At 43.4% G+C, this 72,089-nt stretch overlaps 2 protein-coding genes across 2 annotated transcripts; one reads left to right on the forward strand and one right to left on the reverse strand.

Moving 5' to 3' along the window:
* Positions 1-3,881: 3,881 nt before the first annotated feature.
* LOC129813917 (neurabin-1-like) lies at positions 3,882-19,721 on the forward strand. Its single transcript, XM_055866538.1, has 19 exons — positions 3,882-4,313; positions 9,205-11,454; positions 12,243-12,375; positions 12,527-12,647; positions 12,738-12,842; positions 12,944-13,040; positions 13,965-14,084; positions 14,231-14,284; positions 14,693-14,793; positions 16,518-16,646; positions 16,750-16,846; positions 16,929-17,001; positions 17,075-17,211; positions 17,290-17,537; positions 17,643-17,717; positions 17,846-18,032; positions 18,355-18,462; positions 18,743-18,931; positions 19,200-19,721. The coding sequence occupies exons 2-19, from the start codon at positions 9,211-9,213 to the stop codon at positions 19,386-19,388; spliced, it is 4,407 nt and encodes a 1,468-aa protein (XP_055722513.1). The 5' UTR covers positions 3,882-4,313; positions 9,205-9,210; the 3' UTR covers positions 19,389-19,721.
* Positions 19,722-22,431: 2,710 nt separating this feature from the next.
* Positions 22,432-50,251, reverse strand: LOC129813918 (integrin alpha-6-like). Its single transcript, XM_055866540.1, has 24 exons — positions 49,961-50,251; positions 40,755-40,876; positions 40,552-40,631; positions 40,205-40,466; positions 39,120-39,251; positions 38,032-38,245; positions 34,379-34,572; positions 31,377-31,599; positions 31,147-31,236; positions 30,991-31,052; positions 30,629-30,798; positions 29,754-29,891; positions 27,846-27,958; positions 27,602-27,761; positions 27,177-27,260; positions 27,012-27,091; positions 26,845-26,922; positions 26,620-26,722; positions 26,307-26,483; positions 26,010-26,108; positions 25,811-25,921; positions 25,557-25,655; positions 25,343-25,468; positions 22,432-23,347 (listed from the first exon to the last, which is right to left on the reverse strand). Exons 1-24 carry the CDS (start codon positions 50,140-50,142, stop codon positions 23,273-23,275), a joined length of 3,174 nt encoding a protein of 1,057 aa, XP_055722515.1. The 5' UTR covers positions 50,143-50,251; the 3' UTR covers positions 22,432-23,272.
* Positions 50,252-72,089: the final 21,838 nt, after the last annotated feature.

Here is a 72,089-nt window from a genome sequence, read left to right on the forward strand (position 1 = left end):
TCCCTCACTAGCTTTAAGCACCAGCTGTCAGAGCAGCTCATAGATTACTGCACCTGTACATAGCCCATCTATAATTTATCCCAAACAACTACCTCTTTACCTATTGTATTTATTTATTTATTTATTTTGCTCCTTTGCACCCCATTATTTCTATCTCTACTTTTTCTATCTCTACTATCTCTACTTTTTATTTTATTTATTTGTTTACTTGCTATATTGTATTTACTTCGCCACCATGGCCTTTTTATATTTTTATTTATTTATATATATATTTTGTTTGCCTTCACCTCCCTTATCTCACCTCACTTGCTCATATTGTATATAGACTTATTTTTCACTGTATTATTGACTGTATGTTTGTTTTACTCCATGTGTAACTATGTGTTGTTGTATGTGTCGAACTGCTTTGCTTTATCTTGGCCAGGTCGCAATTGTAAATGAGAACGTGTTCTCAATTTGCCTACCTGGTTAAATAAAGGTGAAATAAAATAAAATGTAAATAAATAAAAATTAACAGCTCACTACACAACATACACAACATACTTTCTTAGCTACAGAATACATATCTTCCTGGCATATTACATAATTTATGCAGCAGCATACAATGCATTTTTGGACTCACCTTGTTGTACTGTGCTCACTTGAGCAGGAAGGTGGTGTGGCGGTCCTTTGTGGGCAAATTTCGTCATCAAACTTTGTCATCAAATTCTGGCGTTATATGGATTTTTGGTGCTTTCAAGACAACTGGGAACTCTGGAAAAAAACAAGTTCGAATCATGACGTTAGTGATTTTCAGGTCGGAGCTATAGAAAGAAGCCCAAGTTCCTGACTTCTGAGTTGGATGACCATTTAGAATGTATTTTCCCAGTCGGAGCTCGTTTTCTTCTGAGTTCCCAGTTGTCTTGAACTCACTAAAGTCTGAGATTTCCCAGTTCCTAGTTTCCATTTGTTTTGAATGCGGCAGAAGTCATGCTGGAATGCTCCAATGTTGAAGCTTGGAAAAGAGACCCTTAAACCCAGACTTGGAACACACATACACTCCACTGAATAGCAGGCTAGTGATTGCTTTGCAATGCTTGCAGTTAGCCACTGATTCCTTCCAAACCACTCATTGTTGAATTTACAATATCCAACAATGTTTATGTCCAATGGCCAAAAAGCACTGATACCTTTTATCTATAATTTCTTCTGTTCATATGACAAGTTTTGAAAAGGATTTTCCAGTAGATTGTCGACGTGATTCATGATGATGACTGCTAGCTAAGATTTTGAAAGTATGATGTTGACATGATCGGTCCAATCAAAGCTACAGTTGATATAACGTGATTTGACGTCATTTTATCTGTGGCCAATGACCTTGAGCCTTCTTGGACGGGCACATCTAATGTAACTCTATGACAGCACCCAAGGGGCTTGAATTTTCAAGCTCTGTCTGTAGATCTTGCGGTGACATAGTGTCCCAATGAGTGACAGAAAACTGAGCCAATCATGGCGCAGCTAGAGAACTTAACCAAACCCTATGCTCTGTATTTCCACTGGCTGCTCCACCACCACAGAAAGCACTGAGCTAGGCTGAAACACCTGCATTTTGGAGCTGCCTTATTCAAGAAAGCAAAAAGAGACCTTGTTTGCATGCAGCTTCATTAACTCCAATTTTAGTTTTTTTGTTGATTGTTTGCAAACTGATATGTGACACATATTGATCAAATCAAATCAAATGTATTTATATAGCCCTTCTTACATCAGCTGATATCTCAAAGTGCTGTCCAGAAACCCAGCCTTAAACCCCAAACCAGCAAGCAATGCAGGTGTAGAAGCACGGCTAAAATATCATGCAAAACAGGCATTAAAAATAACATTCCCCAACTGCCCTGAATGACGGGTTGCCACTGGTCCTCTATCCTCCAGAGACCCAGCCATTCATTTTTGTCCTCTCTAATGGACATTCGTTTTTGGTCTGTATCTCTATTTGGAAAGTGTTCAGACCCCTTGGCTTTTTCTACATTTTGTTACGTTATAGCCTTATTCCCCCCAAAATTATTAACCTCATCAATCTACACACAAAACGGCATAATGACAAAGCGAAAAACAGGATTTTATAATTTTTTGTTAATGTCTAAAAAAATATATAAAAAAATACAATTTTTACATAAGTATTCAGACCCTTTTCTATGAGACTCGAAATTAAGCTCAGGTGCATTCTGTTTCCATTGATCAGCCTTGAGATATTTCTACAACTTGATTGGAGTCCACCTGTGGTAAATTATATTGATTGGACATGATTTGGAAAGGCACACACCTGTCTATAAAAGGTCCCACAGTTGACAGTGCATGTCAGAGCAACAACCAAGCCATGAGGTTGAAAGAATTGGCTGTAGAGCTCCGAGACCGGATTGTGTCGAGGCACAGATCTGGGGATGGGTGCCAAACCATTACTGCAGCATTGAAGGTCACCAAGTACACAGTGGCTTCTGTCGTTCTTAAATTGAAAAGTTTGGAACCACCAAGACTCTTCCTAGATCTGGCTGCCCAGCCAAACAGCAATATGAGGAGAAGTGCGATGGGTCACTCTGACATAGCTCCAGAGTTCCTCTGTCGAGATGGAAGAACCTTCCAGAAGGACAACGATCTCTGCAGCACTCCACTAATCAGGCCTTTATGGTAGAGTGGCCAGATGAAAGCCACTCCTCTGTAAATTGGCACGACAGCCCACTTGGAGTTTGCCAAAAGGCACCTAAAGGACTCTTAGACCGTGAGGAACAAGATTCTCTGGTCTGATGAAACCAAGATTGAACTCTTTGGCCTGAATACCAAGCCTGGAGAAAATCTGACCCCACCCCTACGGTGAAGCATGGTGGTGGCAGCATGATGCAGTGGGGATGTTTTTCAGCGGCAGGGACTGGGAGACTAGTCAGCATCGACGTAAAGATGAACGTTGACCTTCAAACATAAGCATAGAGACAAGTAGCATAATAAAATATGGAAAAAGTTAAGATGTCTGAATACTTTCCAAATGCACTTTATGCCACTGTGTTAGTCCTGTTGTACCTATTTTCAATTGTTGTACCGATTTTCAATGATTACACCTTGATAGTTTTCTTTCTGGTTCTTCAAAATGGCTACAATCACAATTAGCTAATGTTAATGTAAGTGTGTGTAATTGTGTAATTATAATTTTTGTGAGTTTGATATTGAAAGTTGTTTCTAAAAAAGTAAATATCTCAGGAACAGTTTCAGTTTTCAGAGCAGTGTAATCTTCTTATTTTTTTACATGAAATAAAAGCGAAATAAGAGCTTGTTGATATGATTTTTACCTATAGACCTCCATCTGGGTCACGATTGGCTGCCGAACTCTGCCCCACAGCTGACACACACACACACACACACGCGCACGCACGCACGCACGCACGCACGCACGCACACACACACACACACACACACACACACACACACACACACACACACACACACACACACATAGTTGAGAGCACACAAATAACTGCTGCTGTTATTGTTGTTGGCTTTCTCTCGTGATTTGTCTGAGATCAAAGTTGGTCTGGAAACAATTAGGGCAGAAAGAAACAAACCAAGGGCAGAAGGTCTAATGGTAATGAACCAACATCCTATATCTCTTAGCAGATATAAGATGGAGGACAATGCTCCCCTACCCATCACTTTTAGTCTTTCTCTCTCTTTTCTTTCTCCTCCCTCCTACTCTCTCTCCCCCCACCTCCCTCCCTCTCTCTCACTCCTCTCCCCCACATTCCTCTATCCTTCTCCACCTCTCTCTCCCTCCCTTCTGTACAGTGGGTGGTATTTATATAATCTAGGTCCCAGTGCCTCCTGGGAGAATGGTTCCATATCCAGGTCAGAACTCACCATAGCCCCAATACTCTCTACAGCCTACTCTACTCTGTTCCACTCTGCTCTGTTCCACTCTACTCTGTTCCACTCTACTCTGTTCTACTCTACTCTGTTCCACTCTACTCTGTTCTACTCTGCTCTATTCCACTCTGTTCTGTTTGGTTCCACTCTGCTCTGTTCTGTTCCACTTTGTTCTGTTCCACTCTGCTCTGTTCCACTCTGCTCTGTTCTGTTCCACTCTGTTCTGTTCCACTCTGCTCTGTTCAGTTCCACTCTGTTCTGTTCCACTCTGTTCTGTTCCACTCTGCTCTGGTCTGTTCCACTCTGTTCTGTTTCACTCTGTTCTGTTCTGCTCTGTTCCACTCTGCTCTGTTCCACTCTACTCTGTTCCACTCTGCTCTGTTCCACTCTAATCTGCCTGCCAGGAGGAGAGGCAGAGCTGGCTGCAGGTAAGCTGCTCCACTTTAGTTCCTTTTGTGAATGGTGAATATGTACTGTACAGTACATTTCAACGTGGAAATTAATTTTACTTAGGAAACTGTTAAGTAGGCTGAAAGTAATTTATTGATTGATTGATTTTCTAATAGTTTGATTGATTGACTAGCAGCTAAGCAGTCGGACAGGGTGTGTCTCCTTTTCCAACCACAGGTCCAGAACAGTGTACATTAGCGTAGTACACTTCTTGTCTTCTTCAGTCACCTCTGGCTTTGTAGCAATATGGCTAAGAGTCTGGACAGCAGGTTTCTCTGTGTGAGCATCAATAGCCAAACAGGACAGACCTCAAACGGACTGATTGGCACCCCGGCCACCTTGGCACCAGTCTTCAGAATGGCTCTTCGGGGTATTAATGGTTCATTATTAGCACAATATGATAATCATTATTATTATTATTCCCAATGGATTCCCTCACTTGTCACTGTAGTGTGTGTTAAATGGAGAGGGTTACATTTATTATCACGTTCGTCTCTGTGATAGGCTACTCCCCCTCTCCCTGGCTGTGATGTAAGTGTTAACACCAAGGTAGTTTACACAGGATTACAGTGAGATAATCCAATTTCAGTATTTAGTGACATGAGCCGCCATCTGTCCTCTGTAAGCATGCTGAGAACACAGGCTTATGCCAGCCAAAGTCCTTCTCAAAGACATTTCTATAGGATGGAGAATATACCTGAATATGATATGAAAGCGTTTCGTGCATGCGCACTTTCACTGTAATCGGGTCTCTGGTGGCGCGCCAGGTGCTGATTGAAGGGAGCGCGCGCTGTTGGCGCAAGGTGGGGCGAGTGGACAAATTTGTCATTTCTGCAATGAACCGAGGACAATTCAATCAGTGTTTCTAAAGCCGCGGACGAAGGGACAATACTGGTGATTATAAATACTGTTAAACTTGAATAGCGACATGAATCAACTTGACCTGATTTTGAATGCGCTGTGGTTGTCTTTCAGCGTTGCGAACAGTTGTGATTGTCTCACGAACTTCAGCTTTTCAAGACCCAATAGGCCTATAACATTTTATGGTCGGATATAATACTGAATTTAACAGTAGCCTACTGTACGCTAAGTAGGCCTAAATGTCGTTATATTGTTGTTTTATGTTATAATTAGGTCATTCCATTTGATTTTAGCTACTTTTTCACCGCACCCCTTTTGATTTGAACAAAACTTAACACATTTGCCCATTGTAGAAGTAAGTGGTCAGAAAGTGATTTTTCTTTTGGACCTGAATGCCAAAACATTTAGGAGATGGAGGTGCTCAAAGTTGACCCCTTTTGCATACCCCACCATACCATGAGACATCCATGTCTTCATCACTGGAGAAGATGAATGGTTGAGTTTGATATGAATTTTAAAAGCATGGTTATCAAACAATTGAATCATTCCTTGAAAATGGTTTTTTTAATAAATAATTGCAATTTTTTTAACCTTTTAATGTGAATTCTCAAAAAATGCATGAACTCAGATTTTGTATTTTCAAATGTTGTAATGTAAATTAGGGTGTAAATTATCTGAGGTAGCCAGAATATATTGGGAGCCTACACTTGCTTACAGCTGTTTAGATTAAGAGCCCACATAGCCAGTCTGAGATATGGCTTGGCGAATGTACCTCATTCCAGGGATGAGCAATGAATTGTACTGATAATGGTCCCATTATCCCAACTGTTAAATGAGAAGATTGAACAACTGCCTAGAACGAGCAGTCGTTCAAAATTCTCAGTGTGAATTGGGTTCATGGGACAATTCGGAGTATAAAGCATTTCTCGTCCCTAGATTGAGGTACATTTTGCCAGTCAATTCCAAGTATCTTAATCTAAACATGAAGTCTGTCTGACCTCAATGCAGCTGTAAGAAAGCGCAGGTTCAGAATCTGTTCTGACTACCTCCTGCGGTGTATGTGTTGTTTGCCCATCATCATTTGAGAGACAGCATACTCTTGAATACTGGGTGGTTGTCATGTCAATCATAGAAATATAATTCATAGAAGGAACCTGTCCCTTCAGACCACTGCAATTTAGCTGGTACACCATTGAAATTTAAATTAAATACAGATTTTTACTTCCAATAACTACCACAAAGATGGCTGCCGGTCCACCCACCGTCGAATGTCAGCTTAAAGGCCCCCCACCAGAGGGCAACTTTAAATGAATATAACTAGGCAATTCAGTTACGAACAAATTCTTATTTTACAACAATGGCCTACCCCGGCCAAAAGCTCCCCTAACCTAGACGACACTAGGCCAATTATTCGCCGCCCTATGAGACTCCTAATCACTGACGGTTGTGATACAGCCCGGGATTGAACCAGGGTCTGTAGTGACACCTCTAGCACTGAAATGCAGTGCTTTAGACTGCTGCGTCATAGATAAACAACTTTGTGGAATTTTCTTTCGCGGGCGACTTTTCATTCTACATAGGATAGACACTTGTGGTTTCTACAGTAGCTGCACCAATACAAGCAGTGGATTGTGGTCAAAATCATTCATCTTGGGGCGAGCGGGGTTCCAAAATCAGATCACACTCAATTTGACCACTTCTAAAAATATGCTTGCACCCCCTATTTTAATTTGCCCCATGGCTCAGGCGGCCGGTTGTAGGCTACGGCGAAAAGCTGTTTGGCTCAGCTCTGTCGCGACTCGCAAGAGGAAGAAGACTGAAAAGTATTAGTGTTAAACGCTCGTGGTTGTTTAATGGGAATGTCTATTCTATGTATATTTCTATGATTTTAATAGGTTTCCTATTGACATTTTAATTGACGGTGTAATTTAAAACTGATATTCAATTCAACATTATCTGATGTGTGGACCTCCAACCATCTTTGTGGTACCATTTGAAAGTTAAAATGTCAATTTTATTTCCATTTCAGTACATTTATCAGCCATAACATGACACCCACCCTGTATTCAAGAGCATGTCTCAACCTGGCTGGCACGACACAAACACCTCCGATGTAAAATAGGGTCTAAGCTACAACCGATGCGAAAAATAGTAATTCATTTACGTTAAAGGCAACAAATGTTTTTCTATTTTTTTTATGAAGAATTTAACAATTTGCCAACCTTTTTTGTAAGCTTTTAAATGATATCAAACTCAACCGTTTATATTTTCCACTGATGAAGAAATGGATGTCTCGTGGTATGGTGGGGTATGCATAACGGGTCAACTTTGGGCACCTCTATCTCCTGAATGTTTTGGCATTCAGATCCAAAAAGTCACTTTCTGACCACTTCTACCATGGACGAATACACTATATATACACAAAAGTATGTGGACACCCCTTCAAATTAGTGGATTATGGCTATTTCAGCCACACCTGTTGCTGACAGGTGTAAAACCAAGCACACCGCCATGCAATCTCCATAGACAAACATTGGCAGTAGAAAGGTCTTACATGAAGAGCTCAGTGACTTTCAATGTGGCACCGTCATAGGATGCCACCTTTCCAACAAGTTCGTCAAATTTCTGCCCTGTAAGTGCTGTTATTGTGAAGCGGAAACGTCTAGGAGCAACACTGGCTCGGCCGCGAAGTGGTAGGCCACACAAGCTCACAGAACGGGACCACCGGGTGCTGAAGTGCGTAAAAATCGTCTGTCCTGTTGCAATACTCACTACCAAGTTCCAAACTACCTCTGGAAGCAACGTCAGTACAATAACTGTTAGTCGGGAGCTTCATTAAATGGGTTTCCATGGCCGTGCAGCCACACACAAGCCTAAGATCACAATGCACAATGCCAGTTGTCGGTTGGAGTGGTGTAAAGTTCGACACCATTGGACTCTGGCGCAGTGGAAACGTGTTCTCTGGAGTGATGGATCACACTTCACCATCTGGCAGGTCCCATGGACGAATCTGGGTTTGGTGGATGCCAGGAGAACGCTACCTGCCCCAATGCATAGTGGAGGAGGAATAGTGGTCAGGGGCTGTTTTTCATGATTCGGTCTAGGCCGTTTATGATTCGGTCTAGGCCGTTTCCCCCATTGAAGGGAAATCTTAACACTACAACATACAATGGCATACTAGACAATACTGTGCTTCCAACTTTTTGTGTCAACAGTTTGGGGAAGGTCCTTTCCTGTTTCAGCATGACAATGCCCCCATGCGCAAAGCGAGGTCCAGTGTGGAAGAACTAGACTGGCCTGCACAGAGCCCTGACCTCAACCCCATCGAACACCTTTGGAATGAATTGGAAATGCGAGCCAGGCCTAATCGCCCAACATCCGTGCCCTGACCTCACTAATGCTCTTGTGGCTGAATGGAGTCCCCACAGCAATGTTCCAACATCTAGTGTAAAGCCTTCCCAGAAGAGTGGATGCTTTTATAGCAGCAAAGGGAGGACCAATTCCATATTAATGCACCTGATTTTGTAATGAAATGTTAGACGAGCAGGCGTCCACATCCTTTTGCTAATGTAGTGTATGTATGGAAATTTGAGTTAAAATCAAAAGGGGTGCGTGCGGTCAAAAAAGGGATTATAATCAAATGGAAGGACCCAATTGTTTGTAGGTAGGGAACCTCATTGCCAGGCTAATTGCGCATGGCCGGAAGTGTCTGGTGAACAAGGTTATTAGGTAGTTGGAAGTAGGTTACGTAAAACAACCATTAAATTACAATTTGATATGAAATAAAGATTTTGCTTCTGCAACCATGTCAAAAGCACCAGTGCCATTCCATGACTGTACTTTTCTCTGTTAACTGATTCTGGCCTAGTGTGTTTCTCTGTAGACAGTGGAGTCCTAAAAAGCCTAACTGGATTGGAAATAGAGGTACCCTCTAAACCTGTCTAATCAGGGATACATGCTAACTTGACTCTCCTTCATTGAGCTCCGTACCTCTCCACCTGTCTCCAGCCCCAGATGATGCGGACGGACAATAAAGGCCGGAGCGCCTCCCCCCACAGGAACGCCTACAAGTCTGACTTCCACACCATCAAATGCTCCTTGGATGCCGCGACCATGCCTAGACCTTCTTCCCTGGGCGCCTCAATCCCTTCACCTGGATCCATGGCAGTCCCTCACACCAGGACTAGCAGTGGGAGTGACCCTGGTGAAGGTACCAGGGGTGGGTCCCTCAGCCCTAGAGGAACTAAGATCAAAGACAACATCTTCCTCCAGATGGACAGCCAACAGCACCACCTCCACCTCTTATCTCAGGCCCTGCCCAAACACCCTCTCAGCTCCAGCTCTGTCCGGAGCAGTGTGGCCAGCATGTCCAGCGTAGAATTGTCTATGCTAGATAAACCGTTTAAGGCAGAGGAGATAGCAGAGATAGACAGAGCTGCTCTAGCCCAGAAGTTCTCGGTGACCCGGAAGCTCTTTGAGAAGGTCAGTGGGGGTCAACGTTTAAAGGTCAGCCCTGGCAGAGATAGCAGGAGGTTGGTGGAGGAGAGTGGGGAGGAAAGGGGGAGTGCAAGGAGCAGGTTAGATAGGGAGCAGCTGACATCCATGTCAGAAAGTGAAGGAGAGGGGGAGAGAAGGAAAGAACTCATGAACATACACATTTCACTACCCAACATAAAACTCCATACAGCCACTTCCTCACTGGACACCAGTTTGCCTACACCCCTTCACCCTGTTAATGGTCACTACAGTGAGACATTTTCCCCTGACAGTAGAAGTCCTACAACTGACCCATCAGACCGCAGGAGTGTGTACGGTCGACGTGTGTTAGATGGGAGTGTGTGTGAGGGCTTTGTGTTCTCCCATGTATCCAACCTTTCTTGCCCAGCACCCAGCTCCCCCCACTCTCAGCCTCCATCCCCTTCTTCCAACTCCCCCAGTCCTCTCACCCCAGTCTCCCCTTGTTCTGACCAGACTGACCTCTATAGCCCTAGTAGTCCTAATGCTGACCCCCTGTACAACAGGAGTTTGTCTGAGGGGAACCACCCTAATGACCTTGACATGACCCCTGATGTCCCTTTGACCCCCAAAGAGGGGTCAGGGGCTGGGACTGTAAGGGCTGAGCTAGTGGAGGTGAAGAATGAGTCATCTGAGAGCGACGGTAATGAAGGAGAGGAGGAAGGCAAGAGGGAGGAGGGCAATGAGAATAACCTGGTGGATGATGTGTTTGAAGAATCCAAAGTGGAACCTAGAATGGTGGAACCTACATCGGCACAAAGAACAGTAGAACCTAGAATGGTGGAATCTACATCGGCACAAAGAACAGTAGAACCTAGAATGGTGGAACCTACATCGGCACAAAGAACAGTAGAACCTAGAATGGTGGAATCTACATCGGCACAAAGAACAGTAGAACCTAGAATGGTGGAATCTACATCGGCACAAAGAACAGTAGAACCTAGAATGGTGGAACCTACATCGGCACAAAGAACAGTAGAACCTAGAATGGTGGAATCTACATCGGCACAAAGAACAGTAGAACCTAGAATGGTGGAAAAGAGAACGGTTGAACATCCAGTAGAACCCAGAATGGTAGAGTGTGTGGAGGGATTCCCTGACAGTCTTGAAGTGACTGAACAGGAAAGTGAATCAGAAAGAGACATGAATCAGCAGGAGACAGAACAGAGGGAAGAGCGAATGGACGGAGAAAACAGACCGATCAGACAAGCAATAGAGCAGCACAGAGAAGAGGGGACAACCGGAGACGGTGAGAAAGTGGAGGTAGAGGTGAAAAGAGATGAGGCAGGAGAGCAGGAGGAAAAGAAACTTGAGAGAGAAACCATGTGCAGTGACTACAAAGAAAAGATGAGGGAGGAGGTGAGAGAGGGAGAGGAGGAAGCGAAAGAGAAGGCCGGATTGGAAGATGGAGGGATTGACTTCAGGGAAAAAGAAGAAGAGGAAAGAAAGTCTAGAGGGAGAGTGGAAGTGAAGGAAGAGCAGGAGAGGGAAGAGGGGGAGTGCACTGAGAGAGGAGATGAGAAGAATGGATCTGCTGCCGTCATTGGAATTGAGAATGAGGCCTTTGTGGAGGACGGGGAACTGAACTCGTCGGAGTGTCATGACGATTTGGAATGGCCCAGAAAGGACTGGGAGCAGCTCTTTATGGAATATGAGGAGATTCCCAGTCTTCCCCATGAGGATGATGATGATGTGGATTCTGCTAAGAGGAGAAAGATTAAGTTCTCTACAGCACCAATCAAGGTACCCCCCCCGTCACATTGACACTTCCTTCCTCACTCACACTCACCCCATTTAGGTTTGATAAAGTGATACCAGATTTTTATTTGAGAGGAAGTCTTGCCCTCATAGTTGAAATAAGATGAAAACCATGGCTAGAACAGATGAATAGATGGACAATATGAACATACAGCCAGTCTATTCTATTCCTTTAGGTTGAGAGGAGACAGACAGGATCTCACATGCTCTGTCAGGTATTCAGCTCAGAATAAGTGTGATATATCAACAGCTTTCCTCCCCCAGGATGAGTGTTAGCTCCCATGCCTTACCAAACTGCAAGTCAGTTTATTTTAGGGCCTCATAATGCATGTTTTTGTCCAGTAAGGATTTTAAATCTCCCAGACATCTCTGGCCTTGTGTGGCCACCAAGTATACTGAGAGCCATAATGGGTTCGACACAGTTGGCACACATTTCACTGTGTGTGTGTGTTTAGGATTCAATTACTGTTCAAGGACCATTTTGTCTAAGATGTTCTCTGCCTCTGAGATTTAACTGCAGTAGAGCACATGGATTTGCAAAGCTTTATGTGTTAAAACTATGCATCTGCAACAGCTTGTTTCCAATCCCATCTCCCACCCCAGTCCTACTGGAGGATCTACTAGCAGAAACAGGATGGTCACGGTGTGCTAGCAGTAACTCCAGATAGCAGTGATTTGTCAGGATCCAGTCAAAGACAGTCAAAGACAGGCATGCATACACACACACACAACTTGACTATGAAAGATCTAATGGTGTTTGTGTGTACACTTAGGTGTTCCTGACCTACTCAAATGCAGACTATGACCGGCGTAATGATGATGTTGACCCTGTGTCTGCCTCTGCTGAGTATGAACTGGAGAAGAGAGTGGACAAGATGGATGTCTTCCCTGTCCAGATAAAGAAAGGTTGCGCTCACTCCCTCTGTGCTGTACTGCTTCCTTTATATTACTCTCTCCTTTTCTCTCTACTGTTCTCTCATTCCCTTTACCATCTCTCTCTCTCTTTAATTCTCTGTTTTAACACCTCTTTGTGTAACTCCCCCATCTGTCTGTCTAGGAGAGGAGGGCCTGGGTATCAGTATAATAGGGATGGGGGTAGGGGCTGACCAGGGGCTGGAGAAGTTGGGGATCTTCGTTAAGACCATCACAGAGAACGGAGCTACACAACAGGACGGACGGTGAGAATCTAAGGTCAATGATGCCTTTCTAATGGTTAGGATGTGAGTGCGGTGCTGTAAGCTGATCTTAGATCTGTGTGTGTGTGTTAGTATCCAGGTGAATGACCAGATAGTGGAGGTGGATGGGGTCAGTCTGGTCGGAGTCACACAGCTGTTTGCTGCCACCGTGCTAAAGAACACCATTGGCTCTGTCAGGTATGCAAGCACAGACAGGCTCATGCTCTCACACACTTTCTCTCAGCAGATTGGTTGTCACTTAACACAGGGTCCTGATTTGTCATTGTCCCTCACTGCAGGTTTTTTATTGGACGGGAGAAGCAGGGAGAGGAGAGTGAGGTGGCCCGTCTAATCAATGAGAGTCTGGAGCAGGACAAGACACCGTCTACAGTAGAGGTAGGCATGGTTGTGACTGGCCCTACGGCAGAGGGGCAGGCAGGGGCGTGACTGGCCCTACGGCAGAGGGGCAGGCAGGGGCGTGACTGGCCCTACGGCAGAGGGGAAGGCAGGGGCGTGACTGGCCCTACGGCAGAGGGGCAGGCAGGGGCGTGACTGGCCCTACGGCAGAGGGGCAGGCAGGGGCGTGACTGGCCCTACGGCAGAGGGGCAGGCAGGGGCGTGACTGGCCCTACGGCAGAGGGGCAGGCAGGGGCGTGACTGGCCCTACGGCAGAGGGGCAGGCAGGGGCGTGACTGGCCCTACGGCAGAGGGGCAGGCAGGGGCGTGACTGGCCCTACGGCAGAGGGGCAGGCAGGGGCGTGACTGGCCCTACGGCAGAGGGGCAGGCAGGGGCGTGACTGGCCCTACGGCAGAGGGGCAGGCAGGGGCGTGACTGGCCCTACGGCAGAGGGGCAGGCAGGGGCGTGACTGGCCCTACGGCAGAGGGGCAGGCAGGGGCGTGACTGGCCCTACGGCAGAGGGGCAGGCAGGGGCGTGACTGGCCCTACGGCAGAGGGGCAGGCAGGGGCGTGACTGGCCCTACGGCAGAGGGGCAGGCAGGGGCGTGACTGGCCCTACGGCAGAGGGGCAGGCAGGGGCGTGACTGGCCCTACGGCAGAGGGGCAGGCAGGGGCGTGACTGGCCTTACGGCAGAGGGGCAGGCAGGGGCTTGACTGGTCGTACGGCAGAGGGGGCTTGACTGGTCGTACGGCAGAGGGGGCTTGACTGGTCGTACGGCAGAGGGGGCTTGACTGGTCCTACGGTAGAGGGGGCGTGACTGTGTACATGGAGCTGGATTGAGTGCCAGGAAAAGAGGCAGTGCATATATGCAACCTTGCATCTTTTATTGGTTGTACCTGTGTGGGTGTTTGTGTATCTCAGGTTTTAAATGATGGTGTTGTGGGACTCAGCTCAGTGGATGAGACGGTAGAAGTCCTCCGTACAGATGATGAAGAGGATGACGAAGAGAAAGAAATCACCAGCTGCCTCAGATGCCAACAGGTGTTGACGTCCATTATAGTCTGAGATGAAAGGCCTTGGGGGGGATACTCTCTGTTATCCCTCAGTAGCCGTTATGCTCCTCTAACAGCTTTTAGTGTCTGTAGATGTTGTGTGAAGTGTTCATGTGTGTACTGGTCTCTCCTCAGCTCCAGTTAAAAGTCCGGACCAAATCAGACCAACTCTGCCTAGTGCAGGAGAAGGTAGGTCACTCTGACGAGACTGCCAAAACACAGGCTCACTCATTGCTTCCCTCAGAGCAGTCTGACCCATTTAGCTCTGTGTGAGACTTGCCTCTCTAACAGTCTAGAGTCTGAGTTATTAGCACATCGGCCATGCTCCAATCACCTTGAAAATATAGTATGTCGTCTCTTGTGTTATCACTGATCTGACGGGATTGATTCAATCTATTTAATGTAGGCCTCTACTTTCATATATACAACTGTGTTAGATGAGTGATTGAAACATGACTGTTTTTGGCGTGTTTAGTAGATGGTGAGTGAAGTGTCTAAGGTGAGTGTCTGGGATGATTCCTAGATGAAGGGCTCATGGTATGGGGCTAGGGAACTGGGTGTCCGTCAACCACCTGTGTCCGTCTTTCTCTCCTCCAGCTGAGGGTGTGTGAGGAGCAGCAGGCCTTGTGGGAGAGTCATCAGGCTGAGCTGAAGGGGCGTATCCAGGATGGAGAGGAGAAGGCTGACAAACTAGAGAAGTAATAATCAACTACGCTAATCAACCGTCACTAAGTTCCGATGACGCAAATGATGGCGACGATGATGAACATGATGATGATAAATGGTTTTGTATTCATTATTAATCCACATTAGCTGCTACCAAGGCAGCAACTCTTCCTGGGGTCCAGCAACTTTAAGGCAGTTATATACCATTTTAAAAACATTACATTTCACAACACATTGTGTGCCCTCAGGCCACTAATGTACTGCCACACATCTACAACACAAAACTCATGTGACGCGTGTGTATGGTGCGTATGTTATCGTGTGTGTGTGCGTGCCTGTGTGTGTGTGTGTGTCTCTTTACAGTCCCCACTGTTCCATAAGGTGTATTGTTGTTGTTTTTTAAAATCAAATTTGACTGCTTACGTGAGTTACCTGATGTGGAATAGTTCCATGTTTTCATCGATCTATATAGTACTGTGCGCCTCTCATAGTCTGTTCTTGACTTGGGGACTGTGACTAGACCTCTGGTGGCATGTCTTGTGGGGTATTCATGGGTGTCTGAGCTGTGTGCTAGTAGTTTAAACAGACAGCTCGGTGCATTCAACATGTCAATACTTCTCACAAATACAGTAGTCACTCCTCCACTTTGAGCCAGGAGAGGTTGACATGCATGTTATTGATGGAAGCTCTCCATGTACATTTAAGGGCCAGCCGTGTTCTGAGACAATTGTAACTTTGTGGCACCTGACCACACGACTGAACAGTAGTCCAGATGTGACAAAACTAGGGACTGTAGGACCCGCCTTGTTGATAGTGCTGTTAAGGAGGCAGAGTAGCACTTTATTATGGACAGACTTCTCCCCATCTTAGCTACTGTTGTATCAATATGGTTTGACCATGACAGTTTACAATCCAGGGTTACTCCAAGCAGTTTAGTCTCCTCAACTTGCTTAAGTTAGTTGAGGATTAAGGTTTAGTGAGTGATTTGTCCCAATAACAATGCTTTTAGTTTTTGAAATATTTAGGACTAACTTGTTTGTTGACACCCATTCTGAATCTGACTGCACCTCTTAGTTAAGTGTTGCAGTGATTTCACTTGCTGTGGAAGATAATGTGTGGAGTCATCAGCATACATGGACACACTGGCTTTACTCAGTGGCAGGTCATTAGTAAAGATTGAAAACAGTAAAGGGGTCTAGACAGCTGCCCTGGGAAATGCCTGACTCTACCTTGATGATGTTGGAGAGGCTTCCATTAAAGAACACCCTCTGTGTTCTGTTAGACAGGTAACTCTCCATCCACAAAATAGCAGGGGATGTAAAGCAACATATTATGATCAATAATGTCAAAAGATGCACTGAAGTCTAACAAAACAGCTCCCCCAATCTTTTTATACATTTGGCTCAGTAAATCAGCAATGTGTGTAAGTGCCGTACATGTTGAATACCCTTCCTTAACAATCTGTTGTTCATCTCTTTACTGTGAAATAGCCTTGTATCTGGTCAAACACCATTTTGTCCAAAAGTTTAGTAAGGGTTGGGCACAGGCTGTTTGAGTCAGTAAAGGGTGCTTTGCTATTCTTGGATAGTGGAATGACTTTTGCTTCCCTCCAGGTCTGAGGACACACACTTTACTATAGGCTTACATTGAAGAGGTGGCAAATAGGAGTGTCAAAATCGTCTGCTATCATCCTCAGTAATTTTCCATCTAAGTTTTCAGACCCACATGATGAACATGATTCGTTGTCTTCTTCTAGGTACTGGCAGGAGGCCCAGGCTCTGTGCAGGATTGTGAACCAGCGATTGGCTGACACCCAGAGCCAATTAGACAGCCTGGAGGTAAAATACAGCAAGGCCAAGAGACTGCTGAGGGAATTCCAACACAGGTGAGCTCTGGTTAACATGCCCCTGTAGGCCAATTGGTAATATTCAATGCCTGTTTAGAATGTCTATTTCTCTGTGTTTGATGGTCCCTCTGTCCCTGTGCAGGGAGAAGGAGAGCGAGGGGAGAGAGGAGGAGCTGCAGAGAGAGATGGAGGAGAGCGAGAGGATACATGGAGAGACTGTGGAGAGACTCCAGAGACGGGTGAGCCTGGAGGAGACACCATGAACTGTAGTGTACAGATACTACCTCAGTGAACTAAGCATTTCTTCCTCTGTGTGTTCAGATAGGTCTACTGGAGAGAGGGGAGATGGTCCCTGAGAGTGACAACCAATCACTGGATACCTCATTTACATCAAGTAAGACACACTACCTGAAGGAGAGTGTGTGTGTGTGTGTCACTCTGTGCCTCTCAAACTGTGTGTGTTTCAGGTGCAGACTGGTGCATTGCGGTGCCTGTGACAGGTCTGTTAGACACCAGCGCTCACAGGGCCAGAGCACAGCTCGCCCAAAAAGCCAAGAGACACCCTCCCTCACGAGACAAACTCAGAGAGTCCTTCAGACAACAGGTCAGACACACACACACACACACACACACACACACTCTCCTTCCAATCACATACTGAATGTTCTATCACTCCCTGTAGGGTGAGGAAGACCATATTCAGAGCTGTGACGGGAAGAGCCAATCACTGACTACGATCGCACCACGAGAGACGGGACGATCGGTCTCAGCAGGCGGTCACCGTGTCCACTCCAGCACATCCTCTCTGTCTGCCCTCACCTCCAAGCCCCACCCCCCCTCTCTCCTCACCCCCCAGCCAGGCCAGTCCCCCACTAATGAGGACAAGTCATCTACCACACGCAAATCAAAGAGGAGATTCCCTGACTTCAGGTAGGGCACACCAGACCTCTTCAACCCCTAACCCACTTTCCCATAGGCACTGTGTGTAGATCTGACAAGCATTATGGTAATAGCCCCACCTCCTGACCCCTCTAGCGGCCTCCGCAAGTCTCTGAGGAGAGGGAGGAAGAGTGAGGAGAAGAAGAACAAGGAAAGACCCCTAGACCACAGGTACAAGAAATAACACACTATTGAACTAGCAGAGGAAATGGGTACAGTCATAACATTGCACCCACACTTACATTTCTTCTTTCAGTGTTTCTGCCGGCCCTGTATTTGATTTGTGTTCCTGTCTCCAGGGGTTTATGTGTTAACCTGGTGGATGCCCCCAGCGGTGGTGTCTCTCCCTCTGTCTCCTCCATGCCCTCCTGCCTACCCTTCTCCTGGTTCGGAGAGCGAGGGAGGGAGAAGGAGGGAGGGAAGCTTAGGTCTGTCTCCAGCAGCAGTCTACCGCACATGACCACCGGAGGCAGTAGAGAATGCCAGGTGAGAGGAGAGTCTTCTATCTCAGACCACCCTGGACTTTAACTCTAATTTGGGCTCAAAGCACTTGTCCAGATTATTCACTGGCTCAATAACTTAGTGGCTTATTCACTGGCTCAATAACTTAGTGGCTAATTCACTGGCTCAATAACTTAGTGGCTAATTCACTGGCTCAATAACTTAGTGGCTTATTCACTGGTATGTTTTGTATTCTTACTTCGCCTGAGCCTTTCATGTTATACTCTCCTCTACATGCTCGTGACTGTGTGGTGTACCACTGTGCGCTTCAGTGTGTGTCAGTCACAAATGTCTTTGCTCATTCTAGAGAGTGAATGTAGGAGACCCAGGTAGTCCCAGCTCTGCTCTCCTGTCAGGGATGCTGTCAGATCTGTCTCTCTCTGCACACTCTCAAACTCTCACGTTCTCATCAGAGGTGAGTCTCTCCTGCTTTCTCCGTCTGTCTCATGTGGTCTCCCTCCTCTCTCTGTGTATCTCTGTTCTCTCTCTGACCTGATTTTTGTTCTAGTTTTCTACTATGCCCTGATTAAGTTTTCTCTGTAGCTCATAGGGCTGGATAGGATGGTAATTTACTTCCTCCTGAATGACCCAGAATGGGATGGAATATTATTACGCTGTTAGTTTTTAATTTAGAAAAGGTATGTTATACATCTTACTGTTGGGTTTGTGTGTGTCTGTCCCGTCCATCTCCGTAGAACCTGGATGATGACTCTGTCCCAGTTGGTAACGATTACCAATGGCAAAGCCGACCCCTGGACCAATGGACTAATCAGCAGGTCTGTCTGTGGTTGATTGGCATGAGCATGGACCAATACGCGGCCCAGTTCACAGCCAATGGTGTGGATGGGCTGCAACTTCTCAGTCTGGACAACAACAAACTCAAGGTAGTCACGGGAGTCACGGGCCATGTCTCAATACTGACTCCTCTCCTCACCTTCTGTCCTGATGATTGAAATCATAGCCAATCTATGGTTGAAATTACTAAATGTGTTGCCCTTCCTCCTGCTAGATCATTGACCATTGAGGAGAAGAAAGGGGGCTAGAGTATTGCGACACAGCCCTAGATTTAGATTAATGAGTTCATTCCATATGGAGCAGCCCACTGTGGCACAGAAATTAAAGTCTCGCTCTCTCCTCTCTCCCTCCCTCCAGGCTCTGGGTGTGTGCAGTCACAGTGACCGTGCTGCTCTGAAGAGAAGGCTGAAGGAGATGAGGAAGACTATGGAGAGAGAGGAAAAGGAGAGAGAGAAGGGAAAGGAGGAGAGGGAACATGAGAAGAGGAAGGAGAGAAAGGAGGACAGGCATAGTGGTAAAAAGGTCAGAACCGAGTCCCTCTGCTAAAGTCTGGACCCTGACCTCTAACCTCTAAACCCGGAAATAATCTTCAATCACAACTTTTTGTCTAAGTCCTACTACTATTAGGCTCATCTCATGCATTCCAGCCTTTAGACAATCAGCTATAGTCTCTCTCTATTATAAACTCTACCAGCACAGAAACGTCAGTCTTACTGTTAGTCTTCACTGTGACTGGTGAAATATACTTTATCTGTTTTGTAACAGTATTTATGTACAGATGTTTCTATACGAATGTTGTACAATTGATTGCAATGAAACACTTAATTATTTTAAGCTGGGAATATTTTACATTCATTAATAAATAATGTTTTAAACGTATTGCCTTAAAGTTTTATTTGACTGATCAGATTCTTTTTTTTTTAGGTTCAATTCAATTTCCATGACATTGAAGTATCAAAGTGCACAAAAACCAAAAGAGATTGTGACTGTACAGGGTGTAAAAACATGTATTTAAGAAATCCTTGCAGTTTTCCACGTTACTTTGCATTAATGTCAAGAACTGTCGCTGGACAAATCCTCCACATTTTGGTATTGAATGGGCCCTGTTTAAATACCTATAAAATGCATAATTTCCTCTTCATCACTTACTTGAAATGATCAGTGACGTAACGTGAGGGGTTAGAAAACTACAATCTGTAATTACTCCACACACGCCTCTACCTCACTGGTCCATCTCAACAATAGTAATACACCAGAAGTACAGTACGTACAGAACATTTTGTCTGAGCGTTTATGGATGAAAAAGTTAGTACCTAATACAGAAAGATGGCACAGGAAAGCTGCTGATTAGCTGCTGCTATAACTTGATAAAATAGGACCCCAGTTAAATACCTGAAATGTGTAGAACTGTCTTTATACACATGAGTGCAGATGTTGAAACACAATGTCTATTTGTTGTTTTGAGATGATTTGGCAGTGTGATTTGACACGTCCTTCCATACGTTGAACACTCATTCTGGGTTAAAAAAAGGATTTGGCCATAATGGTTAGGCAACATTCTCACATTAACACCCTGTCGTGACCCAAGAGTCAATTAATGCACCAGTGTTGTCAATCTAAGTTGCATAACAGAATCAATCTGTCAGTTTAAGCTAGATCTGTTTTTTGCATTAGATGCGTCTCAATCCGCCAGTGTCACACTTCTGCATCTACGGTGAAAGGTGGTAGAGCTAGAACGATGTTTGTCAGACCATGACACATCCCGAAAATCGGTCTTCTCACGAGAACGTCTGTAGTGTCCGAACGGTTTCACCAAACTATACTGAACAAAAATATAAACACAACATGTAATGTGTTGGTCCCATGTTTAATGAGCTGAAATAAAAGATACCATAATTTTTAAATATGCACAAAAAGCTTATTTCTTTCAAATTGTGTGCACAAATTTGTTTACATCCCTGTTAGTGAACATTTCTCCTTTGCCAAGATAATCCATCCACCTGACAAATGTGGCATTTCAAGAAGCTGATTAAACAGCATGATCATTACACAGGTGCACCTTGTACTGGGAACAATAAAAGGCCACTCTAAAATGTGCAGTTTTGTCACACAACACAACACAGATGTCTCAAGTTTTGAGGGAACGTGCAATTGGCATGTTGACTGCAGGAATATCCATCAGAGCTGTTGCCAGAGATTCTCTACCATAACCCACCTCCGGCATTGTTTTAGAGAATTTGGCAGTACGTCCAACCAACCTCATAATCGCAGACCACGTGTAACCATGCCAGCCCAGGACCTCTACCTCTGGCATCTTCACTTGCGGGATCGTCTGAGACCAGCCACCCGGACATCTGATGAAACTGGGGAGTATTTCTGTCTGTAATAAAGCCCTTTTGTTGGAAGAAACTCATTCTGATTGGCTGGGCCTGGCTCCCCAGTGGGCGGGCCAATGCCCTCCCAGGCCAACCCAGGGCTGCGCTCCTACCCAGGAGTGAAATCCATAGATTAGGGCCTAATTTATTTATTTCACTTGACTAATTTCCTTCTACGAACTGTAACACAGTAAAATTGTTGAAATTGTTGCATGTTGTGTTTATATTTCTGTTCAATGCATTATGACCACTGTGTGTAAAAGGGAGACTCTCACGCACATGATGGTGTTCTCTGTTTTGCTCTGCGACCCCCACAAGCGTCACAGGACTCTTCTGAAGGTAACTCGTACCAGATAAAATAAAATGTATGAATGGAAGTATTCAGGTAGTTTTGTGCCTACCCTCAAAAAGGGGTTAAATGTGTGAAAAAAACTAAACATTCTGAGTTTGTTTTTATTATCTCCTAGATTTAGGACAGACACTTCAAAACCTTGTTTCTCATTATTTTTTGACTAATTTTTTCCATTTATGAACGTGTTATTCAATGCATTTCTATGGGCTTTAGTAGTAAGGGACAAAATCTATATTTTATCAAATATTTTTTTTATAAATATATTTTATTCCTAAAGGGGTCCTAAAACTCAAAATCAAATAGCTAAATCATCCATAGTATGGCCATCTTAAAACAATTCCATGTCAGTTTTGCACCCCCCCCCCCCCCCCAATGTCTTAGACTCTAAAAAATGTAACAATTTAAAGAATGTATACAAAAACCCTCCAGCCTATACCATAGGCGTACATTTACAAAACATTGTCCAGAGCTCTGACAGAGAGACAACTGGGATTCTTGACCCAAAATGTACAAGAAGAACACAACAAAAACCTCTCCTCTTTCTGTCCAGTGATCAACATGGATGTCACTATCAAGATAAAATAAAATCAGACAAGATAATACTTCATTGATCCCCAAAAAGGAACAATTTGATCAAGTGTCTTATTTTACCTAATCTAAACTGCTATTGTAGCATCATCATCCCTCTTTAAAGTCCACAAATAATGCTTTTTGACAATCCTTTTGTATTTCTATGTACAATCAAATATCCACACTTCGGAGACAAGCCTTGGAATGGTTAGAGGAAGACTGTGGAATGTTAGGTAGGAATTCGGTGTCTCTGGGAATGTCTGTGGGAATGGGAGATCCAGCATTCTGCCATCATTAAAAGTAACTCATTCTCATTCCAGCTAGTTATGCAGGCTTTCATTTCCAGGATTTCCAGTTGGTCTTTCTCCTTGTTTTTTTATCTGCAATGCGTTGTAGCTGGGAACACGCGTTAATTAACCTGTTAACCTGTTAACATCTCACTGCCATTACAGGAATAGTTCATTCCCCAAACTGAATTTATGAATTCAAAATATGAAAGCGTATGAGAAAGGTTGATTTAGGGGTGAACTATCCCTTTAAGTATGGCACTGCAAGTGCTTTTACAGAGCCACCAATAGTCCTACAAACAGAAAGATGCTATAAACCAGAATGAGAGCAGTCGAGGAGCTTTGAAAGAGGAAAGGGAAGTGCTTGAAGTTCCTATAGCAACCAAAGAACCAGAAACCAGAGACAGAGATTGAGAAAGAGCTGCAGGGTCTTTGGGGTGATAGATGAACATGTCATAATGATTCTCAACCAAAGCATCAATCCGGGATGGCCATGCATGTAGACAGTCCATAACTCAGCCATAACAGTTGGAAAGAAAGATATTTCTAAGCAGAAACTTGAAGTGCTTTCTACAGAAACCTATAAGCTGAGCTCTTAACATTTCAATCCATCATCATAGTAGTCATCATCATAGCATTGCATTTGATTTCATAGCGCTGAGCCCCTTTACTGCCAGTCTTTTATTAAAAGCGGTTTCCTCTCCTGCGATAGAGTTAGTCTGCAATGTTCCACTGGGCCCGTCCATCCTTCATGCCACTCTGTGCCCCACCAGGCATGTACACTGAAGATGGGTCTAGATGTGTTTACCCTGGAGACTGACAGCTTCTTTCTCTCTCTTTCTCTCTTTATGCATCAGACGGCGTCAATCGCTCTTTGTCAGAGGGTGGGGCATCCTCTTTCTTCTTCCCGAAGAAACCACACTAGAGAGAAGCAACGCATTAGTGTGTGCAAAAAAATATTATAAGCAATTTAGGTCAAAAGAGTCCACATTAACAAAGGAAATGGAAGGATTAACAGTATAGATAGATAACAATAAAAACTGTACCATAGAGGCTCAGAGTACTGTAAGTTAGAGGAAAAACTCAAAGAAATGGAGGAACTTATTCTAGAAAGATCCCGTGTAATATAGTATCAAAATATACAAACTGGATGGAATATTATTAAAATTATTTTTGGATCTTCAACATAGAAATGCTACCAAAAATAATGTACTGGAACTTGTTAAAAATGATGGAGTCACTCATGATTCACCAAACTATGTTTTGAAAGAGGAAGTAAAGTACTTTAAGCATAGGTTTTCATTTCAGTCTCATCCATCTCCACTAACCGAAGTTAATTGTATGGATTTCTTTCCTATTAACAATGTAAAATGAATGTGAAGGCCGAATTACAGAGGAGGAACTTCTTGATACAATTAAAGCCTTTAAGGCTGGGAAAACTCCAGGGCTGGATGCCATACCAGTGGAAGTATACAAAACTTTTGAAGTGCTTTCAACAAGAAGGTCTGATTTCATTATTACTGAAACAGGATCCAAGTGGTAAATATAAAGAACCAGTCCATTTAAAAAATTGGAGGCCTCTTACACTTCAGTGTTGTAATGCAGAAATTCTAGCTAAATGCTTGGCGAATAGAATTAAAAAGGTATTGTTGTATATTATTTATCCTAATCAGACAGGTTTTTTACATGGACGATACACTGGAGATAATTAAAGACAAGTACTGGAAACAATAGAGCACTATGAAATATCTGGGGAACCAGGCCTGGTATTGTTAAAGTCATTTAAATGTTGAAAGATAATGATGAAATAATTCCCACTCTGAAACCTTATAACTGTATGAAATTGATTAGAATCATACATTTATTATCTGATGGGTTTGTTTAGGTATAGTCAGTAAAAGTATAATTAATGAGGTGTGTAGTTTTAGTCAGAATTAGGGAAAAACAATATGAGCTGTACAATATGTCTCTAAAGTGTCTTAAACACAGACTGTCTGAGCAAGATTCGGTGCCGACCTTGGCTAGGGGCCACAGAGAGATTGGGGACAGGGAGTGATTCTCACGGTCCCTAATCTTTGTTGGCTGGGTAGCAGGACAGTATGTGTGTAGGATACCTACTGTTTGTGTGCAAATGTATGTGCGTATGAATTCTGTTTGTGTGCATGAGTATGTGCGTAAGGAGCTAGTATAAAATTAATGGTTTTGTACAACTAACCAGCGCTCTCGTGAATAAACATTTGACTATTTTAGACTGGGCCTCTGTCTGTTTTCATTCCAGTATCTTACAAATCCTGGCTAGCAGACTGAGTAGTTTAATCGAATTGGTTTATGAACCTGGAGAACATAATTCTCATGATAGGTATTCATAGCTGACTTTGAAAAGGCCTTTGATAAAGTACGACTGGAGTTTATATATAAATGCCTAGAATATTTCAATTTTGGAAAATCTCTTATAAAATGGGTTAAAATCATGTATCGTAACCCTAGGTGTAAAATAGTAAATAATGGCAACATCTTAGAAAGTTTTAAACTGTCAAGAGGAGTAAAACAAGGTTGTCTGCTATCAGCATATCTATTTATTATTGCCATCGAAATGTTAGCTGTTAAAATTAGATCCAACAATAATATTAAGGGATTCGAAATCCATGGCTTAAAAACAAAGGGTATGAATACTTACGTAAATAAGGTATTTCTATATATTTTTTTTATACATTTGCAAAACTTTCTTAAAACCTATTTTCACTTTGTCATTATGGGGTATTGTGTGTACATTGCTGAAGATTTTTTTTATTTAATCCATTTTAGAATAAGGTTGTAGTGTAACAAAATGTGGAAAAAGTCAAAGGGTTTGAATACTTTCCAGAGGCACTGTATATACTGTAAACAGTTTCTCTGTGCTCCCCCATGCTGCCTTACCTTCCAGAGCAGGAAGACCAGCAGGCCGAGCAGCAAAAGTCCTAACAAGATGGCCACCAGGATGATCCACCATGGCAGTCCTCCGTACTGAGCCACACGACGCTCCGGGAACACCGTCACTCTCACCTGAGAAAGACAACATCAATCAAGCATCAATAGAAAGTAAAAGAAAGTGAAATATGTTTTGTGTTGAAATGTGAAACTGATAAAGTACCTGTGTCTCAGCGTTCCTCAGGACCATGTTTTTAGCTGTGCCGTCCACTCTGAGAGAGGCTTTCACTATCACGTCCAGATAGTTCAGCTTAGAGTACTCCTGTTGGGAATCACAGAGGGACATGAGTGTGGACAGGGGATTGAGGTGCAGTCAAATATCAAAGAGGTGTGTGTCGAGGTGTGTGTGTGTGCGTGAGTGCTTGCGTGCGTGCGTGTGTGTGTGTGTATGTGTGTGTGTATGCGTGCGTGTCTTACCTCCAGGAATGTGCTGTTCCAGAGGCGAGATCTGAGCAGGATGACTGCATTACTGTCCAGGCCCTGTAGGGAGCAGTGAATCTCCACACACTTTGCCCCATCCTCACACGACTGTAACACACACACACACCATATTACAGGATAGCTCGTACACGACTAACAACATTGATCAACTGGGAGAGAAGGAGAGTTGTGTTACCAGAGTAGTGTATTTCCTTTTGTCAGTCAGCAGTGCGATGGTTCCCTCAGGTTTGTCTGTCTCCCCTACAGCTCGCCTCCTCCTGCTACTCCTACTCTCCTGAACACAGTGTAACAGAAGTTAGATGCATGGTAATTTGGAACAAACCTTCCATTGGTAAGCATCGTACAACAGAGTTAACTGTATTGGGACTGTTAGTGTAGTGTGTTAGAGTTTGACTGTGTATGAACACTTGGGACTGTTAGTGTGTTAGAGTTTGACTTTGTGTTAGAGTTTGACCGCCCAGTGCTTGCTAACCTCTTTGACAGTGAGTGGGTTGATCTCTCTCTCTGGAGAGCATGTGATCTGTTCCAGACCTTGGGAGTCCATCTTCACCAGGTACAGGATCCACTTCCCCTCCACAGTTTCTTTCGGCCAATTGATGATCAGGGAGGCGGTGCCATAGGTCTTCAGGGGCTTCCCTAGGTTGATCACCTGTCAATCAAAAGACAGATCAAAGGACAGGTCAGTTCAGTTTTTAGTGAAATATGAATAATCCTGTTTGGTTTATGTATTTTTTTTTCATTTTTTTGTGTGTTTATGAAAATAGATAAAAATACATGATCCTTACCCTGAACTCATACTCGATCGGGCTTCCGATGTCTCCCTCTGACTTCATGTCGCTCTCACCTTTGACCTCTCCAGTGAAGTAGACCTGGGAAGGCTTGGCCACTCTAGGGAAACATGTACACTGTGAGCACAAACACACACAACACCTTACTAAAGTTTAGATGTTGGGAGGTCTCACGTGTAAAAGCACATTAAAGTGAGCAGCTGGCAAATAATATTTTTTTACCCTGTGAGGGACAGCTGCAGCTCGATCACCACTTTGGCCTTGGCCTTGACTCTGCCCACCTTCTGCTGGTCACTTGTCCTGAAAGGTCAGAGATCAAATCAGCACTGTTGGTAAAATCCATATCTATTTCATTATAGACATGACAGAGGAGTGTGTACTCTACTCACGTCTCCAGCTTCAGGTCTATCTCCAGCTCTGTGGTGTTCAGGGAGATGCCTGCTGTACTCAGGATTATGTAGAACGTCACCTAAACAAACAGAGTGATATGTTAGCGCATGCACGCACACACACACTCACATTAGTGATCATGATTAGCTGATGGTGTCTCTCACCTCTGAGTCTCGCTTGAAGGGGTTCCCCAGCTCACAGTCTGCCTGAGAGCCATTCTTATTGGCCACACAGGACACCTGCCTGTCCTGCAATCAACAACAAACAGCCAATCACAATTCAGTACCAGTCTAAAAGATGGAAGAGGGAAAGGAGAGAGAGAGAGTGGAGTGAGAGAGAGAGAGAGAGAGAGAGAGAGAGAGAGAGAGAGAGAGAGAGAGAGAGAGAGAGAGAGAGAGAGAGAGAGAGAGAGAGAGAGAGAGAGAGAGAGAGAGAGAGAGGAGAGAGAGAGAGAGAGAGAGAGAGAGAGAGAGAGAGAGAGAGAGAGAGAGAGGAGAGAGAGAGAGAGAGAGAGAGAGAGAGAGAGAGAGAGAGAGAGAGAGAGAGAGAGAGAGAGAGAGAGAGAGAGAGAGAGAGAGGGGTAACTCACTGCCTTGGGTGCAGAGTAGGAGGCGGAGTAGGAGAGAGAGGAGGGGAAGGAGGCAACCAATGCTGCCTCATGAGCATCATCTCCATTCTTATTGGTCACTGTGATCTCTAGGGCGATGTCCTTCTGGTCGCTAAGGGAGACCACTGGCACCCCGTTCTCCCTGCAAGGACACCAGCAGACTATGTCAGCATTGATTCCATTCACCCAGGTGATGGTTGGTGACAGGTTAATGTGTTCTACTCACATAGGTAGTAGATGGAAGTCCTTGTTGGCTTCTCTGTAGCAGAAGCGGTGCTGAAGCTGTAAATTACTCTGACACAAATTATCACTGCCACATCCTTCCTTCAGGAAACTCACCTACACACACAGGGAACAACATGCCAATCACACAAACTCACCTACACACACAGGGAACAACATGCCAATCACACAAACTCACCTACACACACAGGAAACAACATGCCAATCACACAAACTCACCTACACACACAGGAAACAACATGCCAATCATACAAACTCACCTACACACACAGGAAACAACATGCCAATCACACAAACTCACCTACACACACAGGAAACAACATGCCAATCATACAAACTCACCTACACACACAGGAAACAACATGCCAATCATACAAACTCACCTACACACACAGGAAACAACATGCCAATCATACAAACTCACCTACACACACAGGGAACAACATGCCAATCACACAAACTCACCTACACACACAGGGAACAACATGCCAATCACACAAACTCACCTACACACACAGGAAACAACATGCCAATCATACAAACTCACCTACACACACAGGAAACAACATGCCAATCACACAAACTCACCTACACACACAGGAAACAACATGCCAATCACACAAACTCACCTACACACACAGGAAACAACATGCCAATCACACAAACTCACCTACACACACAGGAAACAACATGCCAATCATACAAACTCACCTACACACACAGGGAACAACATGCCAATCATACAAACTCACCTACACACACAGGAAACAACATGCCAATCACACAAACTCACCTACACACACAGGGAACAACATGCCAATCACACAAACTCACCTACACACACAGGAAACAACATGCCAATCACACAAACTCACCTACACACACAGGAAACAACATGCCAATCATACAAACTCACCTACACACACAGGAAACAACATGCCAATCACACAAACTCACCTACACACACAGGAAACAACATGCCAATCACACAAACTCACCTACACACACAGGAAACAACATGCCAATCACACAAACTCACCTACACACACAGGGAACAACATGCCAATCACACAAACTCACCTACACACACAGGGAACAACATGCCAATCATACAAACTCACCTACACACACAGGAAACAACATGCCAATCATACAAACTCACCTACACACACAGGAAACAACATGCCAATCATACAAACTCACCTACACACACAGGGAACAACATGCCAATCACACAAACTCACCTACACACACAGGAAACAACATGCCAATCATACAAACTCACCTACACACACAGGAAACAACATGCCAATCATACAAACTCACCTACACACACAGGAAACAACATGCCAATCACACAAACTCACCTACACACACAGGAAACAACATGCCAATCACACAAACTCACCTACACACACAGGAAACAACATGCCAATCACACAAACTCACCTACACACACAGGAAACAACATGCCAATCATACAAACTCACCTACACACACAGGGAACAACATGCCAATCATACAAACTCACCTACACACACAGGAAACAACATGCCAATCACACAAACTCACCTACACACACAGGGAACAACATGCCAATCACACAAACTCACCTACACACACAGGAAACAACATGCCAATCACACAAACTCACCTACACACACAGGGAACAACATGCCAATCACACAAACTCACCTACACACACAGGAAACCACATGCCAATCACACAAACTCACCTACACACACAGGGAACAACATGCCAATCATACAAACTCATACTAATACAGAGGGAACATGCTTTGAGCAGGCAACAGTTGTATAACTCTGCCACATACAGTAGGTGACCCAAAGCTGCCTAATAGGAGACTGTGTTACGGTTGTTATTGGATACCTCAGCACTGGCCGTGATAGGCTGGTTGGAGTCGAGGATGGGCGTGAGCCCTGGAAGCGCTCTTCTCTTCCTTTTGGAGTTCTGTATCTCCACGGCAACCTCAATGGGGATTCCCCTAAGCTTGTCCTTAATGTTCTCCTGTTGATGACAGACACACGGAGTACAGATCAGATATACATGGTAACAGTGGTGGGAAAAGTGCTCAATTGTCATACTTGAGTAAAAGTAAAGATATCTTAATAGAAAATGACTCAAGTAAAAGTGAAAGTCACCCAGTAAAATATTACTTGAGTAAAAGTCTAAAAGTATTTGGTTTTAAATATACTTAAGTATTAAAAGTAAATGGAATTGCTCAAATGTACTAAAGTATCAAAAATTAAAGTTAAAGTATAAATCATTTCTCGTTTTTTTTTATTGACGGATAGCAAGGGAACAGTCAAACACTCAGACATAATTTATAAACTAAGCATTTGTGTTTAGTGAGTCTGCCAGATCAAAGGCAATAGGGATGACCAGTGGTGTTCTCTTGATAAGTGTTTGAATTAGACCATTTTCCTGTCAAAATGTAACGAGTACTTTTGTGTGTCAGGGAAAATGTATGGAGTAAAAAGTACATTATTTTCTTTAGGAATGTAGTGAAGTAAAAGTAAAAGTTGACAAAAATATAAATAGTAAAGTGAAGTACAGATACCCCCCCCAAAAAAACTACTTAAGTAATATTACTACTTTAAAGTAATATTACCTAAGTACTTTACACCACTGCATGGTAATGACATACTACTGACAAAGGCTAGAGGAGACTTGTCCACATTTCACCTACAAGGCTGGTGAAAGACTGTTAACAGTCACTAGTTTTGAGAGTTGTGATGCAGTACCTGTAGAGTGAGTTTGGCAGTGATACACTCCTTCTTGCCCTGTGCACTGAGGGTGAGAACACCAGTGGACTCGTAGTCATGGTCCTCGCTGGAACGTGTGGAGAAGGTCACTCTGGGGGGAAGACCCTTCTTCCTACGCTCCGCATCCGCTTCAAAGGAGTACGCCACCGCTGTGGAGGGGAGAGAGAAAGAGACAGAGCAAGAGACAGAGAGATAGAGAGAGCAAAAGAGAGAGAGGGGGAAGTGAGAAGAGAGAAAGGTAGAGAAAGAGAGGGACAGTTACTATTGCATGCTGATCTAAAGCATTAAAAGCCCATAGAATTATTTATTTTGAAATCATAACACAAAAGGTGTTGTCTTACTCAGTTTGGGGTTGTAGGATTTCGGGTTGGCTGTGTAGGAGAAACAGGCCTCTACCTCCAAGCTGGGAACACAAAGTCATGAGTATTTATGAATATGGTTTAAATTGTTTATACTTTTCCACATGCAGATGAGCAGCACACACACAGCAATCTTACCAAATGTTGTTGCCACAGTTCTTCTTAGTTGGATCAATCTCCTTTGGCGTTGTCTTGACAACCTTCTGGATGTTGATGACTGGCCGAGCTCTGGAGTAACATCACAGGGTCACAGAGTCAAATGTTTAAAAGTCAAGAAAGTGGCCCAAAAAAAGTATAACAAATGGAATGTATTTAAAACAAAACATTGTGGGGTAGATGACTAATAGATGATCAATTGCCATGGTTACCGGTAGACAAACACAGAGTCGGAGAGGGACCCTACGGCCAGGTCAGGGTACGAGTTCTTGTCCAGGTCCATGTTACCAGCTAGAGAATAACCAAACAACCTCGTCTTCGATGGCGTCCCTGACAACACCTGTGCCGGTTTGATGTTGATGCCCTGAGCTGAGCCGTGGTAGATGAACACCTTCCCTGACCCACTGTCATCATATGGTGCTCCCACAGCAATGTCTGACAGAGAGAGAGAGTCAGGATTACACACTGTCTACATACACACACAAAGGCAAAGACAGACATGTGTGTACACACACACACATAGGTGCATTTTTAGGATTTCCACATATGAGGAACATGTTTCAACAGGGTCTGAAAAAAGGGCTTTTAGAAACACACGTCATGCAGTTGTACTTCATAGACATGTTTGAAGACATTAGCTAATTATTCTTTTTTAACACACAAATGGCCAAATGCAGGCTACTGTGCAAATCACTTTTCAGGTAGGATGCAATTTATAATAATTTGTTTCATTATTATTATTATTGAATATCATTGTTATTATTGTAGGTCTATTCATTAATCTAAACCAGTTATTTAAATATTCAAAACGTGTTTTGTTTCATTCTGTTGAGACATTTTTGTTGGCTAAATGAAGTGTTTTCAATTGTATGCTCCTTATTTAGTTTAAGATATATCAGTATCACTTTTGTAAAATAAATATCATTAGTCTATTTCTGTCATTTGGGTATGTTATGCTCTAGCCTTTCTTGTTAATACAGTTTTGAAGGTTTGGTGTGGTTATTAGCCTGTTATACTGCAGGCCTATGACGGCAACTCACTCCGACAGTTGAACTTGAGGTGAGGAAGAATGTTTTAGGCCCACCAGAGTTACTCTTATAATCTAACAATATAATACTTAGATTTAATTTTTTTAAATTCTGATTTAAAAAATTACGAATAAGCCTCCTTCTGTATGCCTATATCTGTGTGCTCGATATTTAGTTTGAGATGGGTTATAAGTAGGCCTTTTGTAAAATAAATATCATTAGCCTATTGTTGTAATTTGTAGGGTTAAGTAGGCACTAGTCTGTCTATGTTTAAAGCAGTTCACTGTCAGGATTTGGCCAGGATTGTTCAGCTTTTGGTCACTAGATGTCCCCATTGCACCTTTTTTGAACCTTTTGTTTTTTCCTTGCTCTAATTATTGTTTGCACCTGTGTGTCGTTTTCTTGTTGGTATTTAAACCCTGTGTGTTCCTCAGTTCTTTGCTCAGTGTTTGTATGTTAGCACCCAGCCCCAGCCCCAGCCCCAGCCCCAGCCCCAGCCCCAGCCCCAGCCCCAGCCCCAGCCCCAGCCCCAGCCCCAGCCCCAGCCCCAGCCCCAGCCCCAGCCCCAGCCCCAGCCCCAGCCCCAGCCCCAGCCCCAGCCTTGCTGTGAACATATATTTCTCTTGTTGGATTTTCCAGAGGTTCTCTGGTTTAGTTCTTGTTTATTTTTTATTAGTCTTTTGAGGTTTGTTTGTTCCCTGCTATTTTTACCACTTTGTGGAGTTTCTTTGTATTTTTGGAGGATATCCATTTTTTCCTCTTGGCTTTATTTTTGTCATTGTGGATTTAGATTCTTTGCCTGAAGATCTTTTCCTTTTATTAAACCACCATCTCTAGCACTGCTGTGTCTGCCTCATCTTCTGGGTTCTGCCGACTATTAGTGACTGTTTCTCACACCGGGTCCTGACAGTTCACAAGTGTTTTGTTTCATTCTGTTTCATTTTGTTGGGCCAAATTAAGTTCCAACTGTAAACTAATGTTGTGTTTGCTGAGATATAATACCCTGCTTTTATTTTCCCTATAAACAATGTATTGTCATTCATTTAAGGTGAGGGAGAATGTTTTAGGCCTACCAGAGTTACTTCCATAATCTAACAATATAATGCTTATCTGTATAAAAAAAATATTATGATCGAAAGATAATGAATTTGCCTCCTTCTGTATGCCTATATCTATATAGCAGACACAGTAGCCTACTGTATCTGGCAAAGCTAAAGAACAGCATGTTGGGGTTGTTTGGATATGCTACACATCAAAACACAACGAATAGTGTTTTAAAAATGTGTTCTAGGCTGCTTGTAAGGATGTAATGTGGCTCATTTGGCCAACATCCCTGGTTTATTGATGGCGCTGGCTGTGTGGGTGGACACCCTAATGGGTTATGCAGCCAACACATATGGATGACAGGTACATTTCTCAAATGTCTGATGAATGAAAATCTTCCCAGTCATTTGTCCGGTGCCAAACGTTCCTAACAGAAACCCTGATATATGGTGTATGGTGTGTATAGTATAGGCTACAGTAGGCTACAAAATAAACTTTCCAGTGACACTGACTCACCCAATGATGAAGATGAAGTCAGCATAGTCTACTCACCGGTGATAGCCGATGCACTTGTACCAATATCTCAAAATAAGCTGCTATTCACTCAGAATTGCTCAAAAAGTTGTTGAGAAAAAAATAGTTAGCTTCTACAGAAATATTAGTCTTCTCTTTCCAGCAGTAGGCATTTGCTTTCAAAACGGTAGACCCACGTTTTTCTCACGATTGTATTTTGAAATTTGTGAAAGGCAAACTGACAGCCGCAACCAACCATAGAAATATAACACATAGATGGCAGTTCCCATTCAAGTTAGGACTGCATCCGATGTTAGTGTACCAGTGAGTTTAACAGTCAAAGTGGTAGGGTAAGAGGTTCCAAAATCCTACTATGGATTATATCTATGGCCACAACGCAACAAGCTGTTCTATATTTGACCTGTCTGATGCCCAACTTGTGGCCTTCCAGACTGTAAGTGCTTGTGATAAAACTTAATCCACAGCTATTTCTTTTAAATTATGCTCTTCTGTGTAGTATTTTGAATTATTTGATTTATGTCTGTTCAGATTGAAATCATTTTGCCAAAATTATTGTGCTACACCACCTCCAGCAACCATGCCTCCCACCGCTATGCATACCCCCTCACCCTGATAACCGTCCAGGTTCAGATCTCCCACGTTTTCTACAGCCAATCCGAACATGGAGTCCTGAGGTCCATCTATCCTGGTGGGCGTGAGCTTACTCCAGACTCCGCCCTTGTTAATATAGGCATAAATAGCTCCGCCCACCTTTCCATCCTTCTCAAAGAACTGAGGGGCTCCCACCACGATATCCTGCCACCTAGAGCAAGAGAGAGACAGAGAGAGAGAGATGACTCAGAGAAACGGAGAAAGATGTCGTCTCAACAAGGAACTAACTGTCTCATCTCAAAGATCATCTGAGAGGCTCAAGCCATAATATCCCTCACTGTGGAGAGAGATAACCTGTGATATCCCTCACTGTGGAGAGAAAGAAGCCATGATACCCTCCACTGTGGAGAGAGAGAAGCCATGATACCCTCCACTGTGGAGAGAAAGAAGCCATGATACCCTCCACTGTGGAGAGAGAGAAGCCATGATACCCTCCACTGTGGAGAGAGAGAAGCCATGATACCCTCCACTGTGGAGAGAGAGAAGCCATGATACTCTCCACTGTGGAGAGAGAGAAGCCATGATACTCTCCACTGTGGAGAGAGAGAAGCCATGATACTCTCCACTGTGGAGAGAGAGAAGCCATGATACCCTCCACTGTGGAGAGAGAGAAGCCATGATACCCTCCACTGTGGAGAGAGAGAAGCCATGATACTCTCCACTGTGGAGAGAGAAAAGCCATTATACTCTCCACTGTGGAGAGAGAGAAGCCATGATACCCTCCACTGTGGAGAGAGAGAAGCCATGATACTCTCCACTGTGGAGAGAGAGAAGCCATGATACTCTCCACTGTGGAGAGAGAGAAGCCATGATACCCTCCACTGTGGAGAGAGAGAAGCCATGATACCCTCCACTGTGGAGAGAGAGAAGCCATGATACTCTCCACTGTGGAGAGAGAGAGGCCATGATACTCTCCACTGTGGAGAGAGAGAAACGGACCATGATATTCTGTCTTTGATGGATAGATGGACAGGTGAAGTGTAGTGTATAGATTTGCCTTATTGATGAAGGGAGATACATTTGAGAAGAGAGAAATTCCATAGGCGGGCATGTTTTTTCACGGGACCTCCTATGTGCAACTATTTTATGGGAGTAATAGTAAAGACCATAGGCAGCTCACGTTTCAAGTTTGGGGAAGCTTGGGGAAGCTTACAATTTCTTCTACCATTTACACCGATCTGCGTGACAGTTATGATTAATTTATATACGCATTTTCGTGGAACAGTTTCATTTCAATAATAACGTTTCTGTTTCTCAAACTCATTGTCATGTGGTTAATCATAAAAATCTGAAGTAAAATGATAAAGAGTCGAAAGTACAAATGAAGCTAAGGCCAAAAGCACCAGAGTCATATGGACACATTGATACATGGTGGATCATTGACAGCTCAAGAAATGAGCGCATAAAACTCAGCGATAGCCTACAGTATAGGCCAATGCAGCAGTAGGCCTATAAATCCTCTTAGAGTATATTGACACACCGGTGCATCAATCTAAGTAACATAATAAAACAATCCCCATCAAAATCCGTCAGTTTAAGCTAGAGAATCTGTTTTGTTTTGCTTTGACAGCATCTCAGTCCACTGCATCCACCTATATGGGTCTACAGGCAATACGCAAACAGTGAGTTTGACCAACCGAAGTCCTGCCCCTGTGTCTACCTCACATATTTTCCAGTATCCCTTGTGGTGTAAACCCAGAAGAGATTAACATTCTGCTAATTCGCTTCCTACTACTTACACGCTTCATTTTTGGAGCTTTTTTTTTCTAGATTTGATACTCACAATTATGTCTATGTCTCTGTCCAGTTTTGAGGAGCGTCTGTGCAAACTAGTGAGACATACAATAGCCTTTATAACCCTTCGATGTGGTTGTATATTTGGACAAGTGCCCAAAAGACAACAGCTGGAGGGAGATATCATGGATATCACAAAATTTTTACAACGACACTGATGTCAAAGAAACATGGAGAAAGATTTGGGACCGGTATGATCGTAATCTGAAAAAGTTGAAGGAGACGAGGAGTGGGGCTGCCGCTGATGGGACTGTATTGGCTTCGTGTTCACATGGAAACCATGTATTGATACCATTTCACTTATTCGGCTCCAACTATTACTAGGAGCCCGTCCTTCCCAATTAAGGTGCCACCAATTGTGCATGGTACCATGGATGGTGTCTATTCCTATGTTTCCCGTTTCTCAGGTACGATGTACTTTCACAGGACCATCGATCAGTACTGTGTCCGCTCCGTCGGCTCTCAAGTGAGACAGAGCCCTGGTGATTTTGTATTATTCACACATTAGGGTGGTGGGTAATTTACTGTGGTTTTTCTTTGTTGCACGTTTTTATGTTTTATGTTTTTATGTACAAAGGGAAGCCCAGCCGCGAGCTGCCCAGTGACACGAGCCTACAAGACAAGCTAAATGACTTCTATCCACGCTTCAAGGCAAGCAACACTGAAGCATGCATGAGAGCACCAGCTGTTCCAGACGACTGTGTGATCATGCTCTCCATAGCCAATGTAAGTAAGACCTTTAAACAGGGAATTGTTTATTGTCAGTACGTGTGCTTTATGCGACTGGTGCGATACGGGTTTTGTGCCCATGTGTTTTGTTATTTTTGTATGCCGGTAGTTATGTACATTAAACGGCTCCGGCTATTTACCAAGTTCTGCTCTCCTGCGTTTGACTTCCATGCCACCAGTTACGCACCCCTTGACAGATGCGCCATATCTTCGCCTCACACCCCTCTCCTCGTTGCATTTTTTTTTATTATACTCAAGACACATTATCTAACACAGATTTGAGATGCTTTTCACTGACAGCCGCAACTCAATCGGCTAGGTATATTGCAATTCACAATACCCAAATTGTGGGATTGCCAAATAAGCATAGCCTTACACACTTGTGATTTGAAACAATCCACAGCTATTTTTAAAAACAAGCTAATGAACCTCTGTGGCTAAGTCATGCTCTCTGGTGAAGTATTTTGAATGTTTTTACTTTGACCGTAGTAATTATATAAATCAATTTACTTAAGGGGAAGCCATTAACCTAACAGTGCACTGTGTACCCTGCCAACTTTCTTTTTAAATTCGCAAGAGTCTGAAACCAAAGATCTGTATATAATAACAAGATGCTCATGTTTCCGCCCTAACAATGGGAGTTGTTGTCCCAAAGGCGGGAAGGCAGGCGACAAACTTGGGTCTGCATATTATGCCCATAAAAACGCATTGGACTTGTTCTGGACAGATTTTGGCGAGAGTGAGCCCTCTCACTTCACCTCTTCCTCTCTGCTGAAACTAACAAGTGAAACAGCGCCCCTCTGTCTTACTATATGTAGCCCGTGTATCTGATTCTGTCTGGTCAGAAAAAGTATGACATGCCATACTCTTCTACACATACTGAGACAGAGGGGTGCTGTTTCGCTCGCTCGGATGCTTTCTGAGATTGAAGCTTCTTTCTGTCTGCGCGAGTCTCGGTCAAATAAATGATCAATATTCAATATGTTATTTGGACAGACAAGGAGGTACGGTAGGGTGGACCAGGCCCCCTAAGCCCCGCTCATTACGCCGGCCCTGGAAATAGTATCATGGTCTTGTCTTCTCATACCCGTCTCCAGTGAGATCCACCACAGCGAGGTCGTAGCCGAACGATGAGGCTAACCCCTCCCCTTCCAGGATGTACTCTGGTGACAGCATGGAGGACTCATCAGACTCCTTCTTTAGCAACACCACCTCTCCGCTGTGATGGGCTCTCGGAGCCCCTGCAACCACTGTCAGCTGACCCTTCTTCGTGATGGCCTTCCCTGAGTCCAGAGAAAAGCCTGATAGGAGAGAGATAATTCACCAATCAATCAATCAATCCGTCAGTCAATGTATGTCCACATAGATACAGACATGTTTCAGGTGAGATGGTGCTTTACTAAATGTTTGATGCACTGCATGGTCACAGATATGGATGGAACACTGACTGAGTTTACACAGGCAGCCCGATTCTGTTTTTTTTCCTATTAGTTTGTCTTTCACATCAGAACTTTTCACATCAACTCTTTTTCAGAGCTGATCTGATTGGTCAAAAGATGAATTTATGAAGAAAAGATCAGAATTGGGCTGCCTGTGTAAACGCAGCCAGTGACTGACTGTGGCTGTAGATGTAGATGGACAAGCAATAGAAGATCATGTTATAATAATGTTGTGCTGACCATGCATGACACAACATGAAGGGACCAAACCAAACAGAAACACCAACCCATTCCCAACACGACTGATGACACCAATATGTTGCATTCGGATCGGCCAAAGCTAGGCGCTGTACAGATTCACTGATTTCTCCATCATATAGATCTATTCAAGCCCGGTTGGTTGGAAGTGGATGTGAGTTATAGCATCTGCACCACACCTAGCTCAGGTCGATGCTCATGACTAGCACAATGTTCCACTGTGCCTGATGATGACTAGGGCACGGAGCGATGTTTATTATTGGCTCTGGAGAGGATGATGTCATCACGCAGGTAGTCTTACAATTCTAAGTAGCTATTGGCTGTCACATCAGTCTCCATAGCAACCTGGGGAGGAAGTGACTTGTACACAAACGGTTCACGCTGGAGCTGGACACACTGGTCATGAAGAGCACACATTGAGGAGGGAGAGGAGGGAGCCAGAGAGGGATGAGGGATGATACAAAGCAGGGGTACCTACCCAGGTAGCTGTTAGGGGGCACAGGGACCAGGTCTGGGTTTAACTGGTTCTCATCGCCCACCTCATAGGGCCCGTCTTTATACGAACGCATCTCCAACAGAGTGCTGTTCTTATGCTCTACTCTCACCATACCTGGAGGGAGGGAGGGAGGGAGGGAGGGAGGGAGGGAGGGAGGGAGGGAAAAGGAGAAGAAGAAATGAGAGGAGGATGAGGATGAGGGATAGGAAAGTGAAGAAAGGGGGGATGGAGATGAGAAGATGAGGACAAAAATCTCAACACAAGCATATAATAAATGGAAAAGCGTTTGATAAATAAATAACATGCAATAAATAAATAACACGTGATAAATAAATAACACGTAATAAATAAATAACAGGAAATAAATAACACGTAATAAATAAATAACAGGTAATAAATAAATAACACGTAATAAATAATTAACACGCAATAAATAAATAACACGTAATAAATAATTAACAAGTAATGAAAAATTAACACGTAATAAATACCACGTAATAAATAACACATAATAAATACAATATATGAATCATGAGCTGAAAATAAAAGTAAAAAAGTAACGTACATGTTGATGTGACCCTAATCAAAATTTGACATTTTATCATTTTCGTTTTGCTTCCAGCAGAGGTCACTGTGGTTAATACATTTGAATATGATTGAGAGAGGAAGAGCCCATGCGGACTATGCTAATCTGCCTAACCCTAACCTCTGACCCCTCACCCTAACCCTACCTCTAACACCTGACCCAGACATAACCCTGACCTTATCCCCTAACCTTACCCTGACCCCTAACCCTACCTCTACTTGAACGTTACAGCGCTCACTGTTGCCCATAGTGGCCGGTTTCCACATCATCTCCCAACGTCCTCAGACATGGACGGACGTCCAATACTGACTTGTATCACGGGTGACATGCCTGTGAATACTGCACTGTTGGGTAGGGCTTGCAAGTTAAGCATCTCACTTTACTTGTGCATGTGACAAATACAACTTGAAACCCTGAAAGTTATCTGATCTTGTCTAGGGTTTTGAATCCAGGAATACACACTCACACTCCACACCCCTACCTTTCCAGTCATATGCTCCAGGAGCTCCAAACACTAGGTATTCATAGTCCCTAGTGAAGGTGGCAGACAGACCCTGTTGGCATGAGCCAAACCTCTCATGCCCGCGTGCCCGCCCCTCACAGAACCTCCAGTTCCCTCCGTCCTCATCAGACCGGGCATTGATTGTCAGGTCCTGGCTCAGCACGTAACACCTTCCTGTGATGTCACGAGACTCCTGGGGCGTGTTCACAAACAGACGCAGCTGGTAGCGGTGGGCACACGTCTGGAGAGAGATAGGAGAGGGATTGGTTAATGGAGCTGTCAGTCAAGTCAATGGCCAATCAGTTTGAAAGTGTGCACACACTTACCACAATCTTTCCTCCTGGTCCCTGGCTGTTCACTGTTACACCCATCCACTGGTTCTCCTTGCTCTCAGTATTCAGGTTCTCTACACACACAAAATCATCATAAAATCTTAATCAAATCATTCTGCCAACAGACAAATTCCTTGGAAGGATCTGTGTAGAAAGATGAAGACAGAAAAGAAGTGTGTGTTCAGAGGTGAGCTCACCATTGTTGTCAAACTCCACGCGGTTACAGCTGGAAGAAGTGGTGTCACAGTTGTAGAGTCCTCCTGTGACCTTTGACTTCTGACCTCTCAGAGCTTTGGCCCTCGGAGCACCAACCAGCAACCTGTAACAAACACCACAATGCCATGTTTGGATACAGGAAACAAACGCGCACACATGAGACACACAGACACAGACAGAAGTTTGGCCCACATAGCACCAACCAGCAATATTACAACATGGCTGATAGACACAGACACACATCTAAAATAGCACTCTATGTCCTTGTCTGACCTCCAGTTTACAAAGAGGTCATCATACAAATCTGTCAGTGAGCCAATAGATCTGTCCCAATGTGGAGCACCAAACTATGACAACCTGTGATAATCTGAACCAGCCTATCAACAGTCCTCTCAATGAGGACCAGCCTATCAACAGTCCTCTCAATGAGGAGCAGCCTATCAACAGTCCTCTCAATGAGGACCAGCCTATCAACAGTCCTCTCAATGAGGAGCAGCCTATCAATAGTCCTCTCAATGAGGAGCAGCCTATCAACAGTTCTCTCAATGAGGACCAGCCTATCGACAGTCCTCTCAATGAGGACCAGCCTATCGACAGTCCTCTCAATGAGGAGCAGCCTATCAACAGTACTCTCAATGAGGAGCAGCCTATCAACAGTCCTCTCAATGAGGAGCAGCCTATCGACAGTCCTCTCAATGAGGAGCAGCCTATCAACAGTCCTCTCAATGAGGAGCAGCCTATCAACAGTACTCTCAATGAGGAGCAGCCTATCAACAGTACTCTCAATGAGGACCAGCCTATCAACAGTCCTCTCAATGAGGAGCAGCCTATCAATAGTACTCTCAATGAGGACCAGCCTATCAACAGCCCTCTCCACTCCCCTCCCTTCATGCACACACACACACACACACACACACACACACACACACACACACACACACACACACACACACACACACACACACACACACACACACACACACACACTGGGCTTATTTTTTGGAACCTCAGACAAGAGGACATAGCTGCGGGAAGTAGGGGTGCTGAGGGTGGTGCAGCACCCCCTGAAAAATCTGAATAAATGTTTTTATAGTAATAAACATATTTTTTATCTAATTTTTGTAATAATTTTTTTTACAAAAGGTAGTGCAAAGGGTTTTTTACCAGTCCTGTATTAACGGACTGATATAGCCGTCTGTAGCACGGGCGAAAAAATTTTTGGTCCGAAAATATTTTTTCACAAAAGTAGTGCACTGGGCCTTTACTAGTCCTGTATTATCAGACCGCTATAGCCATATGTAGCTCTGGGTACATTGATAGGGCGGAGAGACATTTATCTTGTCAGAATATCATAGTCTTTGTTCCAGCTTAACTTGAAGAGGACAGTAGGCCTACCTACTTACAAAAAGTGTGTTTACATGTTTTCTTTGTTATTATCACCAGATAGGTGCAGTGAAATGTGTCGTTCTGATGAAGATATAAGATATTAGGTAATTTCGTCAAACTTGTGAAGCTTCTATGTTTATCGGTTGCTCATTCAACATATTTGCTGCTACTTTACTCAAACTGTTTTAACAGTTTCCCTTCCTAACTATATTACATTCCCTGAGATCAACCAGAAATATTTACAAGGCCAAACATTCCCAGATTTTCATAAAAAGGTATCTCGTTTCTGGGTAGGGGCACTTTGGGTCTGGAGGGAGCATCGCTCCTCTACTTCTCACAATGGTGCTCCTTTAGTAAAGTTCACATACGGATTAATTAGTGTTAGTTTAGTATAAAGTTTCTGTTACACCACCTAATTTCTTATATTTTTTGGGAACATTTCGCTGAATAGTCTAAAAGAAAATCTAATGTGGCCAAAACTCAACTGAACAGCTTACGCAACTAGGCAGGGTGTATGTCTGTGTGTGAGTATGTCTGTGCCTGGGTGACTACCTGAGCCCAGGTAATCAGATGACTGCTTTCACACTGATCTCAGAACAATGAGGATCCTTCGTGTTGCCCCCTGCCATACGTACATGTACACGCCACAGGAGGTTGGTGCCCTTAACTGGGGAGGACGGGCTCGTGGTAATGGCTGGAGCGGAATGAGTGGAATGGTATCAAATACATCAAACACATGGTTCCAGGTGTTTGATGCCATTCCACTCCGCTCTGTTCCAGACATGATTATGTCCTCCCCTCAGCAGCCTCCACTGACACACGCACGTGAACATACATTAACAGGAAGTCAGGAGAATAGGCGGATAGAAGAGGTATCCCCTTAGTCATGCCCCTACTGTAGTCTATGATCAGAAAACCCTCCTTAAAACTTAAAACAGGAGATGATCCTGAATCAGTGCATAGCAGAAACTTGTAGAGGGAGACAGGGAGTGAGAGAGGGAGACATGGAGTGTGAGAGGGAGACATGGAGTGTGAGAGGGAGACAGGGAGTGTGAGGGAGACAGGGAGTGTGAGAGGGGGACAGGGAGTGTGAGGGAGACATGGAGTGTGAGAGGGAGACGGGGAGTGTGAGAGGGAGACCGGGAGTGTCAGAGGGAGACAGGGAGTGTGAGAGGGAGACAGGGAGTGTGAGAGGGAGACATGGAGTGTGAGAGGGAGACGGGGAGTGTGTCATACGCTTTCACTCACCCCCCTCCTCCCCTCTATCTCATTCTTTCAGTAACTCTCTCATTCTTTCAGTAACTCTCTATCATTCTTTCAGTAACTCTCTCTCTCATTCTTTTAGTAATTCTCTCTCTCATTGTTTCAGTAACTCTCTCTCATTGTTTCAGTAACTCTCTCTTATTGTTTCAGTAACTCTCTCTCATTGTTTCAGTAACTCTCTCTCATTCTTTCAGTAACTCTCTCTCATTCTTCCAGTAACTCTCATTCTTCCAGTAACTCTCTCTCTCATTCTTTCAGTAACTCTCATTCTTCAGTAACTCTCTCATCTCTCTCGATTTTTCAGTAACTCTCATTCTTTCAGTAACTCTCTCTCTCTCTCTCATACATAGAGCAGAGTTCTGACAGACTTTGGAACATAACATATACACATGCGCTCCAGATCCCTTGCACATCCGCATGTACCTGAGACACACACACCTTGCAAGCCAGTTCCTCCCTTGCCTGCAGGTATCTAAAACACACTTACGCAAACACACACCTGTAGGGCATAGAACTGTAAATGAGTCAGGTTGGCAGATCTTGGCGTGCCTGTCGGGCGTGGCACAGGTGTATGGCTCACATCACACACACCCTGGATGCAGGAAACAGTTCCAGGGAACACACACCTTAACTGGCTTGCCTACTTAGTTTTTAACAATCACTTTGGTACTAATTTCAGAACCTTGTGTTCATTTTTCAAAACTCTAGACACAAAACTCAAAACGGTCATCACTTGTAACTGTCACGATCGTCTTTAGGTGAAAGAGAGGACCAAGGCGCAGCGGGATATAAATACATGTTCACTTTATTAGAAGATGAAAACGAACACGAACACGAACACAAACTAGACAAAACAACAAACGACCGTGAAGCTACAAAACGAAAGTGCAGACACAAGCTAATAACGTCAAACATAGACAATTACCCACAACCTACCTAATGCCTATGGCTGCCTTAAATATGGCTCCCAATCAGAGACAACGATAGACAGCTGTCTGATTGAGAACCAATCCAGGCAACCATAGACTTACATAAACACCTACACAGAACACAACCCCATGAACTCTACAAAACCCCCTAGACAATACAAACACCCTAGACGAGACAAAAACACACAAACATCCCCCATGTCACACCCTGACCTAAAAATAATAAAGAAAGCAAAGATAACTAAGGCCAGGGCGTGACAGTAACACAGGCTGTCCAATGTTCCAAACATTGCATTGTGCATTCACATCTTTAAAGAAACCTTGCACTTGCAGAATCATTGGTTCAAATAACTAATTTATCATGAAATACCATAGGAACATTCATTTAGATCACCCACACACAAGGTACCAATAGTTTCACTGTGTAGTTGTTCGTACAATCATAAAATAATGTAGTACAAAATATGTGATACATGTTTCATTATGCTACTACACGTAAAAACATCACTGTAAAAGGACTAGTAGAGAGAATACTACAGACACAGTGGAAACATTGAAAAAAATATGAAATTTATTGATGAAATATATTAAAATCACAACATAGGTTTCTTTGAATCAAAGCAAAAATAATTAGCTACAAAAAAATAAAAAACAGTTAACGGTCAACTGCAGTGTTCCTCACCTGGCTTACTGTAAAACATCAACTGCAGTGTTCCTCACCTGGCTTACTGTAAAACATAAACTGCAGTGTTCCTCACCTGGCTTACTGTAAAACATCAACTGCAGTGTTCCTCACCTGGCTTACTGTAAAACATCAACTGCAGTGTTCCTCACCTGGCTTACTGTAACACATCAACTGCAGTGTTCCTCGCCTGGCTTACTGTAAAACATAAACTGCAGTGTTCCTCACCTGGCTTACTGTAAAACATAAACTGCAGTGTTCCTCACCTGGCTTACTGTAAAACATCAACTGCAGTGTTCCTCACCTGGCTTACTGTAACACATCAACTGCATTGTTCCTCGCCTGGCTTACTGTAAAACATCAACTGCAGTGTTCCTCGCCTGGCTTACTGTAAAACATAAACTGCAGTGTTCCTCACCTGGCTTACTGTAAAACATCAACTGCAGTGTTCCTCACCTGGCTTACTGTAAAAAGCTAAACAAAAGATTGATTACTGTACTTCTATATTTCCATCAACTTTGTCATTGTGGATTTGGCTACAGGTTCTCATCCACATCACAATGGATGTTTTCATTAGCCAAACATCTTGGGAAGAATCTTCTGGCATGGCGAATCCAGGCCTGACACTGGTCTGCCGTGATGTCATTGCATGCGTCATCCATGGCCTGGAGAAGGGTGGCTTGTTCGTGAGGGCGTCTATCATATACCTTCCACCTCCATGTGGAGAAAAATTCCTCAATCAGTTTAAGGAAAGGAGAGTATGGGGGTAAGTACAGGGTGGTAAATTGTGGATGGGCCTGAAACCATGCTGGCACCATTTGAGCATGGTGGAACATGACATTATCCCACACAATGACATAGGTCACGCCATCAGCTCTACAGACCTGATTTAGCTCATCAACGAAGGTTACATTTGAACAGCGAATCATGTGGCTGCCTGCAACTCAATATATAGAGTATGTAGAGTAGAGAGCTTTAGATGTTGTTCGACCAAACATTAGAATGGGCAAGATGCGTAATCTAAGCAACTTTGACCGTGGTATGATTGTTGATGCCACACATGGTGATTCCAGCATCTCAGAAACAGCTGCCTTCCTGGGATTTTTACACACTACAGTCTCCAGAGTTTACAGAGAATGGTGTGATAAACCAAACACATTCAGTGAGCGGCAGTTCTGTGGGCAAAACAGCTTGATAATGAGAGAGGTCAGAGGAGAATGTCCAGACTCATTCAAGCTAACAGAAAGGCCACAAATCCTCAAATAACAGCTGTTTAAAACAGTGGTGTGCAGAAGGGCATCTCTTAACGTACAACACCATGAATAATTCAGGCTATAGTGGAGGCAAAAGGGGGTCCTACCCAGTACTAGATAGGTGTACCTAATAAAGTGGCCGGTGAGTGTACAGTAATGTCAAATCTGAAAACATGGTCTGGAAAAGTGGTACATGGGACCATAGAAACAGTGTCTGATAAAGAATGATGATGAAATATTACATCCATAGATAATTTAGTCCAATTGGTTCATGTTCCACGGTAATTGGTGTCAATGGATCTCGTTATCCTGAAACGTTCATGATCTAAACATGGAATATTCCTCGTCAGTTTCCATAAAAGTATGCATTAAGAGTAATGCAACAGGTACTTATCATTTTGAGCAGTTGTATCAATTGATAGTTAGATCATTGTAATGAAATGAATAAACAGTAATTTCAGATGTAGTGTGTGAATTTCATTTTGAAATGGTAATACTTTGATGTTAAGTTGTGTCATTTTGAACAGGTGATTTTAGTTCAATGAACAAATTATCTTAGCTTTATGTGTATTGTATCCAAGCAATTGGAAAAAGTTTTAGAGTTTTGAAAAATTTGCATTTTGATCATTGGTTGTGAGTTTTGTGTCTAGAGTTTTGAAAAATGGCATCAAGGTTCCGAAATTAGTGCCAGTGATTGTAAAAAACTGTTAAAAAAAAAAAAAAAAAAAAAAAAGCACACCCCCAGCAGGACAGACAGTAATTTCTGTAAAACTGATCTACTGAGGCAGGCAGCTAAGAAGTGTAGCCTCTGGAAACACCATAGGGCAGCAGGTAGCCTAGCGGTTAGAGCATTGGACCAGGAAACGAAAGGTGGCTGGTGTGTGTGTGTGTGTGTGTGTGTGTGTGTGTGTGTGTGTGTGTGTGTGTGTGTGTGTGTGTGTGTGTGTGTGTGTGTGTGTGTGTGTGTGTGTGTGTGTGTGTGTGTGTGTGTGTGTGTGTTTAGATGAAGTTCAACTTCTATATATGATAACTGTATAAACTAAAGTCATTTTTTCTACATGAGAACTCATTGAGGGAAACCCCTTTAAGCCAGAGTATGAAATCATGTTTCTGTCTCTACTGCCTGAATGTTCACAGGGCTGATGACCACTTGCCTCAAATATAGTCAGTCTAAAACTGGAGCAAACTGTGTGATTGAGTTTGTTCAGTCCAGTTCAGGTCAGATCTAAGAATTCTCCTCATTACAGAAAGTTACAGACCTGACTTATAACATTCCAGGCCTAGTTAAAAGGGTAGAATCTATTCTAAAAGGCAAATTCATTCCAATGATGCTTTGTCCATAACAGTATAGTCATGTATAACATTATGGTATTGAATGGGTCTGGAAACACACACACACACACACACACACACACACACACACACCACACACACTGTGGGTCTTTTACTGGGCCAAAAGAAGGGTTCTTTCACATCAATTAGACTGTCTGGAAAAGATATAAAGCCTTAGCTCGAAACAGGTTTTTGACAATAATGTACTGTATGGATATGGTTTAAACATAACACCACTGTGACCCTGACTGATACAAATGACATAGTCCCTGCTGCTGGTACTGCCGCCACCCCCTTGGCCAACGTGGTCTCAGGGCAATTCATATTATTCTGTATGTAAATCTGTGACTCTCATTCAGTAACATAAATTACATTACGTTATGTTACATTATGAATGGAATAGCGGTCGTACAATATCATACAAATTATTGGATGTATAGTATCATACATCTTACCCAGTCGTAAAATAGCATATGAATTGGATGACATAACTTATGATACATCTTGGTGGACGTATAGTATTGTACGTCTTTCACTGAGACCGGGTTGCTTGTTGAGCTGTATCGACAAAGGAGAATTACGGGGAGAATTTACGTTGGCGGTTAGGGGAACTTACGTAGCAGGTTAGCTAGGTGAATTTGGTTAAGTTTAGAATAAGGGTTAGGGGTAGGGCTATCTAAAATACTACAGCTGTCCCCAGCCATCCTCCCCGACCAACCTGTCTAATTTCATTTCTGTCTAAAGTAACTAGACCATTAGTAAGTACTGTATAATATGTCTTGGAGGGGCTCAGAAATACTTAAAGCATGTTTTGTATGGCTCTGAGGCCAGACTGCCTTATGTGACCCAAATGACAATGGCAAGCTCTGTTCCTACAGGTTCACTTTACTCTACTTTGAGGAGTGAAGAACCACAGCATATGGTGCACAGGAAGGGACAAAAATAATAATATCATGTTGAGTACCTCCATAAATAAAGTACCCTGATCTGTGGCTAAGTGAAACTCCCAAAGGGCCATTTCTATCCGGAGCTAGTAGAATTAAGCAATAAGGCCCGAGCGTTTGTTTTATATGGTCAAAATATCACGGCTAAGGGCTGTTCTTAAGCACGACGCAACGTTTGTGATATCACCATTATCACAAACCCCCGAGGTGCCTTATTGCTATTATAAACTGGTTACCAATGTAATTAGAGCAAATTTTGTCAAACCCGTGGTATACGGTCTGATATACCATGGCTGTCAGCCAATCAGCATTCAGGGCTCGAACCACCCAGTTTATGAATCTCTGTAGAGCAGAGGAATATATCGTTTTGGAATCAGGAAACTTTTTAGTTGTAAAGGTAGACTTCACCAAATGACATTACCATGATGTTGGCTCCCGAGTTACGCAGCAGTCTAAGGCACTGCATCTCAGTTCTAGAGGCATTACTACAGGCCCTGGTTCGATTCCAGGCTGTCTCACAACCGGCTGTGATTGGGAGTCCCATAGTGCAGCGCACAATTGGCCCAGCGTCGTCTGGGTTAGGGTTTGGCTGAGGTAGGCCATCATTGTAAATAACAATTTGTTCTTAACTGACTTGCCTAGTTAAATAAAAAAAATCATGAGCAGCAGCCCAGGAGATATTATGATGAGTGAGATGCAAGACTTCCCTCTCACACAGTCACACATAGTATCTGCACAGGTTCGCTTCATGCTGTTCACAGCGTGGTAGCCAGGGCACCAATCTGAGGGTGAATGAAACGCACACTTCTTATAGCGAGGTGCTGCCTAGCGGACTAGAACACTTGGAAAAGAAAAGGAGAGCCCCACACTCTAGGAGCTCAGATGCAATAATTTTATGACCAAATAACCAACTTTTCGACAGACAAGCTGTCTTCATCAGGGCACCAAAACAGCAGACAAGTTGATCCTCCCACTTCAAAGCCCTTAGTTGTTGCGGAAATTGACCCACTATTCTGTTTACTTTCTGCATCTCCGTCATATCGCTGAGTCTACCTTTAAGTCATGAACTGCAGTATGATTGGAGGGGCTTACGGACAGGCACAAACCTGCAAAGGGCAGTGAAAACCCACCAAGAATGAACCGGTAAGAAAAACATGCCAGTCTGAAACTTGAACTACATTTGGACAACTAAATTAGAGAGAACTCATTAAGATATTTCCTGATTAAAGGTAAGAATGAGGTTGAGACAAGAAACTTTTGCAAAGAACCTGTGAGCCTGTGAAGTAGACTACAGTAGCAGTAACCTGTTAAACATTTGGTTCCACAGCTGGAATGGAAAACAAAAGAAAACAAATCAAAATATATTTTTACATGTATTTTTAAAGTAAGGTGACTTACATGGTCTTATCCACCGGATCTAACTGCCGGTGCATAGCGAGAGAGAACCCGAAAAGGCTCCCGGGCTCTCCGTTCTTTATCAGGACGTTTTCTGTGTCCAGGTTGAAAGATGATATTTGCGTCCATTCCAGGAGAAAGATAAGCGATAGAGATGAGAGGAATTGTATCCATCTATCCCCCATGGCAGCAAGGAGAGTTTATTTCTGTGTGATTGAAAATAAACACCGTTATGTCTCCCGGTAACTCCACCAGTTTATCTGTGGTATAACTCACGCTCCAGTTAAGTGATGTCTGAATGTAGCATGCTTGCTCACTCTGGGTTTTGGGTAGGATGTTGCCCACTGGAAGCTTGTGCCGCGCCCCTCCTACCTCCCCACTCTCCCTCTACCGCTCTGTCCCTCCTCTGTTCTCTTACCTCAGGTGTTGTCAGTGCTTAATTTGTAAATCGGGAGGTGACCTAGGGGGCTCAGAAGTACCAGAACACAAGCGTAAAAAAATTTCACCTTTATAATAGAGCATTGTATGCATATCATCACATTTCGTAGTGGCATAGAGTAGAGCAGAAGTTGCACACATGGGGAAATGTTTATATAATAAGGTTTTGGGAAAAATGTGACCTTTTATAAAAGCATTTCATGCAATTCTACATCATTTAACATGACTACTTTTTTTTACCGTACACATGATCAAAATGACAGGCTACTTTGAAATGGACAAACTATGATCACTAACAATAGGCAGGACAAATCTGTTTTGGTGATTTCTGTTAAATCATCAAAATAAATCAATCACAGCACGTTTTTGGACTCATTCAGCAGTTTTGACCTGATTAAGTACAATAGCATTGTTAATTAATGTTGAAAGTTCAATTTACATTCCTAAAACTTGAAAATCAAACTTGAAACTCGAAAATGATGATGTCGCTACTTCCTGTTGACAAGATATACTGATAAATAGCCCAATGTCAAAACACAGTTTTAAAGTGTCCAAATCAATAACCCATATGCAGAAACAGTTTGTGATATATTGAAAACCTAAAAATAGAATTTACTATCGACACATACATATATTTTTTGAGATGAGCATCTTCTAAATGGCCCACGCACCAAAACCCTGTTGTTGTGTCCAGTTATTAGGGGGAAAGGCACTGGTGAAACTACAACAACAAACACATGGAAACTGGATATAGTTTCACATCACTGGTGAAACTACAACAACAAACACATGGAAACTGGATATAGTTTCACATCACTGGTGAAACTACAACAACAAACACATGGAAACTGGATATAGTTTCACATCACTGGTTAGAGGACAACCTGCAGAACACAGTCAGCCACATTCTGGAATGTTGCATTTTGATACGGGGGTCACCAAACAAAAAGAGAAACGCAACACAGTTATGTTAATCACTCATATCAATTATCATGTTGACATCAATTGCGCAAGAGGGGGGAGATGAGGTCGCACGTCAACAGGTAATCAAATGCTTACCCGGAATATTTGCATTGTGTGCCCCCCCAACCCCTCTTTTTACACTGCTGCTACTCTCTGTTTATCATATATGCATAGTCACTTTGACTATACATTCATGTACATACTACCTCAATTGGGCCGACCAACCATTACTCCCGCACATTGGCTAACCAGGCTATCTGCGTTGTGTCCCACCCACCACATGCCAACCCCTCTTTTACGCTACTGCTCTCTGTTCATCATATATGGATATTCACTTTTACCATATCTACATGTACATAGTACCTCAATCAGCCTGACTAACCGGTGTCTGTATGTAGCCTCGCTACTTTTATAGCCTCGCTGTCTTTTTACTGTTGTTTTATTTCTTTACCTACCTATTGTTCACCTAATACCTTTTTGCACTATTGGTTAGAGCCTGTAAGTAAGCATTTCACTGTAAGGTCTACACATGTTGTATTCGGCGCACGCGACAAATAAACTTTGATTTGATTCAATTTGTTAAAACTAGCACAGCTCAAGAACCACACGATATCTGGGAATAATGTGCAGGGGACAATTTGTAGAAGACAGCTAGCTAAATTATGAAGTGTTGCATTTTGATTAAAGTGGGTCGCCAACAAGGTAAGTGTAACGCAACACTTTTGTTAATCACTTCCATTTATAGAACAGCGCTGTTAAACTAACACTATTCAAAGGAAACTTGGAATAACCTTTATTACAAATTTTACAAAATTGACTTTACTACAAATTCCCGTTAGATGGGAATTTGTTGGCGGCTTCTATCTATATTTTGGAATGACAGCTGTTGATTTCTGGAGGCTGCCATCACGAAAATGGGAATAAAACACTTTTCTGTTAGTTAACTTCAACGAATCACAACCTGTCATAGGATATCAACAGTGACAACGGTTGGCTGCTGTTTAAGTGATAGTTTGACTTTCAAATCTATGTATTGGTGTGTGGCCAGCAAACTTTTATAGAGAGACCGGTGTTGTGCCAGAAAGCTACCCCCTGACAGAATTCTCCCCCCTTCGCATACGCACTCAATTCCTCATTGCTGTGACTTGCTTGCTAGTTGAGATTTCTGATCACGTTAGGCTGCGTTTCATTCTATTTTTTATGACAGTTTGATCGCGGGGAGGCACTAGTAATGTCTGCAGTTTTCGGTTTGGCTATTTGTTTCAAGTGTATTAGTCTATTAATTATTCATTTCGGTTGCCTATCCTGATGTGAAGTTTGTTCTACAAAAAGTATTTGACTCTTATGTGTGCCACAGGAAGTATTTGACTCCAGCCACAAAATTAAGGAAATTGGAAGGGGAGGATTTCTGAAAGGCTATTTTCTTGCCTGACGAAATCCACCCCCCACCCCCCCCCCCCCCCCCCACCCCCCCCACACCTTCTATCTTGGAACTGCAAGGCATGGCACACTTCTGAATCATTTTGGTAGCTCATGTTGACCAGTAGTGTGTGCCACAGAAATTATTTGACTCTAGCCACAGAATTAAATGTCTTCAGCTTTCTAAAAGTCTTTTTCCCTTTCATAATAAAAGATCAACAAAAATGTCTGCAAAGCTCTGGCGATCCGAAGAAGTCTCTGCTCACCATACCATCCCCATACGAATGGATTGGTAGAAAGGATGAACGGGACAATACAGAGGTATAAGCAACATCTGTAGACTGATGTTATAACATATTTAACAGGCAGTAGTGGTTTTGAGTTCATCAATTGTAATGTTCTAAAAACATTCACATTATACGAATAACTTGTGCCATATCATTTTTTATTCAATCATATTTTCAGATCCATCTCTAAATTATTGGGCCAAAAACCAAAAGAGTGGGACAAGCATCTTGAACCAAGAATCAAATGACAACAAAATACTCCCCTTCTTCCTGATGTTCGGTAGAGAGGCTCGCTACCCGTCAGAGGTTCCAGAACATTACAGGGTTGGTCATTTTACATTCTAGTTGATTTGAGAAGTGCAGACTGTATCTTTGTAAGTTTAAATTAATATCAGAAATGTATGCTATAGATTGACAGCAGTGTCGAGAAGGTCTTAGCAGTGGAAGACTTAAAACTTCTTATGGATAGGGGGCAGCACAGAGTAAACGGCCTGCTACTCAGTCACAGTTGCTAATATATGCATATTAGTAGATTTGGATAGAAAACACTCTGAAGTTTCTAAAACTGTTTGAATGATGTCTGTGAGTATAACAGAACTCATATGGCAGGCAAAAACCTGAGAAAAAATCAAACCAGGAAGTGGGAAATCTGAGGTTGGTCGTTTTTCAACTCATTCCCTGTTGAATATACAGTGTCTATGGGGTCATGTTGCACTTCCTACGGCTTCCACTAGATGTCAACAGTCTTTAGAACCTTGTCTGATGCTTCTACTGTGAAGTGGGGCCGAATTAGAGGGGAATGAGTCAGAGGTCTGGCAGAATGCTTTGAGCTCGTGACGCTCATTTATGTGAGAGCGAGCTCTGTTCCATTTGCTTTTCTGAAGACAAAGAAATTCTCCGGTTGGAACATTATTGAAGATTTATGTTAAAAATATCCTAAAGATTGATTCTATACTTCGTTTGACATGTTTCTACGGACTGTAATATGACTTTGTCTGAACTTTTGCCTGGACCTGCCCGCGCGTCGTGAGTTTAGATTGTGTACTGAACGTGCGAACAACAAGGAGGAATTTGGACATAAATGATGGACTTTATGGAACAAATCAAACATTTATTGTGGAACTGGGATTCCTGGGAGTGCATTCTGACGAAGATCATCAAAGGTAAGTGAATATTTATAATGCTATTTCTGTCTTATGTTGACTCCAACATGGCGGATATCTTCTTGGGTTGTGTTGGTCTCAGAGCGCCGTACTCAGATTATTGCATGGTTTGCTTTTTCCGTAAAGTTTTTTTGAAATCTGACACAGCAGTTGCATTAAGGAGAAGTATATCTTTAAATCTGGGAATAACACTTGTATCTTTTATTAATGTTTATTATGACTATTTCTGTGATTTGATGTGGCTCTGTGCAAATTCACGTGATGTTTTGGAGGCAAAGCCAAATGTAAACTGTGACGTAGAAGTCCGTCACTGGCCGCTGGCAGTATTTGGTACTTTAACGCAAGCACACATTCATCACTCCTCCCTGCTCCGTTATCAGATAAGTTAACAATGTTGGTCGACACACAATTTAACTTCTCTATCTTAGTACATACATTTCACACTTACTTCAGTAACCGGTTATGGGATAAAAAAATAAACAGACAAGTGTTTATATTTAATATAAGTAATATTTATTTTACTTATCGATTTTATGGATGAGCTCGTTGTTTGTTCGTTCTGTTCCTCTCTCTCCATCTCTGTAGCTTCCGGGTATGCTGGATAAGGACCCGCGCTAAGGGAATGGGCTGACTTTGTAGTGCCTGTCCCAAATGGCTCATTAATGTAAATGGGCATATTGAAAGACACTGTCAGTAGTGATGTAATTTTGTAAATGTTATATTGTGATATTGTTTCATAAAAAACATGTTGCAATGTATATACTTTAGTATGTTTAGTTAAATGGAAAATGTAAGTTTGTATAGGTAATTGCCTAATTAATTAGTGTTAATTGTTCTGTGGGGAGGGGCTAGCCCTACAAAAGGAGCCTCTTTCAGTTCATGGGGAGGCATTTTTGGATTGAGCTGTGGATGGTGTAGCATTGTTTTTAGCTGGCCCGTAAGGTATATGTTTGATGGCAGTACTGTTGTTTTTGTTCCGGAATCACTATGTAAATAAACACCCTTGCAGAGAAGAAGTTTTGCGGCTCCGCCATCTTTTTATTTTGAAAGAGGTTAGCTTTTCCAGTTTAGCCTTCTGGCCTACTCTACGTGACATAAACTGAGGTTTTTGGATATAAATATGAACTTGATCGTAAAAAACATACATTATTGTGTAACATGTTGTCCCGGGAGTGTCATCTGATGACGAATATCAAAGGTTAGTTATTAATTTTATCAATATTTCTGCTTTTTGTGACTCCTCTCTTTGCTTGGAAAATCGCTGTATTCTTTCTGTGACTAGTTGCTGACCTAACATAATGATATGTTCTGCTTTCGCCTAAACTTTTTTGAAATCGGACACTGTGGTTGGATTAACGAGAATTGTATCTTTAAAATGGTGCCTAATACTTGTATGTTTGAGAATTTAATTATGAGATTTCTGTTGATTGAATTTGGCGCCCTGCAAATTCATTGGTTGTTGGCGAGCTAGACAGGTTAACAGAAGATAGGCTGAAGCTCAGTGAGGTTCTCCAGACTGCCATGGACAACACTGCTATGGTCCAGAGGAGTCCTCCAAAAAAGTAAAAGGCACAGTGCCAAAACATAATGTGGGTGACAGTGTGGAGGGTAAATATCTGAAGCCAGCATAGGAAAGGGGGAAAACTAGATCCCGACTTTCTCGGCCCATAAACGATTTGAGGTCTCGAAGGGAAAAGTATGGACTTGGAAGATGACAAGGTGGTTATCTTCCCTAAAATAAGCATGGATCACCTGAGGTCTCATGGAGAGGAGTCTCTTTGGATCCTTCATAAAATAAAATCAACAGCCTCCAGAACCACCACACCAGCAGGTGCAGCCTCCACAGCCATCACACCAAAATCCTCCACCTCCAAAACCACCCCACAGCGGGTGCAGCCTCCACAGCCACCACACTAGCAGCCACCACCTCCTCAGCCACTACACCAGCAGCAGCTACTGATATAAACAAATGTACGTATGTAATCTTGTCAGGTTGATCCATTTATATATCTCAGTACACTACAGGTACATTTTTCCAGGTGTTGCAGAGGCTTGGGGAGGAAAAGACAGTGGTGGGCCGTCAGGGCCTGCAAGGCCTTCTCTGCTGGCCTAAACATCATCAGAATATAATTTTTTTTTAAATATATTTTCCCACAAATATGTATTAAATTATTCCCCAGAGTAAGAGTTATACTCTTCATTTCATATCTTTCCTCTTGGTTGCACTGCTTCCAGCCCCAGGTTGAGATTTGGAGGGCTGGTCTTTATGTTAGATCTTTTATCCAATCATATTCAGCCATGTGTTGCCAGGGGTCTAAAATCTGCCCTCAGGCCTTCAGAATCAACAGTGCGGGCGCTTGTCGCTTATAGTGAATGGAAATAAATTTAGTGTCAACCAATCAGCTTTAGAGTTGGCTATTGTACGCCTGCTTGCTGGCTCCAGTGTTACACAGGAGCCAGCTAGCAGGCGTAGTGCGTGCACGTCTTTTGATTGGATTACCAATATTGAGAGGCAGGTCCTATGGAGATCTAGGAAACTGAATTTGATAAACGAATTAATTTGCGTACTACTAAGCTGTTTTTTCAACCCACAATGGCGGAAGGAGGAGAAGATATCGATTTGGTCGAGGATATAATTATAACGCCATTCTCAAGACGAACTTTTCAAGAAAAGTTCGACATTGTAAGGAGAGGTCGCCCGACGCCACAAAGCCTGTCACAGGCGGGATAGGGCTTCGTTCACTCGCCACTTTCAAAGTTTCAACTACGAGCGCTGTCAATGGCTCCTTGGCTCCGAGAAGCACTGCAAACTGTACTGCTGGGAATGCCTATTATTTGCAAGTGATCGATTTGGTTTTTGGAGCCACACTGGCTTTGCAAACTTGAGTTGTCTAACCAAGGCAGCAACGAGACACCAAAGTACGGCTGGGCACTAACAAGCAATGGTACTTTTGAAAACTTTTGGGGACACCGGAGTGGATCTACAGCTCAAAGAATAAGCGCGCAGGGCAACGGAGCTGCACAATGAAAAGGTGAAGGGAAATATTGAAAAGACTCATTGATTGTGTCATGTTTTTGGGTAAACACTGTTTACCCAAAAATGTCAATTTGTCAATTTCAAGGTGACGCAACGCCTGGTTATACTGCGTTTCTGTCTAAATGTATAGTGTCTAGAGCCATGGCATCATAATGAGGTGGATTAATTCGGGTGAGACTGTGTAGTACCTCACTGAAGGCCCAGGCCCCAGGCCCACGGCACGCCACTGGGAAAAGATGTATACAGTTGAAGTCGGAAGTTTACATGCACCGTAGCCAAATACATTTAACTCAGTTTTTCACAATTCCTGACATTTAATCCTAGTAAAAATTCCCTGTCTTAGGTCAGTCTTGATCACCACTTTATTTTAAGAATGTGAAATGTCAGAATAATAGTAGAGAGAATTATTTATTTCAGCTTTTATTTATTTCATCACATTGCCAGTGGGTCAGAAGTTTACATATGCTCGATCAGTATTTGGTAGCATTGCCTTTAAATTGTTTCACTTGGGTCAAACATTTCAGGTAGCCTTCCACAAGCTTCCCACAATAAGTTGGGTGAATTTTGGCCCATTCCTCTTGACAGAGCTGGTGTAATTAAGTCAGATTTGTAGGCCTCCTTGCTCGCACACGCTTTTTCAATTCTGCCCACACATTTTCCATAGGATAAGGTCAGGGCTTTGTGATGGCCATTCCAATACCTTGATTTTGTTGTGCTTAATAAGCCATTTTCCACAACTTTTGAAGTATGTTTGGGGTCATTGTCCTTTTGGAAGACCCATTTGCGACCAAGCTTTAACTTCCTGACTGATGTCATGAGATGTTGCTTCAACATATCCACATAATTTTCCTTCCTCGTGATGCCATCTATTTTGTGAAATGCAGCAGTCCCTCCTGCAGTAAAGCACCCCCACAACATGATGCTGCCACCCCCGTGCTTAATGGTTGGAATGGTGTTCTTCGTTTGCAAGCCTCCCCCTTTTCCTCCAAATGTAACGATGGTCATTATGGCCAGACAGCTCTATTTTTGTTTCATCAGATCAGAAGACAATTCTCCAAAAAAGTACGATATAAGTCCCCATGTGCAGTTGCACACCGTAGTCTGGCTTTTTTATGGCGGTTTTGGAGCAGTGGCTTCTTCCTCGCTGAGTGGCCTTTCAGGTTATGTCGGACTCGTTTTACTGTGGATATAGATACTTTTGTACCTGTTTCCTCCAGCATCTTCACAAGGTCCTTTGCTGTTGTTCTGGGATTGATTTGCACTTTTCGCACCAGAGTACGTTCATCTCTAGGAGACAGAACGCGTCTCCTTCCTGAGCGGTATTACATTTACATTTTAGTCATTTAGCAGACGCTCTTATCCAGAGCGACTTACAGTAGAGTGCATACATTTTTTACATACTGAGACAAGGATATCCCTACCGGCCAATCCCTCCCTAACCCCTAACCCGGACGACGCTATGCCAATTGTGCGACGCCCCACGCACGGTATGACGGCTGTGTGGTCCCATGGTGTTTATATTTGCGTACTATTGTTTGTACAGATGAACGTGGACCTTCAAGCATTTGGAAATTGATCCCATAGCTGAACCAGACTTGTGGAGGTCTACCATTTCTTTTGATTTTCCCATGATGTCAAATAAAGACACACTGAGTTTGAAGGTAGGCCTTGAAATACATCTACAGGTACAACTCCAATAGGCTAATTGACATCATTTGAGTCAATCAGATGCTTCCAAAGCCATGACATTGTTTTCTGGAATTTTCCAAGCTGTTTAAAGGCACAGTCAACTTAGTGTATGTAAACTTCTGACCCACTGGAATTGTGATACAGTGAAATAATCTGTATGTAAACAATTGATGGAAAAATTACTTGCATCATTTACAAAGTAGATGTCCTAACTGACTTGCCGAAACTGTAGTTTAAAACTTCTTATGGCTTGGGGGCGCTATTTTCACATCCGGATGAAAAGTGTGCTCAAAGTAAACTGCCTGATACTCAGGCCCAGAAGCTTGGATATGCATACAATTGGGTAGATTTGGATAGAAAACACTCTAAAGTTTCTAAAACTGTTTGAATAAAGTCTGAGTATAACAGAACTGATTTGGCAGGCAAAACCCAGAAAACAATCTATCCAGGGAAAAACATTTTGGTCAATCTGTTTTCCATTGGATTCTATGGCAAGGTCGTTTTTAATAGAAATATTCTTCCAGTTCCTATAGCTTCCACTAGATGTCAACAGTCTTTAGAAATTGGTTGATGTTTTTCTTTAGAGAAATGAAGAAGTAGCCCTGTTATTTTCCTGTGTTACTCCAGGTGCACTCTAATGATTTGGTGCGCAACTTGGAACATGCTTTCTTTGTTTTCGTCCGGTATTGAACAGTTTCTCCCCTCTTAAATTTTGTTGATTATTTACGTTAGAAAAATACCTAAAGTTGTATTACGAAAGATGTTTAGACAAAGATTACAGGTAACTAATGAGATTTTGTAGTTACGTAGCGTGAGTTGGAAACGGTGTTTTTCTGGATCAAACGCGCCAAATAAATGGACATTTTGGATATATAACGACGGAATTAATCGAACAAAGGACCATTTGTGATGTTTATGGGACATATTGGAGTGCCAACAGAAGAAGCTCGTCAAAGGTAAGGCATGAATTATATCTTTATTTCTGAGTTTTGTCGCGCCTGGCGGGTTGAATTATGATTGTCTGTCTTTGTTTGAATGGGTGCTGTCCTCAGATAATAGCACGATTTGCTTTCTCCGTAAAGCCTTTTTGAAATCTGACACTGTGGCTGGATTCACAACAAGTGTAGCTTTAATTTGGTGTATTGCATGTGTGATTTCATGAAAGTTTAATATTTATAGTAATTTAATTTGAATTTGGCACTGCCATTTCACCGGATGTTGTCAAATCGATCCCGCTAAATCCATAAGTTTTTAACAAGAAATTGTGGAATGGTTGAAACACTTAGGTTGGAGTCATTAAAACTTGTTTATGTAAACTTCCGACTTCAACTGTATGTGCTGTTGTCTAGAATCGGCCCATATAAAATATTTTATCAGGATCTCCACAGAACTGGTCCAAATATGGAGCTGGAAGGTGTTGCACATACAGTATATGTAAACACAGTATGTGTGTGATTAATCTGTATTTATAAGGAAAACCTAAATTGTTGTTTTTCCATGAAACAGATTTACCTTTGTCTTTTTTTCTGTCAGACCATCAATGCCTACATGGTACGGAATTTTTATACGCAGTCAACCGAGAAAGCTTTCTACATTGACGCCTTTGAAATGACTGGCATTTAGGGGAGCAAGACATGAAAATTTAAGGTTGGTTGGATTATTCTCATAATATGATAATATTATATGTTATATTTGACAGATTGATATCAAGCAACTGTATCCTTGGTCTTTTAAATTTCAGATTGATCCAATGATGTACAAGTACATTATTGGCATCGTCAATGAACACAACCACTGGACTGTGACGGTACGTGCCGCTAAGGAAGTACTAAGAAATACAGAACATACATGTGAACTCATACACGTGTGCCAGATGTGTGTGTCATATGTGTAAATGTAATATGCATGTATGTATGTGTGTGTCTGTCTGTCTAAACTTGAAAGGTTATGCTGCCATCTCAGAAGAGGGCTCTGTTCCTCGACCCAATGGGGGAAAGTGCCAGAAAGATAAAAAGATGCCAGGCGGTGCTTGGTAAAAACTGCTTTTAATATATATTTTTTAATGGAATCAATTAAGTCCTTGAAATTCTATACCATTATTAATCTCTATATTGTAATCAATAAAGTGTTTCAAAATGTTGTACTTTTATTAACATAGATGTTCAGATCATTCCTGAGAGAGAAGGGGTGTGATATCTCCAGATGGGCATGTGGTACCTTCCTCACCCATGCTAACATGATGTTGCTTCTTGTGGGGTCCTTGCCTTGAAAGTAAGTATGAGAGTATAAGTAATGCACAGTTAACCTACTGAAAGTATACTGACTAAAAGGCAAAACAGAGCTGTCAAATTATATTATAGCTGTGTCGTTGTATACTTGCGAATTAGAATCTTAAGTGAAACATAATTTTGTTATGGAAGACTAAAATGCCCATCACATTTTTTCCCCAGTTTGCTGAATGTGTTCTGAAGGAGGCGTCGATTGTCTTTTCAAATACAGACAAAGATGTTAACATCATGAGAAAATAAATAGCAGTCACTCTCCTCCAACACTGGTATGTTCAATTTCAAATTGAATATAATTGTAGATTAAAAAAAAACATTTATATGGATCTTTCAAGGTTCTTTGATCCAACTTCTGACTAGATGGCCACTAAAACACATGTATTTAAATGATTGTGTTACAAGAAACCTATACTCTTCCCTTGTTCTCTGTTTGCTCTTAAAAATATATGTAAAGATATATAGACTACTTGACATTATGTTTTGCTAGACCTTAGCCAACTGTGCCACTTCTGTGGGGAAGTGGACAATAATGAGGAAAACACTAACTGTATTTGCTTGTTCACTTCTAAAGGCACATTTTTACGAGTACGAATTTGTATAAGCAGTAATATGTCTAGAGGTAGCATTATCCGCTTTGTCTGATAATTAAATAATTGTAAATCAAGAAAATATATTTATATAACATATATTTATATTTAAGGATATAAACAGTGAGTTGTTATTGTACCTGAAATGCACAAGGACCTCTAATCTGACAATTAATCCACACATAAAACGGCCAACCGAATCGTTTCTAGTCATCTCTCCTCCTTCCAGGTCTTTTCATCGTTGAATTTATATGGTGATCGCATCTAAACTTTCATTGTATTGCCACGACAACCGGCAAAACAGTTCGTCTTTCAATCACCCACGTGGGTATAATGTACTGTTGTTCTGTTTAATATTGTTGTTGTAGTTGTTGTTAATGGTAATCCCATGTCCACTACTACTATTATTATTACTGTTGGTCCCACCATTTATTTATATATAAATATATATATTTTGTATATATATATATATATATATATATATATATATATATATATATATATATATATATATATATATATATATATATATATATATATATATTTGATTTTTATTTTTCGATATGTATACTTTGACAATGTAAGTTATAATGAACTTGCCATGTCAATAAAGTCAATTGAATTGAAAATTGAATAACCAATGAGGAGATGGCACGTGGGTACCTGCTTCTATAAACCAATGAGGAGATGGGAGAGGCAGGACTTGCACAACCGCAAGCAACCGCAAGCTAGCTAAATAGGACAAATTAACGCTAGCTAGCAAGCTAACTAGCTAAATTGCCATACATGTTTAATACTTTTCGACCTGTCCCCAAATTAATGTCGTTGGTTCAGAGTTTGTTTTGATATTTTAACCTGCGTGTCGTGATCGCGTTTGGTGTGGGGGGGCAAAATAAATGTATGCATGATGGCGCACGATGGCGCACGCGCGCAGCCGGTTTGGGTTCCGTGTTAGTGTTCACGCGAAGGGGGTGGGGGATTCTGGCAAGGGGGAGCTTTTCGGCACAACACGGGCACGAATTATCCGCACCATTTGAAGTAAATGATGGCTGAGTTTTAAGTCCTGCGTCCCCCAGCGTGTATGACAAAATCAACAGTACAAAACCAAAGATATTGATCTTATGTCATGGGGTTGACTATAAACTTTTATCAATCTGAGGTAAAAAAGGATGTGTAATTCCCCCCAAATTTGATGTGGTCAAATGTGTAATGTACTATGGCATACAGTATTGTCCACATCATGGAAAGAAGTGTAATATACATTAATTAGATATGGCAAAATAATACATTATCTTCATTTAGAATGATAGTAAATGAAAACACTTCTTTTTTTCAATAATCATATGTACAAAACATGCTCTTTCCATGACATTGTCTCACCAGGTGACTATCATTTGTTTGTCAACAGGACAATGACCCAACACACCTCCAGGCTGTTGCAGGACTATTTGACCAAGAGTGATGGAGTGCTGTATCAGATGACCTGGCCTCCACAATCACCCGTGAAGGAAGCAGAGTGAAGGAAAAGCAGCCAACAAGTGCTCAACAATGTGTGAACTCCTTCAAGACTATTGGAAAAGCATTACAGGTGAAGCTGATTGAGAGAATGCCAAGAGTGTGCAAAGCTGTCCCAAGGCAAAGGGTGGCTACTTTGAAGAACCTCAAATATAAAATATATTTTGATTTGTTTAACCCTTCTTTGGTTACTACATAATTCCATGTGTTATTTCATCATTTTAATGTCTTTACTATTATTTGACTTTTTTTTTTTTTTTTTAATAATCCTTGAATGAGTGTCAACTTTTTACTGGTACTTTATTTAAATGTATCAGGGGGTACTGCAGCACCTCCAGCACCCTTCACGGAGCAATGATTCTGTTTGGAAAACTAATGGCCATATTCAATTGTTTTTTAAAAAAGAAGAAAAAATAAAGTGCAACGCTGGAGAGATGAGAGATGTAGGCTCCTGTCTATCAGAGCAGAGAGGGGGAGAGTTGTAGGCTCCTGTCTATCAGAGTAGAGAGGGGGAGAGTTGTAGGCTCCTGTCTATCAGAGCAGAGAGGGGGAGAGTTGTAGGCTCCTGTCTATTAGAGCAGAGAGGGGGAGAGAGACAGGAGCCTACATATCAGAGCAGAGAGGGGGAGAGAGACAGGAGCCTACATATCAGAGCAGAGAGGGGGAGAGTTGTAGGCTCCTGTCTATCAGAGCAGAGAGGGGGAGAGTTGTAGGCTCCTGTCTATTAGAGCAGAGAGGGGGAGAGAGACAGGAGCCTACATATCAGAGCAGAGAGGGGGAGAGTTGTAGGCTCCTGTCTATCAGAGCAGAGAGGGGGAGAGTTGTAGGCTCCTGTCTATCAGAGCAGAGAGGGGGAGAGTTGTAGGCTCCTGTCTATTAGAGCAGAGAGGGGGAGAGTTGTAGGCTCCTGTCTATTAGAGCAGAGAGGGGGAGAGTTGTAGGCTCCTGTCTATTAGAGCAGAGAGGGGGAGAGATTATAGAAAGTGAATCTCATTCTAGTTCTGTAATTGAGATACAGGTGCGCAACAGCCATTCGTTGGTCTCAGACATGGCTACAATGTTACGCAAAAACAAAAACAAAAATGCCATGAGAGGTACCAGATCAGGCCAAATAGGTTCCTGAATAAAACAGTCTAAAACTGAGAGGTGCTGGATCCTGTTTTGGCAGGATCCAGCTCAAAATAAGAACTGGGCGTTGTGCAACACAGCCAAACAAACTTAATAAGAATAATAGAACACAATTCTAATTGATTCCACAGTTCCATCGGTCAAGAAGATAAAATAGCTCATATTAACAACTGATACAGGATCAGATTTCTTTCACACACAGCTGTTTCCAAGGCCTCATAACTAGAGTGGCATCTGCATTTGAATAAATCCACCTTCCACTGACGACTGATAGAGTTGATGATTAACAGAGGTCAGTGGAAGAGGGGCAGTTTGGGCACCAGGTTGGTAACAGTAACCCTGGTAAACATTTCAGCTCTTCTTGGCTTCTTGGAGAGGAAACACACAGACATGCACACACATGCACACCAAAGATGGCCTAGGACCCCTAAAAGGCTAGGGCCGGCTCTGGGCTACAGTTACAGCCCATGGTGACCTTAGTGCCTGAGCTGAGACCATACACAGACTGATTCCTAATAACAAAATTGACCCCTATTGCTCTGACAGCTAGTAGCCACTATTAACATATTTCTTATACTCTCGGATCACACAAATGCATATGGGTGTAGGGGCTAGGGATCAACTGGTAATCGAGCAAGGGAGGGAGAGAGAGGTGCACACTATAGTGATAGAACACAGTCCCGTTTGGCATTCTTTGCCTCTCTGGACAGGGAATAAGCGGACAAGGCAGGATATAAAATGAAGGAAAGATCATTGTGTTCAATGTGCTGTGACCTGACTCGTTTTCAATCATCTCAGTCATCACAGTGTCATAACGGAGCTCTGTGTTCTCTGGAGCTGTGACTCACTCCCCATTAGATGAGTCAGAGGGGGGTGGACTGAGGGGTAGACTGTACTTCTGCTCTTTGCTTTGAGGGCATCACACACAAACATGCACGCATGCACACACACACACACCAGATTGAGGGTGATGCCTTGAGGGCATTCCATGAAACACTGACCCAGAGCCTGTCCTGTCCTCAGAACACAGCAGCAGGACAACACAACACGTTGTCCTCCCCTCAGAGAGCAGACTGACTGCCATTTACCAAAGAGCAGACTGACTGCCATTTACCAGAGGCCGTGAGAGGGGGAGTGAAGATATATAGATAGACAGTTATTTTTCACAAGCATAATTTTTTACAGTACAGACCTTTACAGTACAGACCCTTACTGTACAGACCCTTACTGTACAGACCCTTACTGTACAGACCTTTACAGTAGACACTTACTGTACAGACCCTTACTGTACAGACCCTTACTGTACAGACCCTTACTGTACAGACCTGTACAGTACAGACCTTTACAGTACAGACCTTTACTGTACAGACCTTTACTGTACAGACCTTTACAGTACAGGCCCTTACAGTACAGACCTTTACAGTACAGACACTTATTGTACAGACCCTTACAGTACAGACCCTTATTACTGTACAGGCTAGGTTGGGTTGGGCCGTGTTGGGCTAGGTCGGGCTGGATTGGGCCGGGTTGGATTGGGCTAGGTTGGGCCGGGTCGGGCTGGGTTGGACCGGGCTGGTTTGGGTTGGGTCGAGTTGTGTTGGACTATGTTGAGTCGGGCTGGTTTGGGTTGGGCCGAGTTGATAGTATTTCATAAAAACAGATCATTCTCAGGTCTGATGTGCTGAGGCAGTGGGCCAGGTATGTGGGGTGTAAGCGCGTGTGGGTGAGTCTATATCTCTGCTGAACTGAGAGAAATCTCACTGAGGAGGATTGTAGTAGTGAGAGCAGCGAGACAGGGACGAAGAACTCAAATCACTAGCAGGTGATTTATGGACGTTAGACACCCCAAACTGTCACTCTCTCTCTCTAACGATGAGTTCTCGAGGAAGATTTACTCCTTTTAATCTCTCTAGTGACACTCATCAGTCATCTCTCATCAGTCCATCCTGTCTTGCAGTAGAGAGAAAGGGAGGGGCAGTGACAGCTAGAATGCATTCCCTAAGGGGATGTACACTGAGAGAGAGGTGGCACTCAGCACACACACACGCACACATACGCACGCACACACACACACACACACACACACATTTGCCAAAGTACACAGTGTCTCCATTCCTCTCCACAACTTCCAATCTTCTGTTCGTCCCTCCCATCATATCATGGGAGTTCATCCCCCTCTCGCTCTGCCTTTCGCTGATAGTGAAGGTCACACATAAACACACCCTTGGCCTTTAAGTTTGTATATTTGTATTGTTTCAAATGGCTCCTTTTTCATATTTCCATATATCCATATTCATCTTTTCAGTCTAATTTTCTTAGACAATTCATAAGCTAGGCATTTCTCAAAACTACTGTTTGTGTGTTCTGTAATAAATGGCATTACTATATTGTGCCACACTGATTCCATTCAAGATGATATGGAATTTACATTGACATTCATTTTCAAATAACTAGATAAGTCAACCACATATCTCATAGTAACTAAAATGTTCCTCAATAAAGTAGTTATCAGGGCAGGAGGGGGGTTATCAGTAGTTATCAGGGCGGGAGGGGGGGTTATCAGTAGTTATCAGGGCGGGAGGGGGGGGTTATCAGTAGTTATCAAGGCGGGAGGGGGGGTTATCAGTAGTTATCAGGGCGGGAGGGGGGTTATCAGTAGTTATCAGGGCGGGAGGGGGGTTATCAGTAGTTATCAGGGCGGGAGGGGGGTTATCAGTAGTTATCAGGGCGGGAGGGGGGTTATCAGTAGTTATCAGGGCGGGAGGGGGGTTATCCGTAGTTATCAGGGCGGGAGGGGGGTTATCCGTAGTTATCAGGGCGGGAGGGGGGTTATCCGTAGTTATCAGGGCGGGAGGGGGGTTATCCGTAGTTATCAGGGCGGGAGGGGGGTTATCCGTAGTTATCAGGGCGGGAGGGGGGTTATCAGTAGTTATCAGGGCGGGAGGGGGGTTATCAGTAGTTATCAGGGCGGGAGGGGGGGTTATCAGTAGTTATCAAGGCGGGAGGGGGGTTATCAGTAGTTATCAGGGCGGGAGGGGGGTTATCAGTAGTTATCAGGGCGGGAGGGGGGGTTATCAGTAGTTATCAGGGCGGGAGGGGGGGTTATCAGTAGTTATCAGGGCGGGAGGGGGGTTATCAGTAGTTATCAGGGCGGGAGGGGGGTTATCAGTAGTTATCAGGGCGGGAGGGGGGTTATCAGTAGTTATCAGGGCGGGAGGGGGGTTATCAGTAGTTATCAGGGCGGGAGGGGGGTTATCAGTAGTTATCAGGGCGGGAGGGGGGTTATCAGTAGTTATCAGGGCGGGAGGGGGGTTATCAGTAGTTATCAGGGCGGGAGGGGGGTTATCAGTAGTTATCAGGGCGGGAGGGGGGTTATCAGTAGTTATCAGGGCGGGAGGGGGGTTATCAGTAGTTATCAGGGCGGGAGGGGGGTTTTCTGAGGTTTTCTATATCTGTTCTATTAATTCTGTTTCAATACTCTGTCCGCTCCCTCATCCTCGATGGCTGCTGTGTGTGTGAGGAGTGAAAACAGCCCCTGAGGCACATTCCACACACACACCTTCACAAGCCAGCCCCAGCTCTGAGTGCACTTACCTGCAGTGCCACAAAGACAAGAGCTGTGTGTTGTCAGGGTGTGTCTGTATGAAACAGTACAAAGAAACAGCTGGAGGGCACCATTTTAACACAGTGAGTTGTTTCAACATCACATAAAGACAAACAGGTTTTAACACAGAGAGCAGGGTCACACACATACTCTGCCAATCTACAGATGTAGGATCTTATTTTGAGCCAGTTTTCTACAGCAGGAAAATAATCCTGCAGCAACAGGAAATGTGAATTATTATGTAGATTATAATTAATTAACAATTTTGTAGGGGTTGATACATTTTTCGTTATGGCAAATCAAGTCTGAAATTTCAAAGTGGAAATTTCAAACTTTAGAAGCCTTTTAAAAACTTTAATATACCCTTCACTTTATGGTATTTTGCCTGCCAAAAAAATTGGCCATGTTTTTGCGTGCATACGTATTTTATACGTCCTGTGCGCATGCTGGCCGGTAAGGAGTGGAAGTAGTGTTGTGCAGATGTGGGTGGGCCTCTATTTTAATAAATTCATTGAATTTACACCATCAAATGTATTTTCAAAACAATATAACGGCATATATCGTTTGAGTTTAATTATGTCATGTGTAAATGACTGAAATCAATAGTTCCTTATTTTGTTAATGAAGTTATTATTTTGTTCAAGACACACCTACCCCTATCTGTCACGACTTCTACCGAAGTCGTTGCCTCTCCTTGTCCGGGCGGTGTTCGGCGGTCGACTTCACCGGCCTTCTAGCCATCATCGATCCACTTTTCATTTTCCATTGGTTTTGTCTTGTCTTCCCACACACCTGTTGTCAATCCCATTCATTACCTGTTGTGTATTTAACCCTCTGTTTCCCTTCATGTGTTTGTCAGAGATTGTTCGTTGTCTAGTGTTGTGTGTTCTGTGTATAGGTGTGCTATGGGTCTTCATACCCAGATTTTTGTATTATAATTTTCCGTGAGTGTTATGGAGCTAATTACTGGGACTATTATTAAAGTACTCCATGCTACACTCTATTTTGACTCTCCTGCGCCTGACTTCCTCTGCCACCTATACACGCCATTGTGACAGAATCTCTGACCATAAAATATGAAGTCAGCAGGAGAGGACACGACGCCCATGGAGGTGGAAAAGCGCGTTATAGACCAAGCGAAGGAGATTGACTGTTTGAGCGCCCTCATGGATCGCATTGTCCAGAATATGGATCGCTGGGAGAGACAGGGAGTTTCTCCAGCGCCTCCACTGCCACAACGGGGATTTACTTTTAACGCGTTTTCCCCACCTGAACCTAACAAAATCCGTTTACCCCTACCCACGGGTTACAACGGTGATACTGCAGGCTGCCAGGGTTTCCTCCTTAAACTGAACTTATATCTGGCCACGGTCTCCCCAGTACCATCCGACCGGGAGAAGAGTTCCGCCCTCGTCTCATGCCTCACCGGGAAAGCCCGGGAGTGGGCCAGCGCTGTGTATAGAGAGGAGAATGCAGTGTTGGACCATTTTGAGGAGTTCACCCTTTATTTTAGGAGAGTATTCGACCATCCTCCCGAAGGAAAAACGGCGGGTGAGCTCCTCTATCATCTGAGGCAGGAGACGAGGAGTGCCCAGGAGTTTGCTTTGGAGTTTAGGACCTTGGCTGCCGGCGCTGGATGGAGCGACAGGGCCCTGATCGACCAGTACCGCTGTAGTCTACGCGAGGACGTTCGTCGGGAGCTGGCCTGTAGAGACACCACCCTCAACTTCGACCAGCTGGTGGATATGTCCATCAGGCTGGACAACATGCTGGCTACTCGGGGACGTCTAGATCGGGGTCTGGTTGTTCCATCCTCCCGCACTCTCTCTCCCGAATCTATGGAATTGGGAGGGATGGTGCGCAGGGAGACCGGAGGGGGTACCCACTCGAGCACCATCTATGATCGCAGAGATCACACTGCTGATCGGTGCCGGGTTGGTTCCTCTGGGAATAGAGAAGGCAGGCAGGGCACTTTGGCATCACCCCAGGTGAGTAGGCACCATACTCATCCAGAGCCCTCTGCTGCTCTTATGTTTGTCTCTGTCACTTTTCCGGATTTTTCCTTGCATTCCCAGTATAAGGCGCTAGTAGATTCAGGCGCGGCTGGGAATTTCATTAATAAAAATTTAGCTCATAGTTTAGGGATTCCTATTGTTTCTGTGGATATGCCTTTCCCTATTCATGCCTTAGATAGTCGACCATTAGGGTCAGGTTTTATCAGGGAGGTCACCGCACCGTTGAATATGATAACGCAGGAGGGTCACAAGGAGAAGATTAGTCTTTTCCTTATTGATTCCCCTGCGTATTCTGTGGTGCTAGGTCTACCCTGGTTAGCGTGTCATAACCCCACTGTTTCTTGGCCACAGAGGGCTCTCACGGGGTGGTCGCGAGAGTGCTCAGGTAGGTGTTTAGGGGTTTCCGTTGGTGCTACTACGGTGGAAAGTCCAGACCAGGTCTCCACCGTGCGCATTCCCCCTGAATATGCCGATTTGGCACTCGCCTTCTGTAAAAAGAAGGCGACTCAATTACCACCCCATCGACAGGGGGATTGTGCGATAGATCTCCTGGTAGACGCTGCATATCCCAGGAGTCACGTGTATCCCCTGTCGCAAGCGGAGACGGTGGCTATGGATTCATATATCTCTGAATCCCTGCGTCAGGGGTTCATTCAGCCATCCATTTCACCCGCTTCTTCGAGTTTCTTTTTTGTGAAGAAGAAGGATGGTGGTTTACGCCCGTGCATTGATTATCGAGGTCTCAATAAAATCACGGTGAAATATAGTTACCCGCTACCTCTGATAAATACAGTTATGGAATCAATGCGCGGGGCACGCTTCTTCACAAAATTGGATCTCAGGAGTGCGTATAATCTGGTGCGTATTCGGAAGGGTGATGAGTGGAAGACGGCATTTAGCACCACCTCAGGTCATTATGAGTACCTGGTCATGCCATATGGGTTGATGAATGCTCCATCAGTCTTCCAATCATTTGTAGATGAGATATTCAGGGACCTGCACGGGCGGGGTGTAGTGGTGTATATAGATGATATTCTGATATACTCCGCTACCCGCGCCGAGCATGTGTCCCTGGTGCGCAGGGTGCTTGGTCGCCTGTTGGAGCATGATCTATATGTCAAGGCTGAGAAATGCTTGTTCTTCCAACAATCCATCTCCTTCCTAGGGCATCGGATTTCCACTTCAGGAGTGGAAATGGAGAGCGACCGCATTACAGCCGTGCGTAATTGGCCGACTCCAACCACGGTAAAGGAGGTGCAGCGTTTTTTGGGGTTTGCCAATTACTACCGGAGATTTATCCGGGGTTTTGGTCAGGTTGCGGCTCCCATTACCTCACTGCTAAAGGGGGGTCCGGTGCGCTTGCAGTGGTCGGCTGAGGCGAACAGGGCTTTTGGACACCTGAAGACTCTGTTTACCTCGGCGCCTGTGTTGGCTCATCCGGATCCCTCTTTGCCATTCATGGTAGAGGTGGACGCATCCGAAGCTGGGATAGGAGCAGTGCTCTCTCAGCGTTCGGGTGTGCCACTGAAGCTTCGCCCCTGTGCTTTTTTTTCGAAGAAGCTCAGCCCGGCGGAGCGAAACTATGATGTGGGGGACCGAGAGCTGTTGGCTGTCGTAGAAGCCTTGAAGGTGTGGAGGCACTGGCTTGAGGGGGCTAAACACCCTTTTCTCATCTGGACTGACCACCGCAATCTGGAGTACATCCGGCAGGCGAAGAGAATGAATCCTCGCCAGGCAAGGTGGGCCATGTTTTTCACTCGTTTTGTGTTTACTCTTACTTACAGACCAGGCTCCCAGAACGTCAAGGCAGACGCATTGTCTCGGCTGTATGACACAGAGGAGCGGTCCATGGATCCCACTCCCATACTCCCAGCTTCGTGTTTGGTGGCGCCAGTAGTGTGGGAGCTGGACGCGGACATTGAGCGGGCGTCACGTGCAGAGCCCTCTCCTCCTGAGTGTCCAGCTGGTCGTCTGTACGTTCCGTCTGCTGTCCGCGACCGAT

This window comes from Salvelinus fontinalis, chromosome 17, assembly GCF_029448725.1.
Source record: "Salvelinus fontinalis isolate EN_2023a chromosome 17, ASM2944872v1, whole genome shotgun sequence".
Taxonomy (NCBI): Eukaryota; Metazoa; Chordata; class Actinopteri; order Salmoniformes; family Salmonidae; genus Salvelinus; species Salvelinus fontinalis.

Bases quoted from the DNA above. Each gene is read 5' to 3' on its own strand.
- LOC129813917 (XM_055866538.1), top strand. From the start codon at position 9,211: ATGATGCGGACGGACAATAAAGGCCGGAGCGCCTCCCCCCACAGGAAC. The intron at 13,041-13,964 runs GTAGGCATGGTT...TGTGTATCTCAG, and splicing joins AGACACCGTCTACAGTAGAG to GTTTTAAATGATGGTGTTGT. The intron at 18,463-18,742 runs GTGAGTCTCTCC...CCATCTCCGTAG, and splicing joins CTCTCACGTTCTCATCAGAG to AACCTGGATGATGACTCTGT.
- LOC129813918 (XM_055866540.1), bottom strand. From the start codon at position 50,142: ATGGGGGATAGATGGATACAATTCCTCTCATCTCTATCGCTTATCTTT. The intron at 38,246-39,119 runs GTAGGTACCCCT...CTCTCCTATCAG, and splicing joins GCCCCCTAACAGCTACCTGG to GCTTTTCTCTGGACTCAGGG. The intron at 27,092-27,176 runs GTGAGAGACACC...CTGTTTGTTTAG, and splicing joins CCTTCAAGCGAGACTCAGAG to GTGACGTTCTACATAATCCT.